Source organism: Pyrus communis, chromosome 12, assembly GCF_041283825.1.
Source record: "Pyrus communis isolate YQ-2024b chromosome 12, ASM4128382v1, whole genome shotgun sequence".
Lineage (NCBI taxonomy): Eukaryota > Viridiplantae > Streptophyta > Magnoliopsida > Rosales > Rosaceae > Pyrus > Pyrus communis.
In genome coordinates this window covers 19,938,649-20,010,737 of record NC_142576.1, presented here as the reverse complement: position 1 = coordinate 20,010,737, position 72,089 = coordinate 19,938,649, and the positions used below count along the sequence as shown (strand labels likewise).

Genomic DNA, 72,089 nt, shown 5'->3' with positions numbered 1-72,089 from the left:
CCCTAACCACAAAATCATGTTCATGCATTAAACACCCACTCATTGTAGAATAGGGTTGCATTGTTCTTCTTGGTTTTATTTTATTTTTATGGTCGAGTTCTTTAAGTTTCAAATCTTTAAACTGACCCGTCTTGGATTCTCATCAGTTTCTTCTTTCAACTGCTTGACTGGAGAAACTGACTGGTTGTTGAATCCAGATTTTATATGCATATCATAACATCATATCATTTCGTGATTTGAGTTGATATCGGTGCCACAAGGTGATAAGCTTAGGAGAAGCTACCACTTCGTGAAAACCGAAGGAGTTCATCTCGTGTAAGGCAACGTTGCACAAAGTTGACTAGCTCATTTGACTAGTCCACTGTGCAAAGTTTAATTTTTATTTGTAGGATATTTCGTCTAGTACCAATTTCATATTTGCCTGATGAAATCTTCACTTTGCTCGACTAACTGTAAACCCTAAACCCTAAACCATAAAATATATCTTTTCCCAACACATACTTTCACTTTAGCAAATGAACCTTTTCATTTGGCAAAGTTACCTTGAGGCGAAATCTTTTGCCTGACATACTCACCTTGCCCATCGAATGTTTTTGTTGCCTAAAGTCTCTGAAAAAACCAAACCATTAACTACTTTTGCCTAACGAATTATTTTATTTCGTCTAGTACTTTGCCCAACCAAATTTGTTTCGTCAACCATACTTTCGTCAAACAAAATGGTAGTTTCTGGTAATGATATAATATAAATCATTTTTCTTTTCCAATTATATTATTTGATTATTATTTTCACTTCAGGTTTAGTGGTGTGGGAAGTAAGGTGATAGGCATGAGAGGTCAAATTCAGAGTTTGAATCCCTCCATTGTAACAAAAAAATATAGGAAGCTAACTTTCACACATCACATTTAACTTAATTCAAACCCTTCTTTATTTTTGGCCATTAGATTAACTGAATCAAATGAAAACAAGAAACATGATTAAACAGGATTGTGTGCATAAGAAGCTAAAAAAAGATGGTGAAAATCATTTTCCAAATAAATAAATAAAATCATTTCATCTTAAGTGATTTTTATTTATTTTTATAAGGACTAAGATCATAAAAGACATATCATCTCAATCATATTTGGAGTATAGTACGTTTTAGTTTCTTTTCTTTTTCCTAATTCTTTTTTAAAAGTACGTTTACATTTCCCAAATAAATAAATAAAAATAGAATAATTACAATAAATAAAAGGGAGCTTTAATGAAAAGGGCTTGGGTCAACAAATATTTAATCAAAAACCATCCTAAAATGTTATTTAACCAAAATGGCTTAAAGTTTAATAAAAAAAACCATCTAAAATTATTGTCTATCTTTTTCGTGTCCTTATCTTCATCTTCCTCGTCATCGTCCTCATCCTCATCCTCTTATCTGCACCACGAACAATTTACAGTGTTATTATTTTATTCCAATCAAATCCAATAAGGACCTACGAACCTGGTGATGTACATACATATCAAGCGTCTATAAATAGGAAAAAGAAAAGAAAAGAACCAAAACATAAAACTGTTTCTAGAGAACACAAAACATTACATTGTTTCTGGAAAAAAAAAAAAATCAGATACAATGTTTGTTTTTTCTATGCACAAACAAACATTGTATCTGGAAAGAAAAGAATCAAAATCCAGAAACAGTGACTTAAATTCCAGAAATAGTTTATCTTTTAATCTTTGATTGTTTCTTTTCTTTCATGCTTCAGTTGATTATATTTAAGAAACAGTCTATGTTTTAACCTTTGATTGTTTCTTTTCTTTCATGCATCAGTTGATTATATTTAAGAAACATGATGCTTATTTTGCTTTGAATCCAAATACAATGAATTTTACTATTTCTTTTCTAGCTTACATTTAAGAAACTGTGTGTCTATTTCATTTGGATCCATAAACAGTGACTTAGATTCCAGAAACAGTAACTTAGATTCCATAAACAGTAACTTAAATTCCAAAAACAGTGTTACATAAAATCCAAAAACAGTTTATTTTTACAGTCCAAAAACAGTGACCCATCAATCAGTAACTTAGATTTCATAAACAGTGACTTAGATTCCAGAAACAGTGTTACTTAAAATCCAAAAGCAGTTTATTTTTACAGTCCAAAAACAGTGACCCGTCGTTATTATTGAATAACATGGAGATCTCAAATTTATTTTCTAAAGAAACAAACGATGAACTCCACTAATGAAGAAAATTTGAAAAACAGTACCTCGAATACTTTATGAATAATAACGATGATCATGTTTCAAGGAAATAATACAAAATATAAATTAAATAGCATGGGGATCTATATTTTTGTTTCAAAGAAAAAGAAGAAGGTCTGCAAAACAACGATGAACTCCATTAACGACAAAAATCTAGAACTCAATTTAAAAAAGTTAGGGATAAAATCGACAAATCATAATTTATTATAGTTAGGCTATTTTTAGTTGGGCCTTATACTAATCATTAAACAAAATTTATAACATGATTTTTTTTATTAAAACTAAAACTTTTCAAGCATGTTTCATTAATTTTCCTTTTAAAAAGATAATATATTAAGGGTACAACATTAATAACCTTTAGTTTAAAAGATAAAATCAAAATAAAATCATCAATGTTTTTCTCCCAGTACTTCATTTTTCAGTTCTTTATCTTATTATATCCAAACACATAACATCGATAAATAAAATTTTCAGTATATACCATTTTTCTTAGAATAGAAAGAAAAAACGTGAGGCATACCATATGTTTGTGGTACTTGGATACCCATCTGATGTGGTACGTGTACATGCCACACTAATTAATAAATTTATCTCATTATATGTTGAGTATATACATCACTAAGTACATCAGATTGTATACAACAAGATATAAATATGTGGTACGTACTCTCAATTTCTGGTTTCCTTTTATAAAAGTAATACTACGTACACAACCAATTAGAGTTGTGAGAATGTGTGTGTGTTCATGTGTGCATCTCGTTATCTCATTTTTATTTCAAGTTATACATCATTATCAAATAAAGAGCGATATAATGCAGAAACATGGACAATTTGACAAGAAGCAAGTAGTTTGGGTGAAGCCTCCAGCATTTCCATTGGTGCGCGAGCAGTGGTCGGCTCAGCCAACTGAGAGCTCAAGGGGTTGTCCCAATCACACAGTTGCAATATGCATAGTTGTTACCCTATTTCATTTATTATACAGGTTATTACTGTTCCTTTTTCTTCTCTTCTCTCTCAGGAGAATATAATTAACAATAGTAGTACGTACGTAGTCTCTCTAGCTTGCTAGTTGCCAGACCCTCTTGTTCTTGGAGGTACTACAAGGGGCCTAGATTTTACCCTTGGTTTCACACAACAGCTGTGTTTTGTTTGTACTCGTCCAAAATATAGACCAGGGGTTCAACAAGGAAAAAAGGACAGGCCAAGAATATTTAGCCCGACTGAACTTATTAGGTCTCAAAGTAGAGGTGAAAAAATTTGGAAGAAAAATTGATTTTACTGGGACAGTGGGAATCTTCTACTATACTGTGTGGCGTGTGTTAATACAGAAGATACCTGTATGTGATATATCAATGGACACGAGGCTTCCCTTATGCATGGTTTGTGTGAACACAAGAGTTCGCCAACTCGGACATAGGGATGAATGTTTTTAATTACTTAAATTGTAAGACTTTTTAATTTTGGTTTTTTCCTTATATTGGGAAAATTAAATCTCCTACAGTTTTTTTATATCATTTAGATTAAACATCTCTATCTTTTTAAAATTTGATTAAAGTGTTTTGACCAATAACCACCTCAAGTTAAATTACATGTCAATATTATATTTTTTTAAAATTAAAATAATTTTTGAATTTATCTTTTTATCTCCATGATGTATTTTTCCTTATTTAGTGGAGATATCATAATTAAACTATATTTTCTCTTATTCCAAATATGTGACATCCCACATCGCCCAGGGGAGTGATCCTTAAATGTATATTCTCATCCCTACCTAGCACGAGGCCTTTTGGGAGCTCACTGGCTTCGGGTTCCGTAGGAACTTCGAAGTTAAGCGAGAAGGGGGCTAGAGCAATCCCATGATGGGTGACCCATTGGGAAGTTGCTCGTGAGTTCCCAGAAACAAAACCGTGAGAGAATGGTAAGCCCAAAGCGGACAATATCGTGCTACGATGTTAAGCGAGAAGGGGGCTAGAGCAATCCCATGATGGGTGACCCACTGGGAAGTTGCTCGTGAGTTCCCAAAAACAAAACCGTGAGGGAATGGTAAGCCCAAAGCGGACAATATCCTGCTACGGTGGTGGAGCGAGCCCCGGGGCGTGATCTGCCCAGGGTCGGGATGTGACAATTGGTATCAGAGCCTAACCCTGGTCGCGTGTGTGCCGACGAGGACGTCGGGCCCCTAAGGGGGGTGGATTGTGACATCCCACATCGCCCAAGGGAGTGATCCTTATATGTATATTCTCATCCTTACCTAGCATGAGGCCTTTTGGGAGCTCACTGGCTTCGGGTTCCGTAGGAACTCCGAAGTGAGAGAATGGTAAGCCCAAAGCGGACAATATCGTGCTACGATGTTAAGCGAGAAGGGGGCTAGAGTAATCTCATGATGGGTGACCCACTGGGAAGTTGCTCGTGAGTTCCCAAAAACAAAACCGTGAGGGAATGGTAAGCCCAAAGCGGACAATATCGTGCTACGGTGGTGGAGCGAGCCCCGGGGCGTGATCTGCCCAGGGTCGGGATGTGACAATTGGTATCAGAGCCTAACCCTGGTCGCGTGTGTGCCGACGAGGACGTCGGGCCCCTAAGGGGGGTGGATTGTGACATCCCACATCGCCCAAAGGAGTGATCCTTATATGTATATTCCCATCCTTACCTAGCATGAGGCCTTTTGGGAGCTCACTGGCTTCGGGTTCCGTAGGAACTCCGAAGTTAAGCGAGAAGGGGGCTAGAGCAATCCCATGATGGGTGACCCACTGGGAAGTTGCTCGTGAGTTCCCAAAAACAAAACCGTGAGGGAATGGTAAGCCCAAAGCGGACAATATCGTGCTACGGTGGTGGAGCGAGCCCCGGGGCATGATCTGCCCAGGGCCGGGATGTGACAAAATATGTTTTTTCGATCACAGATTTTTTTTTTTTTTTTTTTTTTTTTTTTTTTTTTTTGTTATGCAAACATTTAATATTATTTCATTTTCCAAATGGTTTTTTTGTTTCAAATAGTTGGTGATCAACATAAGAGCTCCGTGTAATTTTTCAATTTTTTTTATGAAATTATATATATATATATATATATTGCTGTTTTTTTAAGTATAGTTGCTAAAGAATTATTATTAGGTACAATACATTACGTATATATTATCTGCGGGTACGTTTGAATTTACAAAAATCATTAATTGGTACGTTTATTTGCAATTTTGGTACGTTTGTTTTTATACATATTGTTAATATTGATACATTATTTTTATTTTGTACACATTGTGTATTGGTACGTTTACATTATTCTCAATCCTATTTTCTCTTAATGTACTAAAAGAAAAACTTATTTCGGTACATTTGATTTTGTGGGATTTAAAAATATTTTAAACTATTTTGGAAAGAAAATATCTTAAATCATAGATAATAATTGCTAAATTGTAGCATTATTGTGAAAATAAATTGAATCTAACCAACTTTCTTTCTTTCTTTCTTTTTTTTACAATTATCTCTAACGGATGAGAGTAGGGCTGGAAAAAAATCCCAAAAATTCCAAACCAAACCGAAAAATTCCCAAAACCGAACCCAAAAAATCCCAAACTGAAATTCCCGAAAATTTCGGTACCCAATACCGAACTGATCCTGAAATTTCGGTACAGGAATCAGTCTCAAGTTTTTGGGATTTCGATAATCCCAAACCGAACCGAAAAATATATATATTATTTAATTTTTAAATATATATTTAGAATTTTAATAGCCGTCGGATTCTGTTGAGATTTAATCTCAACCGTTGAATATAAGTCAAAGTTATCAAACTCAGTCTCTGACTCTCTCTCTCGGTCTCTCGACACTCACCTCACCTCACCTCAATATCTTCTAAACAGAACCTCACCACTCTCCTCGCCGATTTGTCTCTCCTCCCACATCCATTGCCTGAATCCCGAATCTACCCACACCAGTCCTCATTCCTCTCAATCCTCACTCCTCACCAGAATCGCACCTTTATCCACTGTCCATACCACCCGAATCCGGCTCCTGAATTGAGCTCTCGGTCTTAGTCCGCACTCCTCCTCACTACAAAAGGTAAGAAATTCCTGCAATAAACTCAACCAAAGTTCATACAAATTGTTTGATTCCAAATTCGATTAGGGATTTTGAATTTGGGTTTCTGAATTAGGAATTCTGAAATTAGGGTTTCTGAATTAGGGCTTTTGGAATTAGGAGTTTCTGAAATTAGGGTTTCTGAATTAGGGCTTTTGGAATTAGGGATTTTGAATCAACGAAGAGTTTATAAAGGGAATGAGAGGTTAAAGGGGGGAGGAAGCCTGACGTAAATCATGTTTTCTAAAATACCTTGTGCAATCAGAGCTTTTTTACTTTTGTTTCTTTGTTCCTTGTAAAACGTTTTGCTGGAATGGTCATCAAAGCATGACATTATCTGTGCTTTTAAACTATTTACACATGCACATATCCTCACTCACAGGAACACTTGCACACATGTAAACTATAAGTTCATATCCCACTTCTATGACTCAAATTATGTCAGTTGTAGAAGAAATTCTGAAGGAACCTAGTAAACTCTGGTTTTTGCCCCCTGATATAATTATAAGCTATTTTGTTTTTTTGTATACACGATTGTTCAAACTTCAATGTATGTTCATCTTTTGACATGATGAGTCTTAAGAGAGTATATATATTTGGTGGTATGGAAGGACAAATCTAAAATGAGATATCTTAAGAAAAAAATGGTGTGTTGAGCAGTTGGTTTGAATGAAGTCACGTTCTGTAGAATACTGTATATTTGGTTTGCTTTACACAACATCCTTTTTGGAATATAATTGTGGGCAATGTGTGTATTTGTTAAGTAGTTGGTAGTTAAAACTTAAAATTGATAGTTAATCTAGAAATTCATTAGTCATGACTCATGTGTTGATATTATGTTTCAAATTAATAAATGGTCTTGCTCATTTCGTGGTGTTTAATGGATAGGTGGTGTTGTTCTTTTATGATGATCACTTCACTGCACATCCAAGATATGTAGTGCAGATTAGTTATTCTGCACGTACTGCACAGCCACGGCCAAGTTATTATAGCCGAAAAGCCCAAAATATTTCGAGATTCCCATTGTCCCGAAATACTGAAACTATTTCGGCATTCCCGAAAATTGGGATTCCCGAAAATTTGGTTTGGGATCAGTCCTGAAATTGGGAATCCCGAAATTTTTGGTTTGGGAATTGGGACTAAGGTTTCGGTTTAGTATCCCATACCGAACCACCCCTAGATGAGAGTGTAATTAAAAGGCTAGATTATAGGAAAGTTGTTACAATATAATGTGCATATAGCACAAAAATTATGAGAAAAAAAAAAAAGTTTAATCAAATCACTAAAAGACATGGATGTTTGATCTAAAAAATTCAAAATTAAGGCGCCTATATCAAAATATCCCTTTTACATTAGCACTTCACAAAATATTGAATGCACTCCACATTAAAATTGAATATTAAATGATTTATTTACCCTACTATACAATGCCAATTTTGACCTTATTAGGTTTTTTTTTAAAAAAAATTCTAAGTACACCCCAAATCACTTTTAACGTATTATTTATCTTCTTCAACTATCAAAATCCCTTCGACCCTCAATTGTTGAACAAAACCCTAACCAATGAAACTACAAATATGTTGATTGAGAAAAATTATTTTTGACGAATGAAACAAGAAATCGATGTTTCGGAAGCTTCACATGAGGTAAAACTTCATATTCTTTATTGTTTTAGTGATTTTGGCAACATCGATAATTATTTAATCTTACTATTGCTGCGTTATTCAAGCTTCTATGTTCGTATTCATCTTTTAGGGATTACATGAAGAATTAAACACATAAAATTACCATCAAATATTAAAAACAAACGGCATGGGTTTTAATGGTGGAATTGAAAACAACCCACATATGCTTTAAATCCCAGGCAGCATCTTTTGTCAAAATTTAAGTCGGCATTTTTTGTCCAAATTAAAAGCTTTATAAGATTTGAGAAAGGTCGGATGTATAGAAAATATGGGGTGCATGTAGCAAATGTAAGGTGTATATTGAGAATGTGAGGTGTGAGGATATTATGGGGAAGTAAGTGAGGTGTATTAAGATATTTTTTAATTGAAAAAGCATATATGGGGTGTATTAAGTATGTGGGGTTTATTCAACAATTTGTGAGGTGTTAATATAATAAGCCTTAATTTTTCTTAATTAAAGATTACCTTAATTAATCCTTGTCTAACACAAAAAAAAATGTATTTATGTTAGTAGATTTTTTTTTTATTGGGAGAGAGACTGAATTAAACACAAGACTTTGCGGCAAGTTCATGTATGTTCTTAAGTACTTGAATTACTTCATATCAACATTGGTTTGGGAACCTACTAGCTATTAATTTGTAGTAGTACTTATTTTTTAAACATTGGAAATGATCCTAAATTCGAGCCTACTTCTATATTAATAACAACAACAAAATAGTGGTGGGAGCCTAATCTTAGCCAAGTTCCAACTATTATTACTATGAAAGTTTTTATGTTAGTTAGCGTGATATACATTGATGACTATTTTCTAATAGCTTATCATTAAGCTTTTATGCTCCAGTAATTGTCTGACATAATATCAAAGCTCTACTATTTTGGAGGGCCTAAATTCAAAGCCTTCAACCCTCATCTCTTATGCATCATTTATCAAACTAATAGGTAAGATGAGGCTGCAATAAGGGGATTTTGTTGACTCTCTACGTGCAGTAGGGATGAGACTACATGTGAGTTTGAGGGCGAGGATGAGAATATTTGTTCACTCCCTGGCGGATTTCCCTCTCTTGGTTCTAGTTAGTAAGATCAAGGTTTTAAAAGACACTAGGCGCTAGTCAGGCGGCGGGTTGAGGCTTAGTGCCTAGGCGGCTAGGCGGGGTCTAGACGGGCGCCTAGGTGGACTAGGCGAATTTAAGTAAATCTATTATATTTCATGTAAATAAGTGTCTGCATAGACTTTAAATATATATAATTTCATCATAAACTACAAAATAGAATAACGTATATATTATGAAGTGTTAGAACATAATGAAAATATGGGGAACAAAGATATAATGTCTGTTCATTTAAGTAAGCAACAAGTCTCTTACAATTTATTGAAAAAAAGTAAAATACAAAATGAAAGTTATCTACTTTCTGCTTAAGTGAGTCGCGACCTAGGCGGGTTCCTAGGTGGGTTTGGGCAAGCTAGGCGAGTGCCTAGGCGGTTTAGGCGAGTGCCTTAGTAGGTCAAACACCTGGGCATTAATTGGGGTGGTGGCCAACTGCCTAGCTGCCTAGGCAGCGCTAGGCGAGGATTTTTAGAACAGCGAGTAAGATAATTCCTCTTGGTAGATATTTCTGTGCTTGAGGAGGATAAGCTAACTACCGCTTGATATGCACGGCATTTGGCAATGAATTTCCTATTTTTGTTCATTTGGCGAGGGTGTAAACTAGCTTACACTTTGGTGTGAAATTTCTTGGTGTTTTCAAACTATCATTCAACAATGTTAGCTAGTCTCTTGAAACGATTGAGATTCGATCGGCATGCACGTTCTCAAACAAGCGAATTTGGTGGCCAAACGCCTTGGCTTATGTTGGTCATGATTGTTTGCCAATCTCCTCACCATATCTGGTCTCGCACTCTCACCTCATAATTTTGATTCATGGGAACGTAGTGACAAAGGAAGTTGGTTTTTTGTTTTTTATGAAAGTTGGTGTTCCACCATGAAATTAATTAGAAATATAAAGAGTATTTTAACATTTTATATAAGCTCATGTAAAGTTTGATAAACTTCTGATACAAGACATTTCTTCACATTTTCATAGTTTGTTGATTCTTAATTTGTCGAGAAAATAAAATTGATCTCGCTCCTTCGTTAGGAAATAATGTAAGTTCAATATTGCTACATTTGATTACAACTAGATCGAATAGTGTGTTGAATTGAATAGAATTAAGCTAGAACCAAACACTAACAACGAGTAAAGTTAATTGCATGCACTGAAGGAGAGGCTTTAGCTAGATGGAGATAGAGCGGCCCCACGAGACTGTATTGGCTACTGTATATATACAGTACTATTTACATATGGTTGATAATTGAAGGGAAAAGCAAATGCCCCATTGCCGACGTGCAGTTCTCACAAAGTACTACAACACATAAATACTGATTCTAACATCTTGCTGGCTTGCTGCAAAGGTAACCAGCACTTGTACCCACTTCACCTCCTAATGCGGAGAGAGAGAGAGAGAGAGAGAGAGAGAGAGAGAGAGGGCGCTTTTACTGGATAGATGTGTGGGCTTACCACAATTCTAATAGGCAAAAGGAATGGACATAAAGAGGGGGAGGGGGCGATTTAAAGGTTTTGCTAGAAATATTAAGGCTTATTAATTGACATGCCTCCTATTTAATCTGAATTTCCTTTGAAACTGATTTTGTCTCATTTTCAGACCAAATAAGGAGAAACAGAATTTTTTCGATGATCACATTCTAACTGTCAAAGAATCGAAAAATTAATGGATGTATGTATCTTAATAGAGTAGGGAACTTTGCCAAAATCCTATTGGTTGCTTAAAGAGATTTGGGTTTGAGTATACATTATCAAACAAAAAGACAATGAAATCTTTCTCTCCTTCTCCTTTATTTGGTTGGGACGTTCTCCTTTACGAGTTATTATCCTCGCCGGATCCTCTTTGTGAGGATTCCGGAGATCTTTTAATCATATTCATTCATCGTACATCGTGCGATTAGTTTTCAGAAGATACTGTTTATATTCAATTTAAATAATATAATTTAAAATTATTTATGACCACACGATATAAAATGAAATGACGAGATTAAAGGATTCCTGAGATCCTCACAAAGTGAATCCAGTGAGTCCTATCTCCTCCTTTACCTTAAAGCAAAGTCACTTCCGATTGCGTAAAAGGGTGATAATACTTGTACAAGTGATTGATCACAACACATGCATGCTCAACAGCTTGTAAATTTGTCACATCAGTTATTTAAGTATTTGGTTTTATCAAAAGCAGCATGTGCCCATATTTTTTGTTTAAAACAAAATCATACACACGCACAGTACACCATCTACTAGAAATTACCATTTGTTCGATGAAAGACTTTACCCGATGAAATAAAGCAGGTCGTCAGGTAAAACTGATCAACATTTTGGGTTTTTAGACCCCTTAATTTGCCCGACGAACGTCATCCGACACACAAACTTATCTTCGATGGGTGAAGCTTTCGCGCCAAGGAAAAAAAATTAGCATATAATATGTCACCTTTTATGCGATAAACCCTTCAAGTTTCATTGGGGGCAAATGTATAATTTCCTATTGAGGGTTTACCTTTTGTTGAGCAAAATTACATTTTTCGTCGGGCAAAGGTGAGGGACATTTTTGCATATTCAATTTCTTCGATGATTTTCACGGTTTGCAAAATTAATTTAAACAATCCAACCATCAATCTAGTTGGTATTATGAGATGGCATATGCCAAAAATCACTCAAATGCAAATTTCCGGGATTAGGTAACGGGACGAACTTCTTGGACGGCTACAAACGTATCATCATGATTTAATAGTTATTTTAGCTCCGATTTTGGTGATTTTTGCAAGGACGCTAATTAGGGGTAAAAACAGCACATTGAATTGATCTGATCATCAAATTAAATGGTTTTTTAACTGTTTAAAATAAATAAAAGTTGAAAAAAAAATTGAATTTTTGGTGTTCACCATTTTTTATCAAAAAATCAAAATTTCCCTACGGATTTATGGGTTTGCCCGACAACATATTGTACACTTCATTAGGCAAAGGTTTTCTGCCGGCTACTTTTTTCGTCAAAAATTTAACTGGGTGATTTTTTATACACAACCTTTTCCACAAATTACATTAGTTTGCCCGACAAATTTTTTAGGTTAGAATACACGTGGCAAAATTTTAGTACTTTGCCCAACGAACTAGTATGTTGGGCAAAGGTCTGATATTTTATATCACATTGACAGCCTTCTTCTTCCTCGCGCAGTTGTCTCCTCTTCCTCTCTCTCTCTTTGTCCTCTATCTCTCTCGCCCATCTCTTTGTCGTCTTTCTCCCCAAGCCTCTGCCCTCCCTCGCTCGCCAGAATAGTAGCTGTTACCAATTAATGTTGATACAGTTGATTTTGTATAGCATCAAATTATCTGCCAAACTTCATTTTGCTAGCTCATTGTGAGGTTAAGCTCACCTCTCATTTTCCTTAATATAGATAATATTGTTTGTTCCAAAAACAAATAAGAAACACGTGACATCTTTTAATTGGCCAAACAAAAAAAAGAGTATATAAGGTACTCACATAAGTATTATCCTTAATATTATTGGTACCTTTTAAATTATTTGGATTCAGGAAGAATCAGCAGCTCCTTGAGGTAATCCAACACTCAAGCACAATTTCAGTACATGCATGGAGAACATGAAGTGGGGGTGGGGGAAACACAATGTGCATGTGGGATTGCATTCCATGGTAAAATAATACACAAGATTAGATTAAAAACAATCTCAGGGGAATTTCAGACCCACACAACTAGGAAAATGAAATGTGAACAGAGAGATGGGCTTTGAGAAAAACATATTTTATATTGTATTAAGGGAATTGTTATTGGCACTCCAAATTTCTTATTCTACACTCCAAACTTTCTATATTTAAAAAGAAAAATACACTTGTAATGAATGTAGAATAAGATTTTTGGAGTGTCAATAACATTTCCCTTTATTAAAAAGAAAGATGGGAACAAAATCTAAGATTTAGCAAAAAGAGTGTCTGCAGGGCGTTTGACCATCCCATGCTCTCTCCTTTAAACCTTTTATGTTTCCAAGACAGCACGAGTGTGTGTGCGTTGCATTGTAATCGTAAGACATGAATCGGTCTACTTTGAGTTTCCATGTCCATGTCTTGTTTTGAGACTTCCAAACATTTCTGTCCCGCCATTGCAAATCCCTATGAACATAAGGATGGACGTCTGCTTACTACAACAGATATTCATGTTACCATGTGTATTCAATTCAAATGTTTTTTGGAAACCGATTCAGCTCAATTTAAGGCACACCTTTTTCTTACTTCTGTTCTAATTAATTTAAGGGTTATAAGTTTTAGACACACTAAAAAAAAGTTTGTTAATTTTTTGTTATGCTTCCTAAAAATTCAAACTAAATTTGACTTTTTTTTTTTTCTTTTTTTGGCTGAAAGAAAATATTGCTATTTTATATTCTGAAACTCAGTATTTCTTTCACTTTATCTGAATTCGTTATATTTTATTAAATAATGTTAAATTTACTTATGTGAAATGAGTGGATCCTCTTTACCGATAAAAAAATTTGTCCCATGACCATTTCCTTAAAACTATTTGCCACCGCCAATAGAACCGCAATTGCCCGCCCAACTCTTCCACGTCGCCATGCGAACTCCAAACCCACCTCCAGAGTCTATAGAGGAAGATAACAGAGTGGGAGAAGAGAGAGAGAGAGAAGGATGAACAGAAGGAGCAGGATGGTGTTCGTGCTGATGGGTTGGGGAGGGGGTTTTGTTTTTTTTCCTTTTTCTCTCCAGTTTAGTAGAAAAGTTTTTTAAATGATTTGGAATTGGAATTAATTTATGCAGTCAGCAGAGTTTAAGTGAATGGCCACATGTGAGTTCTGATTCGTGAAGCGGCTCTCATTCATGCCACACAAGCAAACTTAACAGTTATTAATAGAATACATGGAACAAAAAAATGGAGTTAATTTTAAGTTTCAGATTGTTTAAGAGAAAAAAGTGAGATTAAGGTATAGCAAAAAATAAGGAAAAAAAAAAGAAAGAAACTGATAGGAATACTATTATTATGATAAGGGAATGCTAAGAAGACTCTCTTAAAAGTGAGACTTTACATGGATTCTCTGTTACCTCATATTTTTTACATAATATTTATAATGTTGACACAAGAATCAATGTCAACTCGTGAGATGGCAGAGAGTGTATGGAGAGTTTCACTTTGAGAAAGTTTCATTAGCATTTATCTTATGACAGTTTTCAACGTGCATTTTTGTGACCATCGGATAATACATGTGGAAATGTGAATAAATTAATTAAACTGTAAAGTTTGTTTAGTCTGACACAAACCTCAAATCAATACACAAACGGTAATGTTAGGAAGATTAAAATTTGTAACCAAACAATGTAGATGTTAATGATTAGATTATTACTTAAGTATTGCTAAGTTCACCGAGCAAGATTTTGCTTTGTTTACTGGGCTTTGATCAGGCAAAAAGTACTTTCCTAATTAACAACACCAATGTGACTAGAAAAATGTTGCAAATGGCCTTTTGATAAATGCCATGATAAGTACGATTTGTTGAAATTAGGCATTTTGTACATGCTACATTTAGTGATGTTGTACATGCAAGTCCTTGGTGCACTTTGTCGTTTCAACTCACGCCGAATGCCCTGGTAGTTTCTCCCAAGAGCAAAGATGATGATGATGATATCAATGAAGAAGATAACAATGATGATGTGGATTCTAGTGATGAAAGGGATAGTGATGATAGGTAGCGACAAACATGAAGTACTTGTGGTTAATTTGATTTTACATATTAATGTTGGATTTAAGCGAGACCGAAATTTATAGTTTAACGTGTATCTCTTGTTAATGTGCTGGTTTGGGCGCATGGAATTATACCACAACCGGAGGACCTTGATTTTTGTGAACAAGTGAGGCCAACTGAGAATCCGATGAATGATTCGGTGAGAAAGCGATGCAACACATAATTTCACCAAGTTGAACTCTTAGACTTTTATTTGAAGTGTTGAACCTAGGCGTTTTTAAGTCGTAATGAGCAGTAGTTTCACACTAGACCTATTTGCAATTGTATTGACAAACGGTTTAGTTGAGGCCAATACAACCAGATAAGAGGGAGCAGGGTAAACCTTACAACCAGATAAGAGGGAGCAGGGTAAACCTTACTGGATTTGGAGTATTCATGAGGGTTTCTTGATAAAGGGAATGTAGGCTCCTCCTCGAGGCACCACTTGAATGAGGCGAAGGATAGCCTGCCGAATGTAGAAGATTAAGATGGGTATGGATATGAAGAAGTTGTGGGAAGAAAATCAAAGTCTTAAAGAAAAGTTGATCTGGGTGGAGGAAGGAAAGAGAAAATCAACCGACGATAACAATGAGGGAGGTAGGGAGGAAAGATACAAGGATAGACTTTATAGTGTAAAAACTTATCCCCTCATGTATGTTCAATTTGGATTATTTAATTGGTTGATCTGTTCGAACTTGAGTGTAAAGGGACGCTCATACTGTTTTAACCAACTGATTTAGTTTACGTTTGTCACCGATGTACCCTTTCAAAATACTTTCTGGTTTTGCCATTCTTTTTACGAACCCCACACTAGCCCATATACCTTACCTGTTGGAATTAAATAGAATTTGGTTTTGATCGAATGGTTGAGAAGGAAGAAACCAACAGTCAAGTGAATGCTTAGTCTCATAGGACAAGTGTATGCTTTAAATTACTGTTTGTGAATCAAGGGCTGATATTGCTCTAGAGTAGCTTGTAAGAGGAAAGTCCAATGTGTTGATATATAATGAAAATATCTGTGCTTGCTTGATAGAGAGCACTGCACATTCCTCTGAAATTCCTACTTCTTGTTCCTTGTCAATTTCCAGAAATACATAATACCAACTACAAATTAAAAACACAAGAATTTATCATTACCCGGGTTTGATCCGGAATCCAGTTACAAACTGGTAGCTAACTCATACGGATTTTAGTAGCAAATGGCCCCTATACATAATTTGTTCCAAGCTAAATTTCAACTTAGTCCCTCAAGGACCCTCACCGAAAAACAAAATAAAATCTATTGCATGCAGCAGGAACCCGTAGTCCTTGCTCAGTGATGAAAGTTGCTTAAGATGAAAGAAGCAAAGTTGATCCAACATTTTCAAGCAAAATTTGCGTAGTAAATTCTTAACTCCTCCATTGGGAAAAACTGGGTGCATCAACACACGCAGCAGTAGTATATACTAGTACTTGCATTCATTTATCTGATTCACGAAGTGACAGAGAAAGCATCTAAGAAGTTACTGGCTGAACCCAAAACTGTTCACCCCTGAAGATGTGACATCATTCGTCATCTAAATTCTCTCTCTCTCTCTCTCTCTCTCTCTCTCTCTCTCTCTCTCTCTCTCTCTCAGGCCTAAATTCATTAGTGGTACTCCTACTTCTGCAGGCTTGTGTAGCCATGACAGGAGCAGAATTTTCTACCGTGTTTTACTTTCTTTCTAGCTCTCATTAGGGTTTCTCATCTCATAGTTTTTAACAACTTGAAGGACCCACCCAAAATGAAGGGCCCCACTCATTATGGCCTGCATACACCAGCAGTTCGAAGTTTGTAACTTTGTGCAGATATCATGATCAAAGATGAGGAGGCACTTGGGAGTTAGGGCAAAATTTGACACCTCCCCAACCAACAAAAGATTGTGGGGTTGTGACTGACAATGAGGTTAATTATTTTGTGGACTGAGAGAGTAGAGACCACTCCCATCCGGTCTGAGTACTCCAATTTATTATTCCTGTCAAGGATTTCATGATTTTGCTTTGTTTTTCCTTCCCGGGGCCCTGCCAAGAACTTCATTGATTCACCTTGACAGGTAAAGCTTCACTATCTGCATGGCAAAGCTTGCAGCTCCCAGAAAAAAGTTGTAGGTGGTTTGTCGCATTGCATTTTGATTTTAATCTAGATGGATTATGTAGAGCAAATTTCAATAGGCCAAATGTATGACTTGAATGACTTGTCGTCGATTAGTTTAAAATACCGGTGTGATGTTAGTCAAAGACTCTCATATGGCTTAAAAGATTTGGGTAATGCCGTTAGGGAAACCAAAATTTTAAACCAAATTGACAAACTAAATGATATGTCACCAATAAGAAATAAGCATGTTAATCAACGTTTAAGTAATATTCAATGATCAACAACCACATTATTTAATTTGCAAGTTTGGTTACAAAATTTGGTCTCCCACCTACCAATGCATGCCTTTTATCACGCTTTGTGTATGGGGGGATTTTGTTCATTCACTCATCCATTTTTGTATACATTTAATTATTTTATTTGGACTTAAAGTACGTGTGAATGCAAATTTCGTCCACGGCTAATTTGATGATAATGTCAACTTAGCAATTCCCTTGTTGTAACCTACGGCTTGTTCCAATGAATATTAATTTCTTTCTTAAACAAAATTAGTAATCAGTGATTTAGGATTAGGATTGTATCAGATGTAAGATTGCAAATCAAAACCGTAGTGTTATTGTGTTAAGCACCCTACAAGAATTTTAATCTTTGGTATGGTTTTATTATTATTCTATGCAAATCAAAACCGTTTTTATTTCTTTCTTTCCTTGAAGCTCGATAGAAACATATTCCATGCGAAGTTGACACTCGACACCATATTCAATATGAAATTTTGACCAAATAAAAAGAATAATTCCATATAAAGGGAATTTGTATAAACATACTCAATTCTAAAATAGCCCTTTCATACACTCCAATATAATATAACCCATTACTATTGAGTATTTGAAAAGAAGCCCTTCGTTTAAATAACCATCCAAATACACCAAAATTTTATAATTATGCGATTTTTAGTTCTTATTTTAATTTCGTTATTTTTAGAATTTTAATTAAGTAGTTACAAAAAGTACAGGGAGCTTTAACTAAAAGCTCACGGTACTGTTCACTTTAACGAAAAACCACATTTTTACATTAAAAAGTCAATCCTGGTACTATTCACTTTACCCTTTATTTTGTCCTTATCGTTAAAACTCAAAGTTTTCAAGCCATTTTCATTAGTTTTCCTTATAATATAAGCCACAACTATTGAGTATTTGCAAAGAGAAGCCCTGGAGTTTAATAAATTGCAGACAAATACATGGTGGTTATTTACATGAAGGGCTTCTTTGCCCTGGAGTTTAATAATTGATATTTGTGGCCGTATCAACTTTGGTTTTACAAAAAGGGGCTATTTATTAAAAAAGTGGTGATTTTAGCCAAATTCCCAATAAAGAAAGGAAACAAAGGTAAAAGAGTGCCAAAAGAGAATTAGAGACGCAGAAAAAGCCCATGAGGAATTCATTTCTGTGACGAGGCCCAGAAGATGTCAACTCAGGTCTGTGCTTTCTGCTTTCCATGGAGCTCTCTCCTTTCCAAAAACCCTTCAAAACCCTAATCCCCAATTTCACTAATTTGCCATCATTACCAACCTAAATTTAATGTCTTTTTCTGTTTAATTTGATGAATAGGTATTACAATTTCAAACTTGGTTTTTCTAAATTTCTTTTTTTGAACTTTGAATTAAAAAGTTGGCATATAAAAATTTCAATTTTCTTGTTATTGTTGATGTGATTATGTTTGCTAAATTAGTTGTTTGAACAATAATTAGGAGGATGTTAAGATGAGCCAGCAACCATCGGTGATCCTTGCAACGGCTAGCTATGATCACACTATTCGGTTTTGGGAGGCCAAAAGTGGCCGCTGCTACCGTACCATCCAGTGCCCTGATTCGGTTTGTTCCTCACTTCCTACTTTAATTGTTTTGATTGAAGAAAGAAATGATCATTGTGTGTGTATGATTTTGTGCTATGAATTATGGATTCTGGGTTTTGGTAAAATGTTGATTTTGCTTTGAATCCGACTGAATTAAGCAGAATTAGTTGGATTGAGTTTTGTGGAACAGAATGGTTTCGTTTGTTGTAGGTCATTGAGTTTCCTCCAGTTCGTAGTCCATTGGTTGTGTTCTCCGAAATGATTGTGAAATTTCTGATGGATTTACTTTCTTGTTCTTATTTGATTTATTTATGCTGGATCTGACTTTCTTTTTTTTTTTTTCATGAGCATAGCAAGTTAATAGGCTTGAGATTACTCCAGATAAACGCTTCCTGGCTGCAGCCGGAAATCCTCACATTCGATTATTTGATGTTAATACAAATAACCCTCAACCGGTTCGTCTTTCTCACGCGTTAGTCTTGCTTTTGTTTGCATCATATTAAGGAGGGGGGTGGGAGTGGAAAATCTTGGATGCTTTATATTACTTCGTCTATCGACTTATGAGCCTCCTCCTTGTATGACTGTGTAGGTGATGAGCTATGAGTCACATAGTAATAATGTAATGGCAGTAGGGTTTCAATGTGATGGGAACTGGATGTATTCAGGTTCTGAGGATGGTACTGTAAAAATTTGGGATTTGAGGTAATCGCTGCCAACAGATATATAAATATAATATATACACACACACGCACACACACATATATATATATATGCATACGTGTGTGTTTGTTTTAATCTGTATCTCATTAAGTTTTGTTCTTGTATTTTATATAATTTAGACTTATATGTTGACTTAATTACAGAGCCCCAGGTTGTCAAAGGGAATATGAAAGTCGTGCAGCTGTTAACACTGTTGTGCTTCACCCGAATCAGGTCAAGCATTGTCTCTTCCTTTCCACCATAGAATAAATAAATGTTGCTAATTCGCTATCTGGTTTACTGTTTTCATAACTTCTGAAATTAAGAAAGAAAATGAAATAAAGAAGAGGAACACCTTGCAGTCTGTAATGGTATTGATTGTTTATCAAAGATGTTAACATTTTTTTATATTCGTTTTTACAGACTGAACTAATATCTGGGGACCAAAATGGCAATATTCGTGTTTGGGACTTGACAGCAAATTCATGCAGCTGTGAATTGGTGTGCTTCATTTTGCTGCACTTTTGTATCCCTATTCATCTTCTACTATTCAAATTGCTAAGCTAGAAAGAGGTCCACCCTGTTTTCAGCTTGTACTAACTTCAAGAGGTCCTTTAGTGAGTATGTTTTCTGGAAACCAATATTCCAAAGCTTTGGTATGTCATTAGGTGAAAGGAAGATCTAAATGCGCGAAATCATTAGACTCGTGCAATTGTTTACATAATAACAAATAAATTTGAAAAAATATAAGGGAATAAAAATAAATAAATAAAAACGTAGTGGTGTCCTGTATGCAGGAGTAGATGGTTGGTGGAAATAGATTTTTGGATGGTCCTTACCAAGGATTAGAATGTGAATTTGTGGTGCTAGGAGAGTTTATTACTCTTGATATTTTATATTTTTCATATGAAGCTTACTTATTTTATCTGTAGGATCTTAAAGTTGTACATGATAAATTTAACATTGATTTTTGGACTTAACCTAGGTTCCAGAGGTGGATACGGCTGTAAGGTCATTAACAGTTATGTGGGATGGGAGCTTGGTTGTTGCAGCAAATAATCATGGGACATGCTATGTTTGGCGCTTGCTGCGGGGAACCCAGGTAATACTCTCATCCACTTGATCCATATCTAACGTTATCTTCTTATCATGGTTAATTCATTTTGACGTCAAGTACTTTTTCTTCCAGACAATGACCGAGTTTGCGCCACTTCATAAACTGCAAGCACACAAGGGAAGTTACATTCTTAAATGTCTTCTTTCACCTGAATTCTGCGAACCCCACAGGTTTGATTATTGAAGGATATTGACCTGCTTTTTTTTTTTCTGATCTCTTCGGGTTCAAATAATATCTGCTCTTTCTTTGTCTTCTGTTCCTACCTGATTGAGGCAAATAAACCTTTTTCTTTTACTGTATACTTCTGTTTCGGTTCACATGATATCTACTTTTTTATTTTGTCTTCTGTTCCTAGCTGCTATACTTGCTGTTGTGAGTTGTTGGCATAATCTTTATAAGCTTTGTACTTTTAGATACTTGGCGACTGCCTCTTCGGACCACACTGTCAAGATATGGAATGTAGATGGTTTCACATTAGAGAAAACTTTAGTAGGTATGTTTCTGTAACATTCTTCAAAGGTGCTGATTTCAGTCTGCAAATTACTCTGTAAACCCGATGGTTACTGGAAAATAGCCATATTATAAATTGATCTTTTACTGTTTCTTTACATTCTAGGACATGAACGATGGGTGTGGGACTGTGTTTTCTCAGTAGACGGTGCCTATCTTATAACAGGTATTAGTTTCATTTCATAATACATGAAATTATGAACGTGCCTCTCTTTTGATGCACCATGTAGTGAGGAATCTGCTTCTAATTAAGGATTTTGACTAAAGTTCTAAAGTTTAGTTTATACATGTCATTTTTCAAACTCCGATTTGGCAGCATCCATCTTTTTGCTGTCAATAAAAACTATCAAAGTCGTTTTTTCAACACATAACTTGCGTGATAAATTAACATTTACATTCATTGTTTCCGTTCTCCTTTCTTGAAAAGCAAAAAGGCGACAATTACATTACGAAAACTATTGAAACTAATACGACGACTGAATAATCTATCATCCATCCATGTAGCTTCCTCTGATGCAACAGCAAGGCTTTGGTCCATGTCCACCGGCGAAGATATCAGGGTGTATCAAGGGCATCACAAAGCAACCATTTGTTGTGCACTCCATGATGGAGCCGAACCTTCTGCATCTTGAACCTCAGCCGTCCTCGGCTCATCTGCATGCATGTATGCCCGGAGCATGCACGCGTTGACGGCTACACCCAATTTCTTTATGGTTTATAATGGAATTTGGAGTCGCATAAAAGCGATGTGGTGCTACATTATCTTCTTTCATGCAGTTATTTCCCGCCTAATGTGCATTATGTGTATTACTATTGTAGCTGAAAATAATGATGTAAACAACTTTCTTTGGAATTCTTCGACACTTTGTTATATTGAAACTTATCCCCGTGTCATCGATTCATCGACATCCATTGACCGTAGTAAACATAAACAATCTCTGGTCCTCTGTTCTGCCTGTTTCTTTGCTTATGCGGACGAAATATTTAGTACCAAGTGGATTTATGGATGCTATGTCGACAACACAAGAATTTCATGTAAAAGACAGCCTACGAGATATCAGTCAAACGTTCATGTAAGTGAAAAGCTAACTTGATTGTCAAACGAATTTAAAATTAAAATTTTGAATTTTCAAAAGTTGTGATGTCAAATTTTTTTTTTAAGGTTTTTGGCTGAAGTGATCGAATTTTGACATTTGATTGTTCAAATGATTCATTTTTAGCATGTTCTCATTATATCATCATTGTATCGTCAATATGAACGATACGTTCAAATGTCAAAAGAGAATAATTTTAGCTAATTACCAAAATTTTAATGAGTTTTAAAAGGGGCTGTTATTCACACTCCAACCCGCGGTTTTTAGAAAATTGAGTGAAAATTCTAATTCGGAACTAATTAAGTACAGAAGTTGAGATTCGTTCGAAATAATTGAAACTACAAGGACAAAATTGAAACCAACGTAAAACTGCAACGCCAAGATTGTTGTGTCCACTAAAAACAGATATCAGACAGTACGTTCTGGAGAAAAAACAACACATAAGACAACAAAAGAGCCCTGTAATGACATGCCAAGATAGGCGCTCCGACCAAAATTGTGTTCATATGAAACAAGCTCAGATCAGATCTCTGTACGCTAAACCTCTATCTTCTGCATCAAATCAAAACATCCAGTGCCTACCTTGACTGGCAATCCAAGACAGATCCTCGAGGATGGCGTTTCCAAGTCATCCGTCTGCCCGTGATATGCTGCTTCGACAATGAACTTAGAAGCTGTCTCAAAAGACATTTTATTAAACGGAGATATCGACTCTGCTATGCCTCCAAATCTATTCATTGGTCGATAACCACCCGAGTGAGTCATGTAGTCAGCTATAAGCGTAAGGTGCCTAATGTTGACTGATATCCCGTAAGACTTGAAAACGTTCATAATTTCTCTGATGATAGTTTCCCTGGCGGCTTCAACTCCGTAAGTGTTCAGCATAGCATGTATGTTGTTGGAATATAAATACCTGACATCAAGAACATCTTGCAATTTCCAAAATGTACGGAAATCCACTCCAGTAGTCTGCAGAGCTGCCATCTCCTTTTTTTCCTTGGATGAATAACTTTGTTTATTCTCAGGATCCTTTCCGTATAAGAGGACTTGATTTTCGTCGCAAGTTATTTGTTTACAGTCCTCAACACTGCCAGATCTTTGCATAGAAACCTTCTGGGCTGTCTGCTGAGCAATCTAAATAACAAATTCAAAAAGTTTTCAGCACGGCTGAAAGTGAAGGTATAACAACAAAATAAATAGGGACGCCGAATGGCACATCTAATAATTATACTCATAAGTTTACGACATTTTTGTACGTGCTCTTTCAACATTTCTATAACTTTATTAGGGCAATGTTTAAGTTGATGGAACAATCCAACGTTAGCTAATGGCAATAAGGGGTGACGGCTGTGGGTGTTATGTACGCAAGTTTTCTAATGAAAATAAGTGGAAGAGTAAAACTGAACGTACCTGAGCCAGCAAAATATGAGGTTCATCGGTAAATTTAAAATGGACCTCAAAGTGGAACCCCTTCGCTGACACAAATATTGACCTGTCGGTGTCTTTTCTTACTAACTGAGCTCTGATCTTTTTCTTTTTAATTGTGGCTCCTGATTTGTTCTTTTTCTCCTTTAACTTGGGCTTAGGCAGGTCTCCAGCCTCTTCTAAAGGACTTGCAGGCATTTCATCAGTAGCATCTACAACCTCAATTGCACCATCCTTACCAGTTTCAACATCATTCTCCTCATCATTATCCACATCATTTTCGACTTCATCTCCATCTGTCAGATCTCCATCTCTCACTTCATCTTCACATCCATCTTCATAATCCATCTCATCAAAAGCTTGAAGCTTTCGCTTTTGTGCATCCATACCAAAATCCTCGGCCCCTTCACCATCGTCTGCACCATCATTGTCATCGTCTTCTTCCTGATGTTGATGTCCGCTTTTAGAAATATTTTCATCCGTCTCATTTGATGCCTTTTGTGGTGCATCAGTGACATTTTTTATACCACTAATTTTGGAAAGCAAGAGCACATGACTTTGTATGGCATCTTCCAACGCCCTAACAAACATAACCTCTAGGATTTCCTCCCAATCTTCTGATATATCTTGAACGATGTTTTGAAGATGTTCAGGTATGTGGAGTTTCATTTGAAGTTTATAAGTACGGCAAGTTTCAAGACCCTGAAGGACAAATGGCAACAACGTAACTTCCATACTCTCTATTATGTCTGCCACAGTGATCTTCTTCAACTTATTAGCTAGATGCTGAGCTTCCTCCCTGCACATAACAACAGAGTGGTTCAAAGTCAATAGATACAACACATGGTGACTGTACTGTCTATAAACGTTTCCAAGTGACAAAAAACAAGAGGACATGAAAATCATTAAAGTTCAACAATTGGATAACGCAATCTCAGCAGGGTTTAGTGACAGTAAACACTGAGAAATACGTAAGCTCTGCTACTGAGAACAAATGTACAAGGTTTTTCTTTCTACCATCAATGAACACCATTTTCGGGCACCTCCTTAATCATATAGATGAGGCAATCCTTTTCCCTGCAAGGACAACTACCTTCTTATATTTTTATCCCAGAAACCCTCTTCCAATGGTCCATTGTCTATAAAGTAAAAGGTTAATTTGAGTTTTTCAAGTGCAAGCAACTTTTATAGAACTACTAACAACAGATGAGATGCATATTTAATATTCAACTCAAGCAAAATAAAGTAGGTTTGGCATGTACGAGTATAACTATGTATCACCAACGATAGCTTTGCAATAAAAGTTGCATTGGAGTTGAGACAAAATGAAGCCTTCCCATAAACTATCCTCACTTTAACTATGACTTGGAGCTTTTGGTGAAAATAAGATTTTTACATAGCTTGTGGCACTCCCTTTGAAATTTATAAGAATCAGTCTGTAATGTTGGAAGACCATCGTATGCCACCAAAGCTCAAGGGAAAATTCTATAGGGTGGCAACCAGCAATGGTTTACCGCATGGAATGTTGGGGAGTCAAGCATCAACACATGCAAAAGATGAGTGTAGCAGAGACGATGCTTCGTCGGATGAGCGGGTACATGAGAAAGGACAGGATTAAGAACGAGGATATCCAATGTAAAGTAGGAATGGCATCAGTTGAAGATAAGATGAGAGAAAATCGGTTAAGGTGGTTTGGCCCGTTTGGACATGTTAAACGAAGACCTACATATGTTCCGATAAGAAAATGTGATTATGAGACGGGCTTTGGGAAAAAGGGGTAAAGGAAGACCTAGGAAGACTTGGAAGACACTTCAAGAAAAAAATTGGAGTACTTGGAGCTAACGGAAGACTTGGCGTTGTAGGATTCACACAGCTGACCCCACTTAGTGGGATAAAACTTTGTTGTTGTTCTTGTTGTAATCCGTAATTTTGGAAAATATTACTTCAAGATGTACAAGAAAATACATCAATGTACACTATGTTCAGTTATCAATAACAATAAACTATAAAAATAAAATAAAAATAAAGGCAAAAGTGGTGCACCAAAACCAATTAAGGACTCACTTTGATCTCCCCTTTCGCAATGGACATGTCATGACCGGAGTCTTAATCTCATTTGCAGCAGTCATCAAGATTTCTTGAAGACGAGGGATTCCAAGTGTCACATTCATTTCACCTCTTCCAGCAAGATGGAAAGTATTCAGTCTGAAAACAATAAGCAAAGGATACATATCAACATTAACAAAAAAATCATGGTTCATAAATAAAGCACATAACTAGACTAATTTCATTGTATCATAAGGCTAAAAACCAGATAAACTTTTACATTTGGTCTTCTTTTCTGAAATAAAGGATTATTGCTGAGAAAAATAGGATTATAGAGGAAGTGATTGGCACATCAACAGACAAAATAAAAAGTCGAAACAGAAACCTAGCTAATGTAAAAGCAGCTCCTACCAATAGGCTCCAAACAGCATTGTTTTAAGCAAAATGTGAGCTCAAGGGGTGAAGTGAGCCAAAGTGACTTTTAGGGGCATCACAATGGGTTTCAGGGGGAAATAGAGTAAGTAACATTCACTCTAGAAACAGAACAGCAAAACTATGTAGCCATTTGAATAATAAACCCCGAACCAATGAGCAGAATTCAAAATGACATGGAAGAAAACTTACGTCATCTGAGTTGACGGTTCTCCTACTGACTGAGCAGCAAGAACACCAACTGGTTCTCCAGGTTGAGCAAGACTAGAGAGGTATTTATGCTCCATTAACTTCAAGAAATCCACTTGGCTGAATAAGTTATGACTTTCCTCCTTCAAGGACAAATCAAGCACGAACTTCTCTGCTTTATACTTGAGAGCTGAAGGCAGCTTAGCAATGTAAGGATCGGATTTGTCGATTTTTCGATGGAATTTGTTCTGGAACATTTCTTTATTCTGAGAAAAAAATAGTCAATAGATAGCAAATAAATAATTGAAAAACAGTCTGTACGGAAGCATATGCATAATTGAATTTACGGCTGAATAAATAATTGAACCAAATTCTTACAGCTGCCAGGGAGTCAAATTTTTGTAGGAAGCTTGTCAAATGGACATCAACACCATCTTCTCCATAATAAAATTGAACAATGGAACCGTCAGCATCACGGACGGTATGGTCATAACAAACTTTTAGGCACTCAAGATTTTTTATTAGGCACCTTTGCAGGTACCCACTACGAGATGTTTTGACAGCCGTATCAACCAACCTAGCAGTATAAACATCGTAGTTAAAAAAGGGGAAAGAATAATCATTCAAATGGTTACCAAGGACACGGTACACCTTAAGTTCTAATTGATTGCCAAGTAGAAAAGGGGAAAAAAATTGCTTTCCACCTAATGTACTCCTAAACCTCAAGCAAGAGGCGGTACTGACCTACCTATGTTTTCTACAGATGCTACCTCATCCTAACTGATATACTGCACACAACTGCGCAGAAACACCCCATGCATGCATAAGTCAAAGTGATCCTATTATGGAGGATGAACTAATTCAACAATACAAGTGAAAAGGTCTGGTTTGTAAGAGAATATTTTCAATAAAGATTTGCAATAACGTCACATTGCTTCCATTTACCAGTCAATGGCATCAAAACGAGTTTGAATTTCTCCTGATGGACAGTCTGGACTACAAAAAATTTGATACTAAGATTCTCAAAATAATTATCCCCAATTTTCTTTTTTTAAAGAAATCAAATTATACGTGCACCAAGTGGCTGAAGGAAAAGTTTAAAAACGGGGAATCAATAGTTGCTTCCTTCTTTTTTCCCACTTCCCCAAGGGAAAAGAGATTGAGTTTATCAGTCATAACTCAATAAATTATTATCCGTCTGCTTGATCTCATCTATGACCAAAAACCAGACTTTAAACCTTTCTATTCGGTCACAACTCAAGACAACTGCACGTCAGGTAAGAATGCTGTGTCATAAAGCTTTTAACTTCCATTAACAAAGAAACAGCATCTTATATTTTTGTACGACAAAGGTAAAAGGGAAATGAACAGAAAGGATGATCATTTCTCCAAAAGATAACCTAGAAAAGGGTTGAGAAAAGAGATCTAAATTACCCTTCACGACCAGCCATGCAATGAAAATAATACTCCTGAGGCCGAAGACCAGTAAGAAAACGATCAATAATAAAGCCTCCAGATCGAGATGACCAATCCCATGGGTGAAAGCACGGTAAGGTCTTTCCAGAAACCATTTGAGGCACCCGTTTGCCTTCTAGCTCTTGCTGACCCAAATACGAAGTTATTTGTTGGAGGTTGGCCTAATCAAGAAGGTAAAAGCATTAAATGCATAGGTGCAAAATTTCTTTATAAAGTTTCTCGAATAATTCTACCAAAAGAATTACAACTAATAGCTTATAGATGGTAATGAGTACACATTAGGCAGTTCAACAATGTTGCTCAGAGATGGCTTACATAATACGAAGCAACAGGGAACTACTACTATCCAAAAACTAAGATATGAGTACCACAAGGATCAAAGCAATAATAATATAAAAATATATATTTATATCATACAAAATACAATATTTTATTTATATATATATATATATATATATATATATAGAATATATTCTTTCTTTTTTCCTTTTCTCTTAATCATTTTTTGTTTGCCTTCAAGTTAATCCTTGACGTTTTAAAACCACCCAAACCTCATTTAACAAAGAAAAAAAATTCAAAAAATTCTTTAAAAGCACCCTGAGCTGAATCCTTTTTCGTAAAAAATTTTACAGAATAACCCCTTCCGTATCCTATGCAAATCAAGTAAGAATCCAGGTCAAACTTTCCAAAAAGTCAATCAGATACGCATTTGTAGTGTCCAATGCATACCCATGTGAATTATCGTTTTATCAATATTGAGTACACCATACCTTTCTTTATTCATGCTTCATAGCTATCATATATATCTAGCATATTATTAACATTTTACATTGCTTTGCACATGATGTTGAAAATAAAATATTATTTAATATTTTATAGAAACAATAATAAAAACCATTAACTTATGATCAGGATATATACAGGAAAAAAAGGAAACGTGGAAAAAAATCACTTGGAACTAATGCATATATGCATTTATTATACACAAACTACAAACGTTGTCTACTTTACCAGGTGATACTTATTTCTTATCAGGAAGCACATCTTGTAAGGAGGGAGAAAAACATTAAAATTTTTCAAGTGAGAAAAGCAATTCAAAGTTCAATATATTGAGTCCTGCTCACCTAAGGTCTTGATTTTGAGGACCTGTGAGGACCAAATGCATATTAGCCACACGACTGTATTAGTTTAGATCCAAAGGCTTAAAAATTTTGACAACTTAATAAAGCAAAACAAGAAAATGAGCTTTCTTATGGTTCGTGGATTTTAAGTTGGTTTTGATTAAGTTGTCAAATATTTTAAGCATTTGGATGTAAACTGATATAATCTTGTGCCTAATATGCATGTAGTCCTCACAAGTCCTCAAAATGAGGACCTTAGGAGAGCAGGACTATCTATATATCATCCTTAAATCGTTAAATAGTTTTTATGAACGCGACTCAATAATTAAAAGATATATTAAGATATTGATTACCTATGACATGGAATACATCCCTTGCATTTTCATACTAGTAACTTGAAAAATCGTTAAGGTACGTTTATCAAATAAATGTCTTGGTGCATTCTGTCATGCCACCTATATACACCTAATTATAGTAATGTCAAAAACATAACTTACTCTTTAGTATTCTAATACTGCACTATCATGCTGCATGTTACTCATAAAAAGAATAAAGTATACAGTTAGCACTAGAAACTTACCACACTACCTTTAGCCCCAGATGTGGTCATAAGATAGATACAATTCTTAACGGACGGTTTTGATAACCCTTTCAACAATAATTGTTTGAAGACGTCAGAGTTGGAGGTCTTGTTATTAAGCTGACTAATCATTCTCCTATCCAAGGCTGCCAAGGCAGATTCTCCATTACTCCGTATAAATTTTTCAATGTTCAATTGCAGTGCCACTAGATCTGCAAATTTCATCAAGATATCATGCATCCGTTAAAACAAATGAACTGAGAATAGTGGGGGAAAACACAAGGTGTAAAAACTTAAAAAGAAAGACTGATCAGAAATTATAGATCTTCATTTCAACAAAGTTTTTCTTCAGATTGAAATGCTCGTCTGAATAGACGATAATTTGACTTTGAATGGCATTTTAAATTATTTGAATTGAAGCTACCCTAGTAACTATTAGTACCGCTACCATTTTTCATAAGAAAAATCAGATTAAATACTCCGATCTCCCGTGTTTTAACTGAAGCTGAAAGCGAAGATACTACATATATTAGGTACAACAATAACATATGTATCTGCAGTTCGAATATGGGCTTAGTCTTGACTATGGGGCTATAGAGATGGGTAAGCTGGCTCAGTTTGGCTGATTCTGTTTCAAGAATGAGATAGCTTGGACTTCGGTGTCAAAGAAATTACGATACCTAAAGAATTCCAGAAATGGTTGTTATTTTCAGGAAAGACATGTTCTATGCGTGCATGAGCTCAACAAGAAACCTTCTACCATGTTGACCGTTAAAGGTAAAATCGGATTAGAAAAGTGACGAACTTGGAGGAATGAAAAATATCAGAACATTCTGAGAAGGCAGAGAATGGAAGCATTTGTCAAGTGAGCCTAGATCTCTCACATTGTACAACGACCTCACAATCATCAACCTATATATGTTTTTGACAGAGAAATGTTTGCTACAGAGCAATGGCATACCTTTTCTTTTATCATCTTCGACTTCGATAAAATCACGGAAAACTTTTTCACCAATCTCTTCACAACTTTCAAGTTGTTCCTTCATTTTTGTGTCTTTGCTCGGCATTACCAGAAGATCATCAACACCACATGTGAACCCATGCATCTGAACCATACACAACATAATGCAAGCTTATATAGTTGCTACTTGCTAGAGAAAATAAATTAAGGGTAAACAGGAAATAAAATTAACCACATAACAGCAAAACAAATATTGAACCCAACTAACCTGCAAATAAACAGTAAACAAACGACTCAATACAGAAAGCAATATTCCTGCAGCATCTGAGCCATAGAGCTCCTGCACTGTATGGACCAAACCATAATCACCAAACTGAGCCTTGTCAATCACACCGCGCACCAAATTGTTTTTATAGATTAATAAACTGTTCTCATCTACAACCCCTGTGTCCTTTGATTTATCGTTATCTACTTTTTGGTCTGGTTTCTTCTCATTCTGTGATCCACATTCATCAGCTTGTTTTCCTTTGCTTCGTTTCTTCTTTTTCTGTAGTTCCTCTTCATCAAATTTCTCTTCTTCAAGATTACAGTTAAAAAAACCACGTGGGATTTTTGCATCCTTTTCTACAGTAACTGGCGGAGAACCCCTAGTAATATGATTTAGCAAGGCAGTGATGACCTGGAAAGAAGAGAGATTGAGTTTTAAAATCAAAGTCCAGGAACATCACAACAGTACTATTAACATACAATAAATGAAAGAAAAAGGAGATGACAGGTATACATTTAACAACCCAAGGACATCACAAAAAGTTATGCATTCAAAAATCTAAAATTCAGATTTCAGTGGAAGTCACATTTTGACTTTTCTGCTACAAATTTGCTGAGTAAATTTAAAATAACCTGTTTTCCAGTCCAAAGACGCTCTGGTTTCCAAATAGCAGGAAGAAGGGGCTGCATTGTGCCTTCAATGTTACACATGAAAACCTTTTGATCTGGTTTTCCAGACAAAGCATCTGACCGACGGGCTGAAACACATGAACTATAAAGAAGCTGATTAAATTCCTCCCAGCGCAAAAAGGTATCCTTCTTTGTAAGGAGGACAGCACTTATGACATGGTCCTGAAATTTTCAAAAGAATAAACCATAAACAAATATTTAAAGATGCGTTGGTGCAACTGCTCAAGATACAACAAGTACTTAAATATTTTCTTAAAGTTGCATATCAATTACCACAATAGTTTTTCAATACCTGAATCAAGGCTCTAATTGGATCACCGCTGGTAGGCTTTACATATTGGTTATTTGCATTTACGATATTGTAAGCTTCTGCTCGAGAAATTTCATCTTGTGGAAAATGAACATTCATTTCATCACCATCAAAATCAGCATTGTACGTACTGAAACCACAACATTAAATCAAAACTTGCCAATAGATTATAGACGCCAAAAACAAATTTCAGGTGGTGAATATGTAAACAACTATTATATGGATGCATGTGTTTGAAATATCAACCTGCAATTTGCATAGTGCATACGAATTGTTTTCTCCCCCTTCAATACACGAACTACATGCGCCATTATACTGGGTTTGTGAAGTGTAGGCTGCAATATGAAACAGAAACCAAGCACTCAACCACAAAACTAATGATGAATCAAATTATAATCCAGAATTTACATTACATAAACATATATTTTAGAAGAAAAGAAAAGTTAACCTAACAAACTTTTGATGTAAAAGTTAAGAAACTATAGTCTATACCACATCAATTTGTTATGTTTAATCTATGAATACATACAAATATTTGAATCTATATAACTATTCATCGTGCATGTTGCATTGTACAATTGTAGAATTTATCTTATAAATAGGTGCAATATATTATCTAATATAATACCTTAATTATTTATTTAATGCCAACTAGAATCTCATTATTTTCGTATAAAGCCTAGCACCATAAGCGTTTACCTTCAGTGAAGGAAGACAAACATTTATACATAAAGCCCCAATGTGACCACTTAATGAAAATGAACAAACATTTAACTATTAGATAATGCTCTTTTGGGCAAATACAAAATTTCTTTCCTTTATAAAGGAAGACAAACAATGTAAGCAATTTATCCACTAATATGGTAGCACAATACCAACTGCTTCATACCATAATGCTTATAATCAGCCTGGATATAAAACTCCTCATCACAAATATATGCAAAGGACATTATACATACGAAAGTCAATGAAGCAACACCTGTCGATTGACAAGCACAATGTCCCCATCTCGCAAGTGACGAAAAACAACTTTGTTTTCATAGCTATTATCAGATCCTTTTCCGTGTTGTGTAGCAAGCCCTTTTGAAGAAGGTAATTTTCTTGCTGTTGAAATGCGTTCTCTCCGGTTTTGTCTCAACATCTTCACAGAGGACTTATCAACATACTGTGTAGCTCCAGGATGGATTTCAGGACCGTTGACAATTGCATTCCTCAACTTGTCAACATTCCACGGAGTAACTCTCTGCAGTAATTTCAACATCAATTTAAGAAGAAAACATTGATGCTCATCCGAAGCCACAAAGCCAACAGTAAACCTTACCTCAGGATATGTTAATCTAGTTGCAAAATACGGAGGAATTCCAATCTCATTAACAGCTAAATAGGGATCTGGGGATATGACAGACCGACATGCATAATTAACCCGTTTGCCCATCATTTTCTGCCGGAACAGGCCTTCCTTCTTCTCAAGCAACTGACATATTCCAGGATCCGCATCTTTTTGACCTTTACCTAAATAGAAGTTCAAAAGGTCACTACTTAACTGCTACAGACAGGGAATAATTTGAAAGATCATGAACTAATTAATCCAATATAGTGTAAAAAAGGAACTTTCTATCATCTTGTAAACCAAGTGGTCATTTTCAATTGTCCTACATAACAGGTGGTGGGTCCCATTTCCATTGGTACGAATGCCAAAAGGCAAAGTCAGTGAGATATACATGGGATTTGCAGCCCTCACCAGTGCTTTGGCTTTTGATAATTTCTGGCTGCATTGGAGAGATTCGCTTGGATCACTTTTTGGCCTTGACTAATCAGTTACCCATTTGGGCTGGTGGTTGTCATGACTCATATGTCAGAAGCAATCTAATAAGGACTGGACTCATTAGATAGAATATCAACAGTAGGACCCACTATGTCAAGCCCTTAATATAAAATATATTGACTGATACATGAGCTCTTTAGTTTTTGCCTTAGGTCCTTCATGTTCAATAGTGAATAGCTATTAAAGAAAATGAAATAGAGCACCACAATGGACAAGAACTCAAGGGAGGTTATCCTACTTAAAACAACAATCCTACTCACTACTATCCTCAACAACCTCATAACTTCCACCATAACCCATCTTTGACCCCTAATTTTCCCACAGATAATTCAATTCATCAACACTCGCATTCTAAAAAGTCAAGAATAAAGGGTATCAAAAGTGTGAAAATCAGGGGTCACACATAGCCTTGTTGAGCCACATCAATCGTTCACTTGACACTGAGCATCCATATATGATATCATCTTGGTATGATGGAAATTATCATACTAGTAGCAAGATGCCTTAAATTTCTCTCTCTTCTCCTCCTCCTCGTTTTTCTTTTGATTTCATTTCACTCCTTCCTCACACTATTTCTATTTGTTCCTCATGAATGGGGAATTGAATCAATCTTTGTCATGAACTTTTCACACCATAAATATTTTTCTTTTTTTGGTTATCCGTATCATACCGTTTTCCAGTATCTGCCTATGGTTCTGTTTTTACACTTCTACTCTATGTTGCACCACCAAAAGATGAAAGGGTAAATTACACAAAACTACCTCAACTATAGGTCGAACCACAATTTCATACCTCATGTTTTAAACATTACAATGTCATACCTCAACTTATAATTCGTTGCAATGTTAGACCTCCATTAAATTTTCTGTCAATTGAGCTGTTAAATGATGACATGACAGGAGCGGTGCCCACCCCTTTCCCAACTAAAATAAAAAATCAAATTATTATTAATAAATTTTTTTTTTTTTATTTAACAATTAAATAAAAACCTCACTTCCTCCCTCACTCCCTCTCCTCTCACTTGTCTCCCTCCCTCTCTCGCTGCACTCACTTGCAAAAATGGCAGCCATGGCCAAACCTCAGCACACCGGCTAGCTTTGTTTCTCACTTGCAGAGAAACAAAGCCATGTCTGATGCATCCAAGAAGATCACCACCTGGAACTCAACCTCTCGAGAACCCTAACCCAAATTCCAGAAATAAAAAACCCCCACATCCACTCCAAATCTCGATCCTCACTTCCATCAAACATCATCTCGTCGCCAGAATACTAGTCGTCATGGACGACTTATAGATCATAGGTGACTGCAGATCATCTCACCGGAAAATAGGGAGATGGCGCTACAAGCGCGACTAAGGGAGGCGATGGACTTGAGGAATCTGTAAGTCCCTAGAATTTAAATTTGATCCTAAATTGAATCCATAAACCCAGAATCTCTAAATCCATAAAATCTTTCAAATCCTAAATCCCTAGAGGCTAGAGCAGACATGAAAGTACCAGAAATTGAAGCGGACGAACAATGGAACACGCCCAAGAATTGAAGATTTAAAATAGTCGCTGAGGGACGAATCGCACAACACAGAAAGGCTTGAGTTTTTGCGTCTGTTTTCTCTTATCTGTTCTCTAACCCTCACGCAGTACTGCCGACATTGGTTGCGGCATTTTGTCGAGCACCGGTTTGCACATGGCTGCTGCCCAGAAAACCAAGGGATCATCCATGGCTCTCCCCAGCCGTCTTCCGGAAATCCAAGGGGTTAACTGACCCACCTTGAACCCTCGTAGATCCCCCATCCATGGCTCTCCTATTTAATATACAGCATCCATTTGAGCCATAAGCCAATCCCTAATTTCATTCTCCATTCCATGTACCAGAACAAGCAGAGAAGAAGATGGTGAAGAATTCGACCAAACAAAGAAAAATGGTGAAGAAGAAAGAAAAATGATGAATCCTGTACCAATAACAAATGTATTTTTTCAATTGAATTTATGATTTTTGACGTTTTTAAATAATTAAATTTTCTTAATTATCAATATTAAATTAATTTTGTAATCCAGTTGGGTGAGGGGTGGGCCCCATGCTTGCCACAATAACATTAACAGAAAAATTGACGGAGGTATAACATTGCAATGAATTAGTAAGTTGATGTATGACATTGAAATGTTTAAAAGATGAGGTATGAGATTATTATGAGACACAAAGTTGAGGTAGTATTATGTAATTTACCCAAGATGAAAATATAAGTTGGAACATGAAAATAAAACAAACAGAAAGCAATGAATTTATATAAACAAAAGAAATAGGAAACTCTAGAACTAAATATTAAAACACTTAACAGAGAACTTGAACTACACATTCACTAACCAGTAGCAGTTTTGCTATTGTACATCACATTTATGTACTCTTGAAGATCCCTCCACTGCCGAATTGTCTTTGAGGGGTCAGACTTGGTAACAACAGACTCTTGCAAAGAATTATTTGCCTGCACCACCTTACTTAATAAAACGGTTTGAGGATGCTCCATCACCTAAAATGTGAAAACATGACCAAACAGATCGAATTCAGAGAAGGCGGTGGGACATAAATCATTGTATTACAGACTTGCAGTACTACTTTCTCTATTTTTTTTGTGTGAACAAGAGTAATATTTTCTCTAAAGGAGTTCCATAATTCTATTATTTTCAACTTAGAAAGAAAAGAAGATGCTTTCCTAAGAAAAGGTTCCATAAAATGCACAATGACAATATAGTACGTGGCGCATGAACCAAGAAAGCCAAAGGAGGGTTGAAGGAAAAAAAAACAACTTAAAATAAAGGTAAAAAATTCAGCAAAGTTGTTCTAAAGAGCAAATCAATTTTGAGCTTAAGATTGGTAAGTCTATCAAATCAAACCCACAAAACTGCCTCTTCAACTGGACTACTGTCCAATTACCGAAGGACCTTTCAATCACAAAGATTAACTCGAAAGCAATTGTCAATGCTTGGAGAGGCCCAAAGATCTTTTAACTCTTAAGCAAGACTTCCATTTCCCAATGTGGGATATAGTTTTAATGAAACAAATAAGTTTAGAAAGAGAGAGAGTCCCTAAAGTAAAATGTACATACAGAATCACCACCCTTGGATGGAGGACGAAATTTGATTGGTGGCACAAGTACAGTCTCTAAGAAAAACATAGAGTGACCTGCTTTTCTTCCAATTCCTTGGCATTGGATATCACCAATAAAAGAGCAGAACTCAGCTTCATTGTCCCACAAAAGCTTTATGATGTCTTGAACCTGAAAGAAATGAGCGATTGTAAAGCTCTTCCTTCCTAATAAAAATAAGTTTTATTTTGAATGTCCACATAGCATAGACTTGGATCAATGATAGTAATTATAGGTTAACCTCGCTCATCTATCATATCATAATGTTATTGTCATGCCAACACTGGCATGGAACATACCTGTTTTGGTAATAGATCTCCCGACAAGGAAGTTGTCTGATTAAGGAACTCACTTGGCACTTTGCTTCCTTCTCCATTGTGCTTTTCCATATCATTATTGTCAACATTTTCATTCTCATCCCCTTCATCTTGACCAGTTAAGGGTCCCACCAGGTTGCACCCTCTGATAACATTTTCTCTCGCATTTTCAGCACCACTCTAAATCACCAACCCATAAAGGAGAAAGCTAGTTATAAATACAATATAAGGCTGAGAAACATGTAAATTATAATATATATTATAGGCCCGTCCATGTGTTTAAAGACAGAGATAAACAGATTTGTAATTTGGTAGATATCATCTTAGTTCAAAAAAAAAAAATATATATATATATATATATATATATATATATATAGCAAAGGATAACTAAAAAGTACTCAATACCTGACAGAGAAGAACATTATAATCAAATCAAGAAGTCTATATTTTACGCCACACAAGAAGCCAATAAAAATGTGTTTGTAACTGATGAAAAGAAAACAAAGGAAAATAAACAAGAAGCATAATAACAATACAATCTTGTTTTCTTTTTCTTTTCTTTTTTTTTTTTTTTATAAAAAGTCAAAATTCATTAAAAAGAGAGAGAACGAACAACAGAGGGGGGAGGGTGCACCCCAGACCCAGCTAAAGAAACAACAAAACAGAACCCAACAGGAAAAAAAAAAAAAACAAACAAAAGGACAAAACTAATTAACAACAGCATCCCTATTAGAATAAATAAATAGCACCAGTCCTTAATATTTAAAGACACTGAAGCCTGTGAAGAATCCCAAAAATACACTCCCATTAAAAATCCACATCTTCCAACTTAGGCCTTTAAGAAATCTCCTATTTCACTCCATCCAAACAACCCAAAGCAATTTCAGTACATCACACTGACCTAGCACCAAGCCCCCTTTCCTTTCTCCAAAAGACATAGGCTTCTCCAAAGTAATGGAGCACAAGATTCAGGGATTCCCCAGCTTAACCTTGTCTCCCTAAACAGCCTTGTCCATAAAGCATACACAACTGGACAATGGAGCATAAATTACCAATAGAACCCAAGAACCAAGAACAAGAGAACAGTCAAAAGACAGAATTGCTTTCATACACTGAAAGGTCCCTTTCTCTTTCCACACCTTTTGCTCTTCTTTTTAACATTTTGTTTTTATTACATGAAAATTTTAACTTAGGACATCAGGGCCCTCTACCATCACCCTATCAATCCCATGCCACATGCGGTAACGATAATGGGCAAGATACTAGTGATATGACATTTCTAGTGCATGTGTACCTTTCTCCCTTTATTTTAAGATATATACTAGTGACTTATTTGTATAGGAAACACAAACTTTTTTTCAAATAGAATAAAAAACACATGAAATCAATGCATCTCTGGTTAAACATAAAAACTAGAAAACTATAAGAAATTATTACAACTGCATCCCTCCAGCAAAAGATAAGTGAAATTAAAGGGAATATCAAAAGACTCTGGTGTTGAACCCATAAAGACGCCAAAATATCTACTCTTTCCATAGAAAACTCACTTCCTCCACCTTATCTTGAACAATTCTACTATTATCATCATCCAAACAAACAAAACAGTACATCTCCATCATAGCGGCAGCAACTCCCATAAAAACATTAACCAATAAAGAATATAAATTTGAGGCAAAACAGTAGTCCAAAGAGTTGCACGCCTCACAGCAACCTTACCAAAATTTTAAGAACTGAAAAGGCAATGCAAGAAAAAAACCAAATAAATAAACCATCTATAACCATCGGCATCAAATGAAACATGGATGAGGAGAGGAAGGTGTGTGGTTTCCTGGCTTGGAGTATCTCATAAGTATTATTGTTCTAATGGATTGCCAAATATACAAAAATCTAGAGTTTAAAGGGACACCAAACTTCCTAATCATATTTTGGTTAAGAAACCTTCAAGGAATTGCCAAACCTACAAATATCTTCAGTTTAGAAGGTACACCAACCCTAATCCTCTTAGAGGGCTTGAAACCAAGCCACCTAGATTAGCTTTAACTGCCCACTTTACAAAGAAATTGACTTAGATCGAACTTGAGGCTTGGTATCCCTGGATAGACCCTATAAAAGAAGACGAGTCTTAAGGGCAAATATCTTTTCTAACACCAAGTGAGCTGAAAATGTGAATTACAAGAAAATAAAAGAAAAAAGGAAACTCTAAAAGCACGAATACATGTTTGATGAGCCTAACTAGATTCAGCAATACATTATTAATCCAAAACTACCCAAGCCGAGATCTGGAAATCCCCTGCTGTTCAAATTCTACCTATATTAAGAGATAAGGGGGCAAAGGAGTAATGGAAAATACTAGAATTATAGATAATGAGTAAGGAAAAGAACGCAAATATCATTCACCATACCAAACGTCTTCCAAAACCCTTCCCTACCACAAAACAGCTGAAAAAATGAACAATAACCTAAGATATAAATTTCCAAGGACATTGATGCCTATGAATAAGACTATAAACCTAAATTTGCAAATCCGTCTCCTCAAATCAGCATAGACTTAGTTGACAGAAGTTTATCTTATGTTGAATAGGGTAGACCAAGAGCATAATTTACTATAAGCCAAAGTTTTTGTTCCAGTTTCCACTCTGTCAGTATTGACAATTTTGTGTGTTGAGAAAAGTTCAAAAGGCAATCATCAAAATTTGGAAAAATGACAGATAAGACTCGCAAACAAAAATTATAAGTAAATTATTCATATACCACTTTTCCACCATAAGCTTAAAAGTTGATAAAAAAAAACAACCATGCTTCTCCTTTAAAAACTATTTAAGCAGATACTAACAGATTTTACATATCTCCTATAACAGCTTCAAGCACTAAGCTTGGAAGATCATACCATTTGAAACCATCCAAAAGTAGGTTTGATGATTTTGGGATTCTTCGCCTTGCAATTGTTGCAGTCCTTCCCTTGTTTCGGCAAAGCCTTATCAAAAACAGACATTAGCTCCGTAAACTGAAGAGAAGTCCATCCTTGCTGCTTTGCATGCTTGTCACTGTGACTATCTCCCTCATTGCAGTCTAAGTATTCACTAGGTGAGTCAGAATCTAACAGTTTAGCCCCAACGACGTCACCTTCCATTATGAGTTTTAATTGGGAAACAGCTTTCTCAACCTTAATCAACCAAAAACATCGCAGAAGAGAATGGTAAAAGTTAGGGTGGAAATGGTCACAATATAAACTTCTGAATGCAATAAAATTACGGAACGGCACAAAAGACTAAAGCCTCAAGAAACTAATTTATTTTCATCAAAGTTCAGTTACATGTGTTTGGTCTGTCCGAAAATGGTAGCAGAAGAAACACGTTCTTTGTAGAAGTTTGAAAAGAGTATTGAACAGCAAGGGATTATAAACTGGCAACGCAAGGTCAATATGACCACAATGACCCGGGCAATTACGCGACTTCTCACCACATGTTCCGCAACTGCATAAAAAATGAAGAGCTAAATCAATCAACTGTAAGTCAAAACATCAGGAACTCTTTTAACTATGACAACTTCACCAACAAAAATCAACTACTTAAGGCCCGCTTGATAACTATTTTGGCTTTTAGCTTTTAGATTTTTGTACAGTGACACCAGTAAAGTATATGGGATAAATGAGGAATGAAAAAGAGTAAATGAATGACGGTGGAAGAATTGTTAAAGGAATGTTTATGGAGTGACACACAAAATGAAAACCAAAAACAAAAAACTGAAAACAATTTTATGTTGTTTTCACTTTCAAGTTTTTATTTTCATATAATCTCCTTCATTTCTCCCCCCATTCCTTCTACCGCGTCCTTTCATCCGTCTCCGTTCCTAATTCCCTCTTTATATACTTGGCCAAAAATAAAACTACAAGATAAAACAAACTCCCATTTGAATTACATGTTTGCAGAGTATAATCAAAACAATGAAGCTAACAAAACGAATATGAAAATAATGCAAAGAATGGCATTGGGGGTACCTTTCGCCGGGTTTGTCATCAATTGGGCCGAGTGCCTTATCGTATAGCCCACCGGCCACGGGGTTTCCTAATTGAGTAAGGAGAGATGGGTCGGTAACCCTCAGAAAGCTGTGCTGTCGCACCTCCTCGTCAGTTAAGAAAGCAAACTTAATCGCCTCAGTGGACGCCGTCGGAACCTGCAATTAAAGCTCGGATTTTTTAGATAAATTTACTAAAAAATTAAACTTTCCCAATCGACTCAAAGCAAAAACTCCACGACCCACAGATTAAAAATCGAATACAATTCGTATACAGACATATTCTAGAGAGAGAAAGAGAGGAGAGAGAGAGAGATACCTCTGAGGAAGCCATGGCGACTGCGGCGAAAGTGGGCGGCAGAGGAAGAAGAGGAGAGAGGAACGTTTGATTTTAGAGAGAGACAAAGAGAGGGTTTAAGAGAGGGTTTTGCCGTTTCCTACTTTCCTTTATGATTAGGGGTTTTTTCCTTTTCTTTTGCTGGACCGGACCCCTGTTTGGGTGTGCACGGTCCGGTTTAGATGGAGATAGAAGGACACGGTCCGATGTATGCGGACTTCGACAAATAATTATAAAACGGATCGGTTCGATTTTAACTAAGACATCAGACAATCGCGGTTTGGTGTGGCCGGTATGGACATATGTCAAATTTCAAATCCTTTTCCTTGTGCATTTTTACACTATACATAGAGCCGAGATCTTCAAGAAATGGATCTTCATCAAATTCAAACTTTATGATTATACAAATTCAAGTGATTCTTTAATAATTGTATCTCACCATAATCTCAAGCCTTCTTCAAAGCAAACTGTTTGGGCCCAAAATATTAGTGTGGGCCGAGTTAGGAGTTGTTCTTGCCCCGACAATATGATTCTAGAATCATCACAAATTCTAGTTATTATGGGCCGTTCAGTTAAGATTGGCCGAGTCCTAGTCTGAGAATGATTAATCTGGGTAGGAGCGAATGAGTCGAATCCTAGTAATATTAGGAGTCTCAATGAAATGAGGATGCTGAGGTTTGAGAAGTGAATGTAGTCGAATAAAGAGGTTGGTTCAAAGTCCTAATGGAGGAAGGATTGGGCGAGATCTGTTTAGGTTAGGATGAGGAATCCTAACCCAAGTATAGTTCTAGTTCGGTCAAGACAAGGTTGGCTGCTATAAATAAGATGGGGGTGCATCATTCGAAGCCCTCCAATTCAACACACAAACTGCCATGCGCAAACTCTCGCTCTACGCGAAACCTCTCAACAACCTTGAGATTTTTGTTTTCTTTTTCCGCCAACACATCTTCAGTTTGGATAAACAGCACTGGGAAGGTAACCGGTGACATCTTCAGTTTGGATAAACAACACTATTACCGTAGAATCAGCCGACCCCAGAGCACCTTCAGTTTGGATAAACAGCACTGCGTCGAGACCGACTGATTACCAATACAAGTCTCGGTCGAGAAGGGTTTTCGAATCCTTATTAGGAGAGGTCATCTCATTAGCCTTCTCGACGAAATGGGGTGTTACAAATTACTGGGCTCGGCATATTGAACGCCGAGTTTGTTTTATGATTGGGTATTCACAAGTAAGTTTTAGAGTTCGGCATTCTAATGGCCGAACCACATTCACTATCAAGACATACTTCTCTTTTGAGTATTTGTGTCCATATAGCTTGGTACCGGTTCAATGTGTTAACACTCTTACGAATATAATTACTATAACTGAACCCAGCGCCGACGATCCATGAACTTTGCAAGACTAGCAGCCTTGTCTTTAGGCTCTAAAACTTGAAGGCTAAGACGTGTTCCTTCCTCAACCACAGCCACAAGATCAAGAAGTCAACAGCATACTCAACGCAACATCAACACATTTTACTCCTCGGCCGAGCTCGGCTGACGAGTTGGCACATCCGCATCAACCGAATGACGTAATTAGCTCATTAGTTACTCGGCATGCGCGCCACGTAGGTTTTGTAGTTTTTAGGGTCAACACAAACACAACTCATAATCCCTCAGACCTAAAACATTTATGGTTTTGCTACCACGTAGCATGAATTGGTTGATAAACATTTCAGCCAACCGCAATCGCCTCCTTGAGATAATGTTTCTCATTCAGTCTAATGTATCATAAGTGACATCAATAGACTCTCTAGCATTAATCTTCCTTCTATGGCCTAACTTTTGTTGGAGATAACTGCTTTCTTTACATCTTGAAGTCTCTTTACTTTTTAGTTATGTAGATTGAGTCATCAACCACGAATCTCTTTTGTGAACAATTATAATCTTGATTCCATCATAAAATGGTTAAATTCAGTTCTTGTGTTTTTATTATTATTGTATTTTCATTTACAACTTAGGCAACATATTTCACACTAGATTTTAAGTTCTAATTCATTTGAGACATAAAAAATAACTTATTTGAACTAGTGTCTTATTCGGTATACAATCATTTTTTGTTAAGAAGTTAGATCTACATGCTAAATTAACACAAATCTAAACACAATATGTCTATTGGTGACCGAAAGCAACACTTAGAACAAATCACACGTTGAAGCTAGTTAGGCTCTATTCGAGCTTTGACACCAACAAACTTGAAGTTCAAAATCATGAGATTTTAGTCATTAAACATGTCCAGGGGCACGTTCCCTTTTTTTATATTGGATGTTACAAATATTTCATAATTCTTGTTCTTGTTTTTGTCATCATATCTTAGTTCTTTATTTTTCTTCCAACTATGTCCTAATTTTTTATGAGTTTCAAATGTTTTGCTTATTTTGGATGTTACAAATATTTCATAATTCCTCTTCTTCTTTTTGTCATCATGTCTTAATTCTTTATTTTTCTTCCAACTATGTCCTAATTTTTTATGAGTTTCAAATGTTTTGCCAGTATGAATGAGTTTTAGACTTAAATTATTCCTTCAACAAGTAAACAAAAAGAACTAACAACATTTCACATGATACACCTCGACCTCGGATATCAAAGTGGACACAAAATTGAGGCATTCTGGACAACACCTGAAAGGTGATAGAGCCATAATATACAATTAGTGTGTAAAAACTACAAGTAAATTAAAATTAAGGTCTAAAATTAAATTAACTAATAGTGAGGGTGCGCAATTTGGTAATGAACCTTTATTACAATGCATGCAACGTCAAAGCACCAATATGAATGTAGCAAAAAGAAGAATATTTCTATCTTGATTACATAACCAATAGGAAATAAATTTCTTACATTGTCATAAGTGCATGTCAAAATCTACCAATGATTCTTGCTTGCCACATAATTCAGTTACGAAGTCCTAAGGCGCACAAAACAGAAAAGTGTGAAAAAACAAAGATTTATTAAAATCTTTACTTTTAGTAACATAAACCCCTCGTTGTAATACTCATACAGTTTCTAAAATCATACTACATATAAGTATGAAAATCATTGTAATAGTATAAAAGAAGTTATGTTAAGGATACGAGTGAATCACAAATATCTCAACAATATAAAACAATGTTCTCATAAAAATGCATACACAAGTCAATGCATAAAGTAGCTACATGAATAACTTGTGTAATGATCTACGCTTGAGTACTACATGCACGTGAAGCTAGCTCTAAGCGCTTCATATACGATCCTAGATGCAAAAGTAACTAGTATAGGCTGGCACCTACAATGGATCCAATGTAATTAAGTGTAACAGTGCAAGGTGAATATACAAGCTAGCTAGTCCTGGCTTAGATGAGTACTATAGACTCTAAGGTAAGCATGCATGATGAGCAACTAAAATGTGTATGGACATGCCACCAATAATTTCATAAATCTCATAAATCAACGTCATCATCAATGCTTCTAAGTAAAAGCATGGAATGATGTAAAAAATTCCATAAAAGTAATTATGGAAACTATATAAATATAGTATAGATTAGAAAACAAAGCTGACTCAATATTAAGTCGTGGGGTTGTAGCCGTCTTGCCTTGCCTGGCCTCTAAAATCCTTCGGATAAGTCTCTATTAATATGTGAAATTAGTGGTAGGCACGGGCCTGGCTGAGCCCAAAACTAAAGCAACCGGACCAGGCCCATTTGTAAGTGAAACAGGGCAGTGTGGATCGTGTTATCTTAGAAATGGACCAGGACCTAACCTGACCCATTTCAAGTAGGACAGTTCCTACGGGCTATGAGTTTTTTTTTTTCTGTAGTTTTTTCATCTTTACTATTTTGCTTCTTCTTCACTTCTCTCTGTGGTTCTGCTTCGTCAATTCTGACTACGATCCTAGAAAAGCGAAATCAAATATATTTGAAAAACTAGATAAAAAAAATCAAAACTGAATCACTCAATTGAAAATCGAAATCGAAACCCTAAAAGAGGGAGCACATTAATGCTTACTAATTGGGACGATTTGGTTTGTTAACTACAAAAAAAAGCTTAGGGTTTGGGAGTGAATCTGACCTACGCAGACTAGAGACTCAAGCTCCTTATGGTGGAGTAATCTTTTATGGTAGTCAACAATAGTTAAGCAACATCGTTGGGCATCCTCCGTTGGAAATAAAACTTTTTTTCTTTCGAATTCATGCAAAATTTTTTACTACTCCACCATATCGATTGGCATAAACAAAAACTTAAAAAAAAAAAATATATATATATATATATATATATATATATATATATATATATTGTTGGATTATATTGATGTATGGATAAGATAAAGCACATTTTTCTCAACTTTTCTAGGATTAATAAAGGCACCCCTCGAACAAACAATTTCAACCATTTCCAAAAACAAGATCAAAAGTTTGAAGCTTCACGGAAAAGAATATATCATTCGGAGGAAACCCAGTTCGAGAAAAGTTGAATCTTGAACTAGGTTTTTCAATTTGGAGCAGAAAGTTTAGGAATCATATTCAATTTTTCAAGAAACAACACTGATCTTTTTTCTGGGTTGTTGTCATTTTCTGTAAATCTGTATCATAAAGTGAATGATAGTGGAAAAAGAGGTTCTAAATCGCTTCGGCCATATTGCAGATGAAAAAGAGTTGAAAAAGGATGTTGTGAAGCTCTATGCACTCCAATTTAATGGTTCAGAATGTTGTGCATGGAATGCATTGGAGTTTTGTATTAGGGTGTCAGTCCAGGCGGGGCTTGTTTTCTCAGTTATTTATACCTGCCCTATGACAACCTGTCCCTAATTTTACGATTTTATTAATTTTAAATAAGTGAATTGACGAAAATGCCCCTAGAGGCGAGGGTGTTGACTTCCATTGACTAGCGTATTGCGAGACATGAAACATTCTTTTAGCATACCCTTGTAGAACTCATCACTACGAACACGTGGGCGCAATTGACACACCCCGACCCAGAATGTCCACTTGGACTTTGAATTGAGTTGTATTGGCCGACACCTAAAAGGTGACGAAGCCATAAAGTATAGTGCAGTGGAATATGTGAATAAATTTAAACCTAAAAGTGCCTAAATATAAGAGTGCGTTGTGAGCGAGAATAAACCCATTTCACACGTGATATTAGAGCATAAGTAAAGTACAGTAGAGTGGATTGAGAATCATACCATCGAAGGTAATCTCCAATACCAAGATTTTCCACAAATCCTCGTCGATAAGGAAGCTCAGCTATTAAAATATGGAGGGGCGGAAAACAAGGGTGAGTGGGCCTAAAAATAAAGTTTTATAAAAATCTTTCTAAAAACATTGTAACCCCTCGTCGTAAAATAAGTATAGTTTCCAAAATATACTTACTACATAGTATAAAACTACTTACCATAGCCTGCAAAATCTCAAGAATTCGTTACGAAACAATATCTCGTAACTAAGGGCAGGACATCCAAAATCACAAAATCTCAACCATAATACAAGTAAAATTAGATGCTCATCAACGACTTGTACGACTGAACTGATACTCATCAATCTATGGTAGCACACGAGTCGGAGTCGCCTAATGCAACCTATACGACAAGACTGGATGTAATTATAATATACGCTCTAGTGTTACAATCACGCTCACCTTGGATCCAAGTAGGTACCAGTCTTGTCGTACAGGTTGCATTAGGCAATTCTAACTCGTAGGTGAACTTCTAGTGATGTTTTTCAACCTTAAATATGAGATTTATGAGTGATCTAATGTAGAAAACCCATGGAGGAACCTCCCCAGATTTTCTGGAAACTCAAATTTGTGACCACTTGGCCACTTTCAGGCCATTTTTCCGACTAACACCGACCTTAACTCGGCCTTACTTTGGTATGGTTTTATTCCCTACATTTCTAACTTCAAAATGGCTTTTGAATCATTGATTTTGGTTGAGTATTAAGCTTGAATTAAGCTTTGGAAGTCGGACCAAAAACCTACAAAATGCAGGCCTTCGTGAGGAAGGCGAGTACGGTCACACTTGCAGGCGTGTGGGCGCACATAAGAGAGCCACCGTGAGTGGCACGTGCGGTGTGTGGTTACCAACGCAGCCACCTTATGGCGGCGAATGTGGCGGCGCATTTTCCGAAATTCACCATTTTTAAATAGTTTCTTTCTTATCCATATTTTGTACGAAAATGCGTTTATACGTTAGTACGTTACGTATTTACATAAATGGTATCGTTTCTAGGTGAAACGCATTACAATGACTCTTGATGCTACGAGGCGAGTTCGACTCGACAACATGATTTGTGAGTGGGTCTTTTCTTTGATATATACATATATATATGCTTAGTTTCCATATATACATCTGATAATGAATTTTCTATATGAATGCCGTAGTTAAATTAATATTTATAGGAAATGATGTATCGAGGAGAATTAGGAAATCATTATGAATCTTAAGGGATGCCTTAGCTAAATTTATAACTATGAATAATGTGATGTTGACTAGAGTTATCGAATCATTGTGACATGACTATGTTTATCTTATATGCTCATCATTTGTTGCACTGATGTTGGTACTCACCCGGGCAAAGGCCAGTCTTTCACGTGTATGTGCACATCGTACCGTACGCTCAGTTTGAATCCATTGTAGGTGCTAGTCATGTTGTACTGGTTGTATTAGGCAACTCTGACTCGTATGTGCTGTGCATAGCGCCAGTCTTCATGTGATTGTAGTACTATAGCATATATCATTGTTTCACCTAATCATGTTCATGTCAGAATACCTCTGCATAAACTCGTGTGTCAACATGTGTCGATGAGCACTCGATATGATATGTTTGTTTATGCGAGAATATATGATTACGGACATCAGGTATTTATTTACGAAAGTTGTGACATATGGCATTCTTAAAATACAGTTGGCTATGGTAAGCTTTTTCCATACTATACGTAATATGTATATTTTGGAAACTATACTTGTTTTACAGTGAGGGGTTATTATGTTTTTGAAATTGTTTTTGCAAAGCTTTATTTTTAAACCCACTCTCCCTTGTTTTTCACCCCTCTATGTTTTATTGATGAACTTTCGTATCGACGAGGATTCTCGGCAAATCTTAGCGTAGACGATTACATCCAATGGTATAATTCTCAATCCACTCTATTGTACTTTACTTATACTCTGACATCACGTGTGATATGAGTTCATTCATGCTTATCAGCGCACTCTTATACTTAGGCACTTTTAAGTTTAAATTTATTCACTTTTCCCACATCTCTACACTTTTTGGCTTCATCACCTTCGAGGTGTCGACCATCACAACTCGATTCGGAGTCCTAGTGGACATTCCGGGTCGGGGTGTGTCATGCCCCGCCTATTCAGGATTTAGAAATTTTAGACCTTCCCAATCGCTTGGACCCACCTCGAACAGTGGGTCCAGGACCCGTTTGCCCATCCTTTATGTGAAATCATTATACTAATCATTACACTGCTCAAAGCTCGTAAATACTCGAAATTCCTTTTGTTTACTCAAAACGAGAATTGAAAGTGCTTAAAATCGACTCATGCACAACCACGCGCCAACAGTGGAATATTTCGTCGTCGTTGACTAGATGGAATATTTTTTGTCATCAAAGAATATTCAGGAAAGGAATATACCTTCAGTTAACAAAATATGCTGACATTCTTAGGGAATACTTCGTCACTGTTACATAACATTTTGTCGTCTTCTTTCTCTCCCAAGTCGTCAAAGACGTCGTTGATTGTCGTCTGTCGATAGGAGGTTCGCTGAATTCTTGGTATCTCACATAAATGTTCACAAAGACATAACAAAGTCAAAACCAACAAATTTTCATAATCATTATGTCAAAATGAAGCTTATGAAGAGAGTAACAAGATTATACTTACTGGGAGTCCAAATTATGGCTGAAATGGTCGAACAATATCGACTAGAAACCTGAAATTCTGAATCTTCTTACTCTTAGGTAGATTTGAGCACAAATTGGTCAAATATGAGTCTAAAGGTGACGGTAAGTCTTATGGTGGTAATAATCTCATCCAACTCAACGAGATTAAAACAGAACATAGGTTGCTGTGATATGTAAAAACTCGCTAAAAATGGATTCGTGAAGATTATCGTTGAAAATCACTAATATGATGGGCATTCTCACAATCAAAGGGTTAAGAAGTTACATGCATTGATAGGGAGTCGATTTATGGCAACCCTAAGGTCGGCCGCCACTTGGATTGTCAGGAAACTTGCGTGAAAAGTCAAACCCGAATAGGTTCATGGTTCTCATAATTTGGCTGCAAGTTTAAGAAAATAGAAAGTATACTTGTGTTGGGTTTGAGGAGTAGATTAAGATGGTGATGGTTTCGAGGCTTGATTCACTGAAGAATATGGTGGCGTCATCACCACTTTTTGAGTTGCAGCAAGAAGGACGGAATAAGAGAGAGTGAACCAAGGGTGAGAAGAGAGAATGATGGAGAGGTGGAGTGTTGGTGGGAGTGAATTTCCTTAAAGAAAAAGTTTCTATAAATAGCCCATTTACCAAAATACAAACAATAAAATATTTTCCACTTGCAAATTTGAAAGGTTCCACTGAGTTGTGTGAGTTAAAATTACCAATTTGCCCTTATTTTTAAAACGCACGTAACTTCTTCATTACAAGTTTGATTTACGTCTCATTTGTGCTTAGACGTTCGTATCGATGAGTACTTCAAGAATATGACAACAAAGAAGATAAACAATAAAATAAGCTTAAATGTCCACGTAGGACTTCCACTTGTCCCTTCTAAGGGCATTTTTTGTAATCTTACAACCTCGGGGGATGTAAAATATAACAAAGTTAGAGACAATTGTAACTTTACGCCGTCCATGTTTATGGTGATTTTTAAAATGGGCCAAAATTTTAATTTTCTACATGATAGGATAAGACCAATTGAACAACTCTAATTCTAGAAAAGTTTGAAACATTGAATATGATATATTCCAGACGATAATTAGGTGTTTTCTAGACAATTATTTGTTGTTTGAGATACACTTTTAAAAACATATCATAAAAGTAGAACTCGTCGTAGATTTTACTAAGTATGTATGTACATTATTTGAAGATGCCTGAAAAACAGAAGTAACACCTTCAACCTTTTAATCAAAGGCCAATATACAACTGATTTCTTTGAGATTTCTTCATTGAAAACTTATTTCGAGGGAAAATTGCTCACCAAATTTCAGGTATTATTTCCTGAAGCGCCTCTAAGGTTTGTTTTGTTATGATTTATAGTTCAGATTAGTCAACTGCATGTAGTCGAAGTGTAGCTCGTATTTAGTTTGATCTTCTACATATTTATTTCTTTCTTATATGGATGTTAAAGTTAATCAAATTGATGTTTCTCTTTGCTTACAACGACTATTTTCACCTTTAAGGTTTTTTTTTTTTTTTGGGTAATTATCAGAGTTGTGCATGTGATTCAGTATTAGGCGCATTCATATTCGATTTCATTTAAATTTAATATATACAACGCTTACATTCGGGTTGTCTAATGCTCAGGAAAGAAGAAGATACATTAGAGGTAAGATTTACTCTTATTTGTTGATTTTGATTTTAGACTTGGCATTAATATTCTTCTTTACTTGTAAGTGAGAAGTCTTAGAATTAACTCTTGTAAATGATGAGTTTAAGATCAATTACTTTAGCTGACTTCTATTTGGCTGAGCTCAAATCTCGTAAATAGTCTTTTGGCATGCACATGATCTTTTGTAGAGTAAATAAATATGTATGTATAAAAAGATGACTTTTTAGCCTAAATAGTCTCTGAAATTTGTATAACTCATCACTGTGATCCCTGAGATTTAAAATCGATAGAATTGGTCTTTGATTTTGTCCACTATCAATCATTTTGGTCTTCTTTGAAAAATCTCCATTAAATAAGGATAAAATAACAAAAATATCGTCAATCTTTATCAAATCATTTTAGCCTATTGTTCATTAAATTCATTTTCATTATTTTGATTCTTACTTTACATAATTTTTCATTGAATAACCAAAATGGTTGATGGTGGACAATCTCAGAAATCGCTTCTATTGGTTTTAAATCTCAGGAACCAAAGTTAAGAGTTATGTAAATCTCAGAGACTATTTTAGTTAAAAAGCCTAAAATGATATATAATCAAAAGAAAACAGTAACAAAATGTTTAAAGAGCAAGACATTGGCATTAGGTAGGGAGTTACTTGAAGTGAGTGAGTTTCTTTGTAGTTTTATTTTCAAATTTTAATTTAATAAACTTAATACAATAGTCTAGTAATATTCTTCTTTTACTTGTAGCTGAGAAGTCTTAAGTTCAAAACTCATGGATAAGGAGTTCTATAGAGTTTATCCCTTCATTCCATTAGTGTAAATATATCGTTGTATTATATTTCATAGACTCCATGTGAATTTTAGGTAAGTGAAAAATCTTAGATTTGATTCTCTCCAAATGCGAAGCAGAATTACATTATTATGACAAACTCATTGTAAGGTTTAACCCACCTCCACTCTCTTAGTGTAGATTCATTTGTTTAAAAAAATAAAATAAAAAATTCTGACCTTTTTGGGTTTTTGTATTTATTTTTTATACAACGATATATTGACTAAAATATCGAACTCACCATGAAAGTTGAAATGTCAGTCCATATTATGTTTTTTTATCAGCCCGCACTAGTAACTAATATTCTGATGTGTTCTGATGTTCTTTCGTTTTGAAAATTTTGTTTTCATATATTAGCAATGGCAAAGCACGAGGGTGAAGTAGTTGATCATGCAACTCAGAAGAGGGACAATGAAGAGCAAATTGATGGGCCACTCCCTGACTTGTTGGAATTGTATAAGTTTGGCAATAAAACAAGGTGGGCTCTTCCAAAATAAAATAGGAAGTACACCGAAGATGTGCCTGAGGCGTCGACGGCTAAAGCTGCCCGAGGTGTTCATGACCGGACTTGACCTTTTGTAGTTTAGATAGTGAACAATGGGAAAGAGATATTCTCCAGATTTTTTCCTACAAAACCTACGGATCAAGTGATTCGGATTTTTGAAATTTGATCCAAAGATAAAAAATTATTATAACTTTTAAAAGTTTTTTCTTTATCTGTTTTTAACCGTTGATCAAATTTCAAGGGTCCGAATCATTTCATCCATAGGCTTTGGAGGAAAGAGATCCGAACAATGTGCTTTTGGCAACATCAGAAAGATCAATTTGATGTAGTTGTCACCGGTACCGTTGAAGAATAAGAGTGGCCATAATCTGCTTTGGATGGCTGGTATTTGGTAATTAGTAGTGGAATGATGTTTCGTCTCTTTAAAATTTTGATAATTTCATCCCTAATTTTTTTTTTTTTTTTTTATATTTAAATTCGTTTTATGTGCTAATACTCCTATTGTCCTGGGCAAAATATCCAAACCATGAGTCTCTAGTGGGTCTTTATACAAGTCCAAATTAGGAATTGACCCTGCCATTTCAAGGATCGTTTGGTTTTTATGACGGAGGATTGAATAATTTAGGGTTTGTTTGGAAAGTGTTTTTAAATGACCGAAAACACTTTTTTAAAAAATGTTTTTGAAACTAATACTTAGTAAAAATGCAAGTTAATCATGAAAAAACACTTGAAGTGCTTCCTACAAGAAACACCAGGTTGGAAAGTGTTTTTAAATGACTAAAAGCGTTTTTAAAGAAAATGTTTTTGAAACTAATCTTTAATAAAAATGCAAGATAAAATGCTTTTGAAATCCAAAAATATTTTCTCTAAAAACTCTTTTAATTATTTAAAAGCACTTCCCAAACGAGCTCTTAATAAATTCAATTCAAGATATCTTGAAAGAAGACATAGAATATTTGCGTTAGAGTTCGGGTATTTCTTAAGAACGTTAATGTAGGGAGTACATACCAGTCTTTACCCATTAGATTGGCTGATTACTGTTTTATCTAAAAATCCAATTTATGTTGGGGTGTGTTATTTACACACCTATTTTTACTTCTCACATACACCTTGTTAATTTCTATTATTTAATCTTTTTTTAATTCATTCGATCTGCCAGTCGTAAATTAAAAGGGTGTGTATGAAGTAAAAAAATGGTGTGAATAGCACACCCCTTTCTGTTTCTAGTGATTAGGTTAATATATTGAAGAAATTTGCAACGCAAAAAGTTGAAGATGAGTTACTCACTAAAGAAAATTATCCAAAAATAGCTTTAATTAAAATGGTAGGATTAGAAGAGATAAGTTTCATTCATGTTGATTCCGCTTCTAATCTTCTCAAATTGAAAATTTATTCATCTCTAAATTCAATATACATTCTCATTTATGAGTTATATGCAATCTAATCGAATCCCGGACACCAAGCGACCCCTCTGAACTCATATACAAATCATCTTCCTCTACAATTTTAGATTCCAAAAGTATACAAGTCCACCAAGTCAGGAATTGGCCCAGGAATTTCAAAATTTAAAGGCAACACATCTTCCTCTGGCACATCTTGGAAGAAATCAGATTGAAATTCCATCATGTCAGATTCTCTTGTTTGGTTGTTCTCTTTTTCCATATCTAGTTCTCTGCCACAGTTGGTAGTGGAGTTGTCTGTGTGGTTCATTGGCTGGCTGTTCAAGGGCACACTTTGTGCATTAATGTCCTTCGCCTGATACACACAAATTATTTGAAACTTGTGAGCAATGTTTTTATACAAGAAAAAAAACTAATAACCAATTTTGGATTGGAGGTGATATTAGTAGAAGGATTTCTAGGGTTTGGATGACTGTAGTAGTGAGTCATAAAGAACTTATATGTTATATTAAATTTTAGAATAACATTGCAGATGTACATTAGACAAATTCACAACTAGAGTACCGTGCTGTCCTCTTACATGGTAAATAAAAACATTGTAAATATAAATTGAGATTTAAAAGAAGTACCGGAGTCATAATCTATGATGTGCCACTCTTTTTTTTTTTCGTTGGGAATCCAGCCAAATCTTCAACTTGAAAACCTGAAGGATGATTTCTTTTTATCGACATGGTTTAACTCCTTGGTTTTCTACTTATATTTAGGGGTAAGTACTCAAATATAGACTGGAGATCATCGTTCTTGGTGGAAGCACACTTTTTGGGCCTTCCTCGACCACGAACACAATTCATGGTTATGCTATAAGATTAAGAATTCGATAACTATTTGCTTTTCTGTTTGTGTTTCCTTCACAGTGGACAGAGAGAACGTTTGATGAGAAAAAAAAATTCTGAAAACCTAGCAAATAAAAGTTTACATGGATGTTTAGGGTTTGGCGATCTTTTATGTAGGCACATCATTCTAAATTCCTAGTCCCAATTGGACATGGACTAGCTTAATCCTTTTGTAAAACTAATTAGCTTTTACAATCTATTGATATTCCTAATTAAGGGTGGAGACATAATTTGGTCGTGGTGGGCCATAACCTAAGGCAAATTTTGGAATTTCAAAAAATGAGTGTTTTGATATATGTGCTTCATTTTTCAATTTTGTTGATTAAATATCTATTCCTTTTAGGAATTTGATTAAGCTTTTTCCTACAATTTCAGCAACTGAATTCATTTTATTAGAGCTTCAATTTTACATGTTCCTTTTTTAAAATTATTTTCATTGTTTATTATAAGATTTATATTAGTGAGTTAAATAGAATGTTCAAAACTCATTGGTATGATTTGATTGTAAAGGTACATAAACATGGTAAAGGTACGCAGTGGCGTATCATGATTTTCAAATAATGAAGTCATAATATCAATAAAAAAAGGTTTTATTGGGCCATTTCGTCAAGCATCTAGTAGGTATCTTCTAATTCTTGTCAATTATATGCCGAAGGTTTATGCCAATATATGTCAACATTTGTAGAGGCTTGTCGATGGTGGATGCAGGATACTGTACAATAATGTTGAAGACCGCCAAGGCATTTCAACTAAAGTATTTTTTTACAAGAATAGAGAAAAGGAAGACAAATATGATAGAAGAAAATAGAAGTAGGAACAAAATGTTGTAATTTAGTTTCCTTAGTTGTTTATAGTGGTCAAATACAAAACAAATATACATGGGGTTTTTTAAGTTGTTGGGGTCAAGAACAACCAATGACCCCATGCAGGCTTCGCCACTGAACGTATGTTTGCTTGTATGATCGTTTGATTATATTGGTACGTTTGTTTACCTATAATATGGGTACATCTGGTTTTCAATACGTTTGGATTTCTGGTATATTTTGTTTCTTGGAACATTTAAAATCTAAACGTACCAAACGTATCATAAGTTTTAAAAACATTTCTTATGAAAGTATTAGTGACTTTTTTAACGTAGGAGGAGACTACAGAAATTAAAAGTTCTCTCTTTTTAGTGATAGTTAGAAATTAGTTAAATTAATATTTTTAATAGAAAAAACCATGAATATAAAATTCTTAAATTGTAAGAAATTAGTTGTTAATTGGCTTAAGTGAATATATATTAAATAAACAGAAAATTACCGAGTTGGCAAAAGCATCTTCATAAAGTTTTGTAAGCATGTAGTTTTATAAGCCCAAGTTGCCTAATTCAAAACTAGTACGGGCTTTTTTTATTTTTATTTTTTACAAAGTTAGCCTACGTTGAAAAGAAAAAAGAAATCAGCCCAACCCTATAAACTTTAGTAGCAAATCAACCCTTGTTCCTTGTACATCTCTACTTGCAAGTAGGCGTACTAGACTCAATTAGATGGTGATTTTGATATCTACATATAAATAGTTGATCCGTTATTTTTTTGATCCTGAATCTCCACAAAATAAATCTTTTTGTAGAACCAAAAAGGAAAAAAATCTAAATAGGGAAATTTGATATTCTAGCTATATGTTAGTCATAATTATATTTTCCTTTTCTTGCAAGAAAAGATTCAAAGTCTCCTTAATCTAGAAACCCTACCTTACTCAATTGCATTTTACATGTGATATAACTCTAAATTAAAACTTTAGAATCAAAACGTGATCTGATTGTATCATATTACCAGTTTTAAGGTGTGGTACTTTTTTTTGTTTTTGTTTTTATTTTTTTTTTCCCATTGCTTATGTGTTAGTAAACGAAAAAAAAAATCACCAATCAACCTAATCCACCAATTCTTTACGTACTCATTCCTACTAACCAAATTGGCACTTTTTGTTTTTGTTTAACTACGTAAAGCTCGAGAAAATAAGGAAGACTGCAATAAATGTCACTAGGCCAAGCAACCTTGCTATATCAACAACTAGAAGATGTCGACGGAATGAAGGAGCCTGTTCTAAAAATTCCGGACCCAATTTGCAAGATAAATCGAAATAAGCTAAATTATCAGCAACAAAATTCTCAGTAGACATGTGGAATTTCACAAATTTCACAAATCATAAACCCTTAAGTAAAAAGAATGTTCCCACTTCCTCTTATTTATCAATTATAGTCAAAATTTACCCTCTAAATTCACAAATGTCAATTTTTACAAATTCTTTCAAATATAGCCAAAAATCTGATTGATTGACCGAAATACTCATAAAATTAAAACCCATTTGATTGGGATGCTCACTCGCCTTCCGGCCCATCTCTCCAAATCTTCAAGCCCCTCCCTATTTCAACAACTTTAAACATACACACCAAAACATAATTCGGTTTCTTCCTAATTTGAGAGGTAGCCTGATGGGAACTTCTATCCTTTTGGGTTAAGGAATTTTAAAAATAATAATAATTTACTGTAGACCCTAAGGCCAAACAACCACTATGATTCCCTCACCAAAAATTGAATATTCAATACCGAAATAGCAATAAAAGAAAAGAAATTAGAACATAAAAGTAAGGAAACCAGGCTGAACTACATACCAACCAAATTGAAAAGACGAATTTGAATGCAAAAAAAAAAAAAAAAAAAAAACAAAAAAAATCTACAAAAGATGTATTATATCTTAAAAGTTAAAACTTAATTGCAAGAACCTGACGCAAATATATAATATATGAAACCAAAAAAAATTATAGACGTTAATCCTCTTTTAATTCCTATCAAATTAACTCAAGTATTTACCGGTGAGAACTTGTAGAGGAGGAGCCTCTACAGTCTCTGTCTATTTTCATTTTGTTGAACTCCAGTTGATGTGAAAATTATCTTGACACACAAATTAAACCCTATTTGTGACAATTGTAGTATATATGCAAGTAGGGATCGTTCTAACCGGGGATTAACTAGGGATGCTAATCTACTTTAAACTGACTTAAAACACAAAACTAAACTTAAAAACACTTAACTAGACCTATATGATTCAAAACAAATTAAAAAGACTTAAACCAGCACAAAACAAGCAAATAGACTCAAATTAGACTCTAAGGGGTGATTTGGACGAAATTTAACTACCTTAGACTCAAAACACTAATTTGGACAGATTCAAACACTTTTCTAACTAATCTAACACACTTAATAAAAGGGGGAATTGATTTGGACGAAATTAATTAAATTGGACATATTGTAAACTAAACAGATTAGGCACTAAATTAGGTGAATTGAATGGGAAAAAGGCTAGTTAGAGGGTCCTTCTCCACACATGCACATATGTAACACAAATTGATTTCCATATTTTATCCCTTTAAACCATGAATGACAATGCCCCAAATTAATTGTGAAAAACACAAATTAACTTTCAGATTTTCCTAGTTTCATTGAGTTGGATGGAATACGCATCGACAATCAAATTATTCTTATCAAATTCCCTACATGAACTGCATAATAGAGATAAAATCAAAGATCATTAAGCTTTTTGGAAACCCTAAGCATTGACTAGGCATACGTAACTAAGAATTGCATGATACTCTTGCCTAAAATTTACTTAATACAATCGTGACTAGTGATTTTTACTACTTGTGAATATAAGTTCATAACGATTAGGTGAAATTCCCTTATATCCTAGCATCAAATTCATGTATGAAAACTAAGTATGCATCCTTAATCAACACACAATAACAAGTTCTCAATAAATCAATTAAGTAAATCACATTCACAATTCAAGAAACAAAATTTGGAGGAAATCAATTCATATAAAACATAAGTCCATGGCTTTGAATTCACCTCTAACTAAGAAAAACTTAGTTACACATGTTCATAACAATTGAAAAGCAAATTAAAATAAACATGGAAACGAAACGAGGGAAGAAAGAACTCTGAAAGTCTCCAATGGATGCAGATTTCTTGCGGCACAAGGGTCTCCTTCTCCTATGGAAGCCACGACACTCCTTCTTTTCCCTAGGGTTTGCGGCACAAAGTTGTATTTCTGAATGGATGGTGTGTGGTGTGAATGAATGAATGAATTGAACGATGAATGGCTGCCTAAGGTGTGTAAGGGGGTGCGGCACATTGCTTGGAAATTAAGTCTTAGCCCAATTGGTTTCAAATATGGACTTATACAATCCAAATCCAAGAGGAAAAGGGCTAAATTAAATCAGAATCCAATCAGAACAAGGTTTAGGAAATTTGTCCAAAATTGGGCCTTCTAGAAACTAAGTGTTTTGCGGCTGATTTTGGGTGTTCTAGAAGGCATAAAAGGGTCAGATAAGGCTTCTAGAAATTAGGTTTTTAGGTCCACTTGCAGCTAGGATTAAGGTGGAACAAGATTAGGTTAGGATAAGATAGGATAAGGTTTGGATAAGATAAGGTTGTTAGGATAAGTTTTCATATTTCTTGCTCTTTCTGTGACAACCCGTTCCAAATTTTACGTTTTTATGTTATTTTAAAAGCATGAATTTACGAAAATGCCATAGAGGCAAAGATTTTGACTTATGTTGACCATCGTCTAGAGAGACGTATGACTTATTCTTTTAACATATTGTGGATCGTTGGGAGTTGCGGATTGGAAATCTGATATGCGGGTCTTCCGGGTCAAGTTATACAGGGTTGTAGACCCTACCGTCGATCTTTGATCGACTGTTGACTTGTGGTCAATGGGTCTCAAACTATTTTATAATGCTGTTGAGGTTGTGTTTTATGTGAATTACATATTCTACGGATAAGAGTTCTGAGATGTGATTTGATAATTGGTCACAGGGACCAATCATTCAGGACGCCTAGATGCGTGCGCTAGAGAATCATAGCGTGGACTCCATGTGAGTGGATCTTTTTCTTTTTATCGTACATATTATTGAGAGTTTTATCGACATTTTAAAATTGATTAGGTATATTACCTTCATATAATTATTGTGAATGCTTGAAGTACCTATATGAACTACGAATGGCTTGATCCCTGTTTAGGGTACGTAGGCAGTCTAACGAGACGTTAGATGCATCCATAATATATTTGAGACAAAAGCCTTATTTGAGAAATTGAGTAATGCGAAGGAAATTGGTAAAGGCAAGTTTTAGTTTTGTGAATTAGTTAGTTAAATTAGTGTTAATTGGGTTGTCATGGATAATTATCCCTGAAAATAAGTAGTTCGGGAGTAGGGCGTTATTGATTGTACACTTCACACCATATTGTTTATAATTGAAAATGCTACGACATGGTTGAGTATTAGATTGCATCATGGTATATCCATATGTATATTACTTGCATATAATTATTGGGAATGCTTTCAAGTGCAAAGGTGAACGCCGGACACCCAGGTAAGTTCAGGTGAGTTTATGGTATTAGTTGAATCGATTGCGTTATAGCATGACTACATTTATGTGTTAGGCAACTCCGATACTGTCGTACTGGTTGCCATGAGTTGCACATGTTATATTGAGATGCATTGAGAGTTCATAAACCTGCACCCCGGTGTTAGTGCTCCCGCCCGTGGTCAGGGCACAGTCCTTCACGTGATGTTCACCTCCCGCACCTTACGCTCACCTTGGACTCAAGGTAGGTGCACATGCCTGTCGTACATACCACTATAGGTGGTTCCGACTCGTAGGTGACCTGCGATTATTCGCCCAGTCTTCACGTGATCGTAGCACTTGAGCGTACTTATTTACACCTAGTCCTGTCGTACAGACCACTAGAGGTGGTTCCGACTCGTGTGCATGGATACTTGATGAGATATGGATAAGTCGTACAAGTCACTAGAGATGACTCCCGACTTATATGCTAGTATTGATTGATGAGATATGAGTACAGTCGTACGGGTCACGTTAGGTGATTCTGGCTGATGTATCATTTTATATTGATTAAGTTCATTTGGCCTACTTGTTAATGCATTGTAACGTCTATGGACATGGCATACTTGTGGTTTTGGCCATTTTTGAGCATAGGTGGATATATATATATATATATATATGTTGTACTATCCTATAGAAAACGATAAGTGAATTACAGTGAGGGGTTATTACTGATAGAAAAGTAATAGTTTTGGGAAGCTTGGTTTTACTGTTTACTCACACTTTTTGTTTTGTACCCCCCTTCAGGTTTTAACTGCTGAGTTCGTATTGACGAGGATATATGGCTAATCTTAGTATTGGTGGCTACCTTTGAGGGTATGATTCTTACCCACACTACTGTACCTTACTTATGCTCTGACATCACGTGTGAAATGGGTTCGCTCCCACTCGTAGCGCACTCTGGTATTTAGACACTTTTAGATTCAAATTTATTCACTTTTTATACACTATCACATTTTATGGTTTCGTCACCTTCCAGGTGTCGGTCAACACACCTCGATTTGGGGTCCTAGTGGACATTCCGGGTCGGGATGTGTCACTTTCCTTATCTTCTTTGTCTTGAACTTTCCTTTTCTGATTTGTAGCATGTTTCTAGCCTCTTTTCACTCCAAATTCGTCCATCCACCTTTCTCCATATACAAGCTATCCATAATAAGCCCAGAAATGCTCTAAAAGGCTCAAAATTGTCTTTTCTTGCCAACTTTGTCATTAGGACCTACAAACAAATGAAAATAGCTTAAAACGCTATAATAAGTAATAATTAGCTGACTAAATGTAAGGAAATAACATAACTTAGTAGTATAAATATGCTCCTATCACCGGTCTCCATCTTTGAACAAACGCAAAAGATCAAATAGGTTTTAGCTTTTGTAAATTGGTTTTATTGTAAGGGTATTTAGGTTTTTTCACGTTGATTTTCTGCTATATTTAAAAAATATTATAAAAATTGACATTTTTGAAAGGGGCATTTTGATATAGATGTCTCAAATTTGAATTTTTTTAATCAAACATCTATAACTTTTAGACTTTTGATCAAACATTCTTCTACTAATTTTTAATTAAAAATTATGATTTTTATTGTATTTAATTAACCAACTAGTTCAGAAAATAATATCACAAATATTCTAAAATCACCATAAACATCCTATCTTATCTTATCATAATTTGTTCAAAATGAATTTTTCTTATTCAAATAATTTGTTGTTTTAAATTCTAAAAACACATAAACATCCTATTAACATACAATTATGAAATATAACATGCACATATATTAAATATAACGTACCAAACAGATATATTAAATATAACGTACCAATCATTTGGTACGTTATATAAATATAATCTGGGTACGTATTAGTATTTTGGTATGTTATAAAACATTGCTTTTGGTACGTTATGTAATTCCTTATTTAGTATGTACCAAGTTATTAGTACGTTGTATTATCCTTATTTTGGTATGTACAAAACTTATGGTACGTTATGTGTAAGTTGTGTAACCCAAAAAAAAAGATAACTTTTCACATTAAAACATTGCACTAAAAAATATTTTGTCAACTCTTAATAATTAATTATTGGAATAAGGACTCATTTTAAATAAAAATGTGAAAACTCTTAGTTCACGTTTCTACTATAAGTAGTTGTTAAAAAATTCAAATTTATTTTCAGTTGCATGAAATTAGGCAGTCTAGTCTACATCTCAATTTTAATTATAAACAAACTCTTGTATTTTTTTTTTATAATCTATATAAAATGTTGAGTTGGAAATTAGAAAAACTATATTTCATCCAATTAATCTTGAACCCCAGTAGATATAATTGAATCCTTAAATTGAGGATGGTATGAGATTCCACAAAAATAGCAATAAATTAATGAATATTATTGAGTGCATTTTTTTTTTTACATAGAAATGGATTTAAAAGAACTTATAAAATACTTAAATTAAGAATATACCTGGAATATACAGTTTAATTAAAAGTAAAAACACTTTAATCAAAAGTTGAAAAGTAATAGATATTTAATTTAAAAAAATCTAAAATGAGACATCTAATTCTAATTTATCATTTTTAAAATTAGTGACAAAATTTTGGCTAACCGTCACTAACAGAAATACCAGCCTTCCTCTCTCTCTCTCTCTCTCTCTCTCTCTATGTACGCCCAAATACTATTCAAACCCCAAGTTTGCCACTCTCTCCCTCCCATTCTTCATTTTCAGTGTATTTGATTTTTTTCAGAAATGGCAGAGAATGCGGGTAAAGAAACCAGTCCTGACGCAGAACTTGTTGGAGTTGCAGCACAGAGATGAAGAAGACCATACTGACGACCAATCTGATGCTGCTTCGGACGCTGATCAAGATCATGATCAAATTGAAGGCACGCAGCAAAAAGATCAAGAAGCTATTGCAGATACCAAAAAGGAGCAGATTGCTGGCAATGTAAAGCCGTTGTTTGAAATTCCGGATCCAATTCCTCCCAAGAGTGACTTGTTTCAATAGCGACACTAGGGAGGATTAGTACTTGTACAAAAGAAGCTAAAGAGTATGTGATTTTGCACCCGTAAGCAGAAGCGATTTCTACACCAATGAAGAATGGGGTTTCGAGGTTTTAAGGGTAGAAGTTCATAGGGTCAAGAAAGGTGAGGAAAATGTAACTCTTGCAAGTGACAAGGAAGCGATTTCTGCACACGCAATTGAAAGCAGAAATGATTTCCACGCCCAACAGGAAAAGGGACGTGAGGTTTCAACAGTGGAGGCTCAAAGGTTCAAGAAAGAAGATGAAAATGCGATTCCAGGAAGCGACAAGGACGTGATTTCTACACTGGAAAGCAAAAGTGGAAACGACTTCTACACCGAAGAAGAAAAGGGTTGTGAGGTTTCAGTGGAGAGTCTCAAAGGGTCAAGAAAAGAGATCAAAATGTGATTCCGGGAAATGACAAGAAAGTGATTTCTGCACCCGAGAGCGAAAGCGGAAGCGATTTCTACACCAAAGAAGAAAAGGGTTGTGACGTTTCAGTGGAAGAGGCTCAAAGGGTCAAGAGAGAAGATGAAAATGTGATTCCGGTAAGTGATGAAGAAGCAATTTCGACACCAAAAGAGCCTTGGAAATTTTCTTGGGAAATTTTCAGATGTTGATCCAAGACTTTACCAGAAGTACTTGAAGAGATTCCTGACGATTCTAGCTAGTTCAGATGGTGAATAATCTACTCTTTGTTTCCTGCTTTTTGAAATAAAAAATGAACAACGAAGATCAATGATGGTTATCGTACTTGGTGGAAGAACACTTTTTGTTTGTCATTATTTCCCCAACTACTTCCAGCCCCTCTTCTCCTAAAGAAACAAAATACCCAAAAAATATTCCAACTTTCTTTCCCACCGCCTTCCATAGGCTGGGTTCGCTGGTTGAGAACTTTTTTTCCCACCGCCTTCACATATTAAACCATCCCAAACGTGGTAGAGTCACTCAAATGAGTGTTTTAATACAATCCAAATGAAAAATAAAACAATATATGTAGTTAAAGTTGAAATGAGATCTGTGATGTGAAGTTGACAGTTTTGATCTGTGGTGGGTTTGGATTTGTGCTTGGGTCAGAACAAGAAAATTGAGTGTATAAGTTACTCTTATTTGGTTGAAGGGTAGTTTTGGTAGATCTGATGGGTGAGAACAAAGTCATTTTGACTCAATTTACCCCCTAAATGATTTTTTTTTTTTGTCCCACTTTATCTTATCCCACTAAATCCGTTAAAGTGGGAAGAAAGAAAACATGATTTATGGGATAAAGTGAGTCAAATGACTTGACTTGTAACTTAGTTGGTTAAAAGTTTTCACGCTTACACCCGAAGTTCTGTGTTTGATCTCCTTCCCTGTAATTTAGATAAATTTAGCCCATATTATTTCTTCCAGCCCAAAACTAGTAACTAATATTCATTATATTATGCTTTTTTTTTCGTTTTGAAATTTTTGTTTTCATATAGAAGCAATGGCAAAGTATGACTGTAAGTGGGTTGAGTAACTGATCATGTAACTCAGAAAAAGGGACTATGAAATTGATGGGCCACTTCCTATCTTGTTGGGATTATATAAGTTTGGCAATAATGGCACCCAAGAGCAAGGGCCACGAACTCGAAGGTGCAAGAAAGGAGAACGTACAGTGAATGACAGTAACAGTGAATCAATGGTCTCTGCAGCCAAGTATTCTGGCAATGTTCTTCCACATATTGAAGGACTGCTTCCAGAAAATCTCGATGCATGAATTGTTGACAGATCCGTATTCTCTTGATGACGATTTCTTTGACGATATGCCTGACCTTTAGTAGTTTAATTAGATGGTGAACAATTTACTTTTATTAACATGTAAAAGATCAAATCGATGTAGTTGTCAACGGTACCGGTTGAAGAATCCGTGCGGCCAGAGTCTATTTGGATGGTTGGTATTTGGCAATTAGTAGTGGGTCGCCGATCATTTTTTTTTCAAAATATCTTGACAACTTCATCACTAACTTCTTTCTTATATTCCCTTGATTTGTTAATGCTTGTATTGTTGGTGAAACATCAATACTAAGAGTCTCTATACAAGTCTTCGACTTAACCCTGCTATTTCAAGATTTGTTTATTGTATATGACTAATTAGATTGAATAACTCACAAAATTCAAGTAATGTTGAAGGAAAAAAAATGGAATAATTGTGTCGAGCTCAAGGGTTTTTCTTTAGAAAGGTACGTACGTGTTTTACCCACTAGAATGGCTGATTACGATTTTATCTAATAGTCCAGTTTATGTTTCTAGTGATTATTAGGTTAACGTTTGAAGAAAGTTTGCAGAGGAAAAAGTACAAGATGAGTTACTCATTAAAGAAAGTAATCCAACAATCGCTTTAATTAAAATGGTAGGATTAGAAGAGATAAGTTTCATTCATGACTTTGATCCCGCTTCTAATCCCTCAAACTGAAAACTCATTCATCTCTAAATTCAATATACCTTCTCTTCTATGAGTTATAAACAATCTAATTGAATCTTGGACACCAAACGACCCCTCCAAACTCGTATATACAAATCATCTTCCTCTACAATTTTAGATTCCAAAAGTATACAAGTCCACCAAATCAGGAATTGGCCCAGGTATTTCAAAATTTAAAGGCAACTCATCTTCCTCCGGCACATCTCGGAAGAAATCAGATTCAAATTCCATAACGTCAGATTCTCTTGTTTGGTTGTTCTCTTTTTCGATATCTAGTTCTCTGCCATAGTTGGTGATGGAGTTGCCTGTGTAGTTCATTGACTTGCTGTTCAAGTGCACACTTTGTGCATTAATGTCCTTCACCTGATACACACAAATTATTTGAAACTTGTAAGCAATGTGTTTATAGAACAAAAAAACTAGTGAGCAATTTTGGATCGGAAGTGATATTCGTAGCAGGATTTCTAGGGTTTGGAAGACCATAGTAGTAAGAACTTATAGGTTATATTAAATTTTTAGTCATAATATTGCAGATGTACGTTAGACAAACTAACCAGAATACCGTGTCGTCCTCCTTGAATAAATAAAAACATTATAAATCAAGATTTAGAAGAAGTACCGGAGTCATAATCTGCGATGTGCTGCTCCTTTTTTTGGTCGGGAATCCAGCCAAACCTTCAACTTGAAAACCTAAAGGAAATTTTCTTGGTATTGACTTGGTTTTAGTCCTTGGTTTTCGAATTATATTCTGGGGTAAGTATTCAGTTATAGACCGATGATTATCGTACTTGGTGGAAGAACACTTTTTGGGCCTTCCTCGACCACGAACACAATTCATGGTTATGCTACAAGATTAAGAATTCAATAACTATTTGCTTTTCCGTTTGTGATGTTTTCACAGTGGACGGAGAAAGCGTTTAATGTGAAATTAAAAGAAAATTCTGAAAACCTAGCAAGAAGAGTTTATGTGGATGTTTAGGGTTGGCGATCTTTAATGTATATATAGGTACATCATTCAAAGTTTCTAGTCCTAATATAATTGGACAAGGACTAGCTTAATCTCCTTTTGTAGAACAAAGTCACTATCCAGTGGTATTCTAACTCTTTCCATTTGTAAGTAGGAGTTTTTAAGTTTGAGTCATTTCATTCGGATGACAAGTTTGATGTATAATTATTTACGCTCAACTTTTTGTCTGAATTAGTTTGAACCCTCCACACTTTAGCGTAGAGTATTTTCGTATTATAAAAATAAAATGTCTCTTGCACTGAAAAACAAAAACTAAATATGGAAATTTGAATTTCTAGTTATATGTGAGTCATAGTTTTTCTTTTGAGTAATGTTATTCTTACCATAATTTTGTATCATATTTTTTTACCATCTTATGTGGCAGATGAGTTGAACAAGCTACATCATTTAATTTTAATTTTCTTATTAATTAAAACAATTAAATAAGGATAGCATTATTGGTGGTATATAATTAAAACACAATTAAATGCTAATTAATTTAGATGATATGACTGTCCATATCAGATGCCACCTACGATGGTATATAATTGTGGTACAAAAACATGGTAAGAATAGCATTATTGTTTTCTTTTTCTTTTCTTGCAAGAAAAGATTCGTAATGGACAAGGAAGTTCGTCATCTCCTAGAAACCCTAAAATTTGTCAAGTTATCATGTCCATATATATATATATATATATATAAAATATGTGTGCCGTTTATCCAAAGGGTTTCTATTTTTTGTTAAAATGGGAATTAGTTGTAGACCCACTTCATATCGAATTTTAATCATTCGTCTATTTTTCAAGTTGTACTTCATATATCATCCTTACAAAATATTAGCCAAATAAAAAAATATCTGAAGCATATAATTGAGTTAAAAGAAATTGACGAACACTGTTTTAAAAAATAACAATGAAATTTCATCATGACAATCAAATATGGTTTCGGATTGAATTAATTTTTTGCAAGAATGACCTATGAATGGAGACTCAAAAGACAGATGGTTTGGATTGTTAAATTTTGATGTAGAGTAAGCGCCACAAGTTCCCATTTTTACAAAAAAAAAATGGAGATCCGTTTGGATAAAGCCTATTTTTTCAAGTTGCACCATATAGATCATCCTTACAAAGTATTAGCCAAATCAGAAATGTTTAAGACATCTAATTGAGTTAAAAAAAATTAACGAATATTTTGTTATATAAGAAACAATGAAATTTTATCTAGATAATTAAATAGGCAAATGGTTTCGGATTAAATTGAATTTTTGTAAGGATGATCTATGAAACGAGACTTACAAAATAGACGGTTCAGATTGTTGAAGTTCGATGTGGAATGGGTCCCACACCTAATCCCCATTTTTTTGAAAAAAATGGGAATCCCTTTGCATAAGGGGCCTATATATATATATATATTTTTTTTTTTTCTATGCTTTGGGATATCTTATAGTTTTTGTTGATTCGATTTTTGGTCCTCAGAGCATAATAGAATTATATATATTAATGGCGCTAGTAGACTTTAGAATAGTAGCATAGAACTTTGATATCAGTATACTATATTATCAAAAATAAAAAACTATTTCTGAGTGAGGCCACTGTATTGATTATGTATAAGTTATAAGAGAGTGAGTTACAATGGAGGTTTATCTCCAGCAACATCCTTTACAAGGATAAATCCATAGGATAAATAAGATAAATGATCTAAATGATCTATGTGAAATGTGTAAAAGATTCCATCAGTTGAGATGGAGTTGTATTCAACTTCTGATATTGCAGATGTGGTTGAGAGCCGCGGGAAGACAGCAACTCCTGAGGTTGCTGACTGGACTGCTGTTGTGGTTTATCAGTAATTAAAAAGAACCATTTGAATTTCAGTTTAAGATTTTTGACAAACAAGACGAAAACGAATAGGACGCAAATAATGGAATGAAAATTGGGGTTACCTTGTGCCGGGTTTGTCCAACGGGGTTGAATTAGTAGCGAAATCAGAAATTATCAGGGAAGGACAAAATTTAAAAAGGTAAAAGGTCCCAAAAAAATTTAGACAACCAAATCCTTTTAGATAGTACACAATATTAATGTCGTTTATAATTTATCAATACAAATAAGTTACAATTGTTGCCAGCAAAGTTTCTTGTCATGAAAACGTCACATATATAATAGACCCATTAACAATAAAACCAAATATATCTCTCTCAATGTAAACAATCATACTATTACTCAACCATTGATCTTCCATTGTGTTACGTAGTGGTGTTTTCAATAGGGCAACTAAGACTCACCCGTGCTTGGATCCATTCTAGGTGTCAATCTGTACTAATTTGCAATAGGGCAACTAAGACTCGTATGTGATACACTTAGCAGGTTCAGGTGTATGTTTGTACTTGAGCATAGATTGTTACACCCAGTCTATTCCATGTAGCTACTTTTTGCGTGGACTTGTGCGTTTGCATAATTGTGATGACTATACTAAATTATATAGTGGAGATGTTGTGGATTACCGTATATTTGAATATTTGGATTTTACGGTAATTGATTTTCATACTATTACGCAGTATGATATGAATAAAGCATATTATATTGTTGTTATGGTATTGTGGTTTACCGTATACTTGGAAATAATTGTTTTATATGGTGCTTGATTTTCACACTTATAGGTAGTATGATTTTGGAAACTATATGCGGGTTTTACAATGAGAGGATATTATGTTGAGAAAAACAAAGGTTTTACTAAATCCTTTTTTTCTCGCTCACACTTTCTGTTGTGCGCCCCTCAAGGACTTAGTAGCTAGATTTATGTGGCAAGAGAGGGATCTTGGGCGATTTTGACATACATGTCGATTAATGTAGAAATTTTTAATTTTTATAATTGTATAATATCCGTACTTGTCACGCCCTGATCCCGACATACGTCTAGGATTGACACGTGACGTCACCAAATACTCGTATATCTCACATACCCCGCCTCTAAGATATGGACAAAGCGCAACTCAAGATTCAAATTGCGTATTAACTTTTCGTATACTTTATGGCTACATATAACCTCCTCGTTAGACTGCCTGCGTACCCTAAAAAGGGATCAAGCCATTCGTAGTTCACCATGCACAACAATTCGACATATATCACAGTCTGTTCAAGCTGAAAGGCATAACATTCCTCAACCAATCATTAGAACTTGACAAGCATGAACTTACTAGACTCCGGGCTACATAACAAACCCACATGACAAACAAGATTTCCAATTCATCCATCATATAAATCACTATGTTTCACATAATACTGCAATTCATAGTATGCAACATCATAAAGAACAATCAATGAAGCACAATGTTATTCTCTAGCCACATTAGTCAATGAGTCTAATCATAGTAATAACAATCATATCCAACATCATTCCACAATCACTCCAATTAATCAGTCCTAAGAATCAGAGATGTACTATATTAACGTTTAACTACATTAATCAATCAGTAAGATCACATTTCAATACACGAAATTTAATAAAGGAATTCTACATAATTCCCTACCTGGATTCCAAGTAATAACATGATAATTCCAATTTATAAACATAACGTCTACTGTGAGCAATTCCTACTCAATCGAATCTAGGGTCGGACTAACATTATGAAAATGAGCAAGAGTAGGGATTTCGGACCGCTCAACGGAATCCAACCAAAATATGACTGCCTATCGAAATGTACCAAGAACAACTAATCCTCATCACCCCTAGAATGCGTATGGTCCCCCATCGCGGATATACCAAGCAGAACCATAGGCATGATCTCATCGTGTAGGTAGTATTCACCCATCGCGAATATACCAAGCATGATCACCCCTGAATACGTACGGTCCCCCATTGTGGATATACTAAGCAGGACCACATCCTAACTCTAGGTAGTGATCACCCATCGCAGATATACCAAACATAATCACTCTTAGAATGCATATGGTCCCCCATCGCGGATAAACTAAGTAGAACCATAGGCATAGTCTAATAACATAGGCAGTGATCACCCATCACGGATATACCTGATCACCCTTAATAGTTCTCCATTGCGGATATACCAAGTAGGACTGTATCTTATAGCTCTAGGTAGTGATCACCCATCGCGGATATACCAAGCATGATCACTCCTAGAATGCATATGGTCCCTCATTGCAGATATACCAAGCAAAACCATAAGCATAGTCTATTCGTGCAGGAGGTGATCACCCATCGCGGATATACCAAGCATGATCACCCCTGAAATACGTATGGTCCCCTATCATGGATATACCAAGTAGGACCATCCATGTACCTCTGCTACATGGTGCAGTTAGATCAATACATAATCCATTTACCCTTATTGCAACCTCTATGATTTACATAATAATCACTTGCACTATCAATTCCTCATGATCACTAACTACCATGTCACACAAGCCTATATGTTCTACAGAACACTTCTAATTGGATTTTAGGCTCACAATGTCATAACGGTTATCATACATATCATTCATTTTATCAAGAAGATAAATAAACACATATATAACACAATATGACGTCCCATATGCGTGAACCGGGGTATATATTATCTGGGATAACTCACTAACCAATATAAGCCCACTAAGCCCTACATAGTCTCTAGTGATACTGATTTTAATATTTAAGATCCATTCATAACATATTGATCAAAAGTCAAGTCTCTGTCCATGGTGGGGTCCATAACCCTATACAAGTCAATCTGAAACATCCGCCCATGGATTTTTGATCTGTAACTTCCCAAGGGTCTCATTTATCTTCTAGAACAATATTCTAAAATTTCGGAACGATCTAACGGTCGAATCTTCGCTTTGCCAGAATTAGGTTGCTATCAACGTTTGGTTTTACAAACTTAGAAATTCAATTCAGGAAGATCCATATGTTAGATTCTTGATCTATAATTCCTAAGGTCCTCGAATATTACGTACTATAGTGCATTAATGTTTGGTAATGATCTAACGGTCAGATCGTCATTTGCTACACTATTCAAGTGCCGGACCTTAATGGAACTAGGTTCAAACGACGAAATTTTGTTAATTGGATATCATAGATGGATTTGGGGTATCAAATTTAGCCTAGAAAGACAGAGTTGGCCCACTGGCCACGCGCCACCGCATACGGTGGTTTCCAGCGAACGGAAACCTAATTTTCCGACGAACTTCAAAAATTACCAAATTTTACAAAAATGTAGAGCAAGTAAAGGGGAATCATTTTCATACCTGACCCGACGTCCAATTTGGCCGAAAAGTGGCCTGAAAACACCTCAATCCGCCCGGTGGCCGGAAATTTTCGAACCTCACTAGTGCTCTGTTGAAGGTCCGATGACAGTGATTGTTGTCGGGTTTTACCCCTGCAAGGGAGGGCTACCAACCCCAGGTAGTGCGCCACCGTGATCGATGCCAGAAATGGAGCTAATTGCTCTAGGGTTTCCGGCGAGCCGCGAGCTTCTCATGCTCTGTTAGTCAATTATAGTAATCCACAAGTGGAATTGAGGTAAGGGCTCAATTGGGTTCGAAGTGAAGAATGTTAGGTCATCTCCAACCGAAGGGTCCAGAGGGCCAGAGGGTCGAAAATAGCCTGAAAATCGTCTCCAACTGAGGGCTAGGCTAGAGGGCTCGTG

At 35.4% G+C, this 72,089-nt stretch overlaps 2 protein-coding genes across 3 annotated transcripts; one reads left to right on the top strand and one right to left on the bottom strand.

Moving 5' to 3' along the window:
- Positions 1 to 18,276: 18,276 nt before the first annotated feature.
- LOC137745093 (target of rapamycin complex subunit LST8) lies at positions 18,277 to 22,028 on the top strand. Of its 2 annotated transcripts, none has more exons than XM_068484967.2 (11): positions 18,277 to 18,417; positions 18,691 to 18,813; positions 19,148 to 19,249; positions 19,384 to 19,496; positions 19,658 to 19,727; positions 19,917 to 19,994; positions 20,479 to 20,595; positions 20,683 to 20,780; positions 21,024 to 21,103; positions 21,227 to 21,286; positions 21,625 to 22,028. In XM_068484967.2, exons 1-11 carry the CDS (start codon positions 18,406 to 18,408, stop codon positions 21,750 to 21,752), a joined length of 981 nt encoding a protein of 326 aa, XP_068341068.2. In that variant the 5' UTR covers positions 18,277 to 18,405; the 3' UTR covers positions 21,753 to 22,028. The 2 variants fall into 2 exon arrangements, with proteins under 2 accessions (XP_068341068.2, XP_068341069.2); XM_068484968.2 differs by having other exon boundaries at positions 18,359 to 18,550.
- Positions 22,029 to 22,578: 550 nt separating this feature from the next.
- On the bottom strand, positions 22,579 to 41,567 carry LOC137744948 (DNA-directed RNA polymerase I subunit 1). Its single transcript, XM_068484771.2, has 21 exons — positions 41,326 to 41,567; positions 40,990 to 41,165; positions 40,306 to 40,465; positions 39,880 to 40,155; positions 36,975 to 37,172; positions 36,637 to 36,807; positions 35,898 to 36,060; positions 33,033 to 33,223; positions 32,691 to 32,954; positions 31,958 to 32,046; positions 31,694 to 31,841; positions 31,345 to 31,563; positions 30,713 to 31,123; positions 30,445 to 30,589; positions 29,484 to 29,695; positions 27,741 to 27,943; positions 26,685 to 26,883; positions 26,310 to 26,572; positions 25,704 to 25,844; positions 23,625 to 24,438; positions 22,579 to 23,348 (listed from the first exon to the last, which is right to left on the bottom strand). The coding sequence occupies exons 1-21, from the start codon at positions 41,338 to 41,340 to the stop codon at positions 22,752 to 22,754; spliced, it is 5,055 nt and encodes a 1,684-aa protein (XP_068340872.2). The 5' UTR covers positions 41,341 to 41,567; the 3' UTR covers positions 22,579 to 22,751.
- Positions 41,568 to 72,089: the final 30,522 nt, after the last annotated feature.

Excerpts from the sequence above, each read along its gene's own strand:
- LOC137745093 (XM_068484967.2), top strand. Across the intron at positions 19,728-19,916 it reads TTGTGCTTCACCCGAATCAG|ACTGAACTAATATCTGGGGA; the intron begins GTCAAGCATTGT and ends TCGTTTTTACAG. Across the intron at positions 20,596-20,682 it reads GCTTGCTGCGGGGAACCCAG|ACAATGACCGAGTTTGCGCC; the intron begins GTAATACTCTCA and ends TTTTTCTTCCAG.
- LOC137744948 (XM_068484771.2), bottom strand. Across the intron at positions 40,466-40,989 it reads GATGACAAACCCGGCGAAAG|TTGCGGAACATGTGGTGAGA; the intron begins GTACCCCCAATG and ends TTTTTTATGCAG. Across the intron at positions 37,173-39,879 it reads CTTTTGGATGGTTTCAAATG|AGTGGTGCTGAAAATGCGAG; the intron begins GTATGATCTTCC and ends TTGGTGATTTAG.